Source organism: Apodemus sylvaticus, chromosome X (genome assembly GCF_947179515.1).
Source record: "Apodemus sylvaticus chromosome X, mApoSyl1.1, whole genome shotgun sequence".
NCBI classification, from domain to species: domain Eukaryota; kingdom Metazoa; phylum Chordata; class Mammalia; order Rodentia; family Muridae; genus Apodemus; species Apodemus sylvaticus.
Genome location: NC_067495.1, coordinates 4,285,735 through 4,357,823, shown reverse-complemented (window position 1 = coordinate 4,357,823; position 72,089 = coordinate 4,285,735).

The window sequence follows — 72,089 nt, the reverse complement described above, 5'->3', positions numbered from 1 at the left end:
GAACTTACAAAAAACTAAGATAACCAGTGTCATGATGTGATACTATGTTGTGAAACCACTGTCATATTATTGGTCTATCTTTGACTATTAGTCTTGGAGGTGTATGGGCATACTCTAATAATAAAATATGAGTTTACAATATACAATACTATATATAATAATAAAATATGAGGCAATAATTATTCAATAGATATTACTAAAGAGGATGATGAAATATAAGTGGGTTCATAAATAGAACCCACTGTGTGTGTCTGGAAATCTAGTATATGGTAATTATGTCTTAAATCGACAAGGAAGAGTGAATTACTAGTGCACATCTCAGGAAATTAGCCACTAACCTAGTGTTCAAAATGACAATGGCAATTTAGTGTCTCTTGTGGATTCTATGGGTTAGGATCTCACAAAGAACACACTATAAACAGGTGGTATCTACACAATAATGTCTAGGTTTTATCTAAGACACAACAAAGGTTTGGAGCTGGAATTCTCAGAAGGTTTGTCCATTCATATATCTGCTAGGTAGTTCTTCCAGGGAACATCAGCTGGAATATGTCCATGTGGCTTCTACATATTCTTGATACCCTCACAACATGGTGTCTCAGTTTTAAATATAAATGCAGTGTGTTTGTGTGTGTGTGTGTGTGTGTGTGTGAGAGAGAGAGAGAGAGAGAGAGAGAGAGAGAGAGACAGAGACAGACAGAGACAGAGAGAGACAGAGAGACAGAGAGAAAGAGAGAGAGTATGTGTGTTATAGGGATCCATTTGTGACCTCAGAAGTCATCCAGTAATACTTTAGGCATATTCTATCAATTAAAGCAATTACAAAAGTCCATTTAGGTTTAAGAGAAGGAAACAGATGCTATCTCTCAGTAGAGAACTGTCACCATCATAATGTAAGAAAAGCATGAAGAATCAACATGTTGGTGCATGTCTACATTTCTAATACTTGGGAGGTAGAAGCAAGAGGTTCAGAAATTCAAACTCATCCTCAGCTATGTAGCACTTTAGGGTGTGCCTGGCTTAACCTTGTCTCAAAATTAGGGGAGCAATATATGCACTCATCTTTGATAATTCAATCTTAAATATGTGATTTGTTTCTTAAGGTTCTGATACTATGTTTGAACAAGACAAATGAATGCTTCCTTACCATGGAAATGAGAATAAAAAATACTTTAGTATGTGTGTCTTGAGTCTTGAATGAAACAGGAAATATGAATAAGCTTTATTAGAATTAAAGCTTTCTGGTTTTGGAGACTTTCTTTAAATTATATTTTAGCATATAGCTAATTTACACTTCTGTTATTTTACTGCGTTTTCTGTTATTGCTGGAAATAATGTATTTTGTGTCCTTTACTGAGTTATTTTTAGTGATCAAAGCCTTGAAAACTCCTAGGCAAAGGGCATTCTGAATCTGTTACAAAGAGAAAACTTTAGATTTTCATTTCTCTCATGTCTATACAATACAGATGAAAAATCATTTTGAGCAAACCTTACTCTCATCCATCTTTTTCCCAGACCTCAGGTCAAAGCAGAAATAATATAGCTGTTTGTGTTCCGGTCTGCACCTTGTTAGGTGGCTTCTTGGTTTTCAAAGAAGGATGCCAATTCTATCACTAAGCCACTTGCCACCTACCAAAGCAGTCTAGGACTGGTGAATTAATTGTTAAAAGTCATCAGAGAGAGTAATCTTGAAAATTCTGAAACCAAGTTTGTTTGTTTTAATTTAGTGTCTACCTGAAATAAAGTCAATTAGAGAAGGTGATTTAACAGCTAGAGAAACCACCTTGAACTCAGTAATGCCATTGTTCTGCTTAGGACCCCTTGGATCTCCTTTAGCAACATGAACCCATTCCAAATTCTGTAGCTGTATTAGGTGGAACTCACTAAAGTCTATAAGAGCCACTTTGCTCACAGGCTCTGGAGCAGGAAGTACCAGGGGTTAAGCTCACCAACGCCACACCATTAGATCTTACAATTCTTAGACAATAATGTATGGGTATCGAACCATAAAATATAGTTCCCTCATCACAAGTCAGGAGAAACCAAGGTATAATTTATCCTTCTTAAAAGGCAAAGCTACAATAGATTTATATATAGTTTCAACTGGCTTTTAACTGCAATTCACAAATCAAGATAGCCTTCAATTCTACAAAATAACATGAAATTTCTCACTGGGTGATAGCACAGCAGTGGGCTTTTCTACAGTGCAAACTAAAACAAATTATTATGGGAAACAAAGCTTATTCGCATGAAACATATCAAGGTTCTATTCAGAAAAGCCAAAGCCAAGGGATTTTCCTATCATTCTGCTAAAACAGATTGATTTCAGAGCTTTGCTATACATCCTACCCCCATAGAAGCCCTTCTATGCAAGCCTGAACTCCTGACTTAGATTACTGGAATCCATGTGTATTAACTGGGATTCTCTGAAGAAACAGAACTTATAGAATGAATGTATATATTATTTTTTATTAGAATGACTGATATAATCTGGTATTGTTATTTCAACAATGTCTGTCTCACACTGAAGAGAAAAAAGATCCTACAGTTGTTCAGACTTCTAGGATGAATGTCTCAGTAGTCCTATTCTAGATCTGCAGATCTGGAGGATTTCTTGGGAGCAACTGGCATTCAGTCTGCACTGGAAGCTCAGAGAAGCTGGTTCTAATATTATTGAAGGAACACAGCAACAACAGGATAGATGAACTTGCCAGCAAAACTGAAGGCAAATAGGCAAAAAGATATTTTGGGTAGGTCTTTGTACTTCAAATAATCTGACCAAGGAAGTTCCTAAAACCCAATAGTTAGCTTGATATAGTTGTCTCCTGAGAGGCTCTGTCAGAGTCTGAAATGAACAGAGGTGGATGCTTGCCGTCAACCATTGGACTGAGTGTGGGGTCCCTGATGGAAGAGTTGGAGAAGGGACTTAAGGAGCTGAGGGGGTTTGAAGCCCCATGGAGGGAACACTAGTATCAAAAAGCCAGAATCCCCAGAGCTCCCAGGGACTGGACCACCAACCAAAGACTGCTCAAGGAGTAACCCATGGTGCTGGCCACATATGTGGCAGAGTATGGGACATCGGTGAGAGGAGAGGCCCTTGGGCCTGAGGAGGTTCAATGCCCCAGTGTAGGGGAATGCCAGGGCAGGAGCACAGGTATGGGTATATGGGTGGGGGAGCACCCTCAAGAGGCAGGGGGAGGGGAGAGGGGGAAGAGGGTCTCTGGAGGAGAGACATGAAAAGGAGATAACATTTGAAATGTAAATAAAGAAAATATCCAATAAAAGAAAAAAAGGGAACAAAAAAGAGCATGTTAAATTACATAATTACATATGCAGAGGACCTAAGTTTGGTTCCCAGAACACATGTTGGCTCACAATTACCTGTAACTCTAGCTCCAAGGATAGCAATGATGCCTCTGACAAGTACCAGTACTTAATATACAGAGATTTACATATACAATTAGATTTAAAACTTCCAAGTACACTTGGAATACAGTACTCAGGAGGTAGAGACAGGCAGTTTTCTACATAGGAAGTTTTAGTCTAACCAGTGCCCTGTCTGAAAGAAGCAAACAAAGATTTTCTTGAGAAGGCTCAGTAGGTTGCATTTTTAGTTGGAGCCAGTTAACTTGACAACCAAGATTAGCTACTATACCATATAAAGGTGGAAGGAGAAAACTAATTCCACAATTCTGTCTGACCTTTGACCATAATGTGTATACAATGGTATGCAGACAAAAACACACAGACACAGACACACACACACACACAGAAACACACACACACACACACACACACACAAATGGAGAGGGAGGGAGAGAGAGAGAGAGAGAGAGAGAGAGAGAGAGAGAGACCAAATTTTAAAATATAAGCTATGTTAAGAAAGACAATTACTCCTAAATGTGGAATCTGAAATACAAACATGAAAGTAGAAGAAGGAATCTTAAGAAAGATGAAAAGGAAGGAGGGTGTATAAAACAGAATGATGACAAGGAGTGAATATGATGAAAATACTTTATATACATGTATATAGCTGCCACAATGAACTCCATTATTTTAAACAATTAATGTATGTATACTCATAATAAAACAAGTATCATTTAATTCACAAAACGAACAAAAATTACCAATGATCTTAAGAAAAGAGCAAAATAGATTCAGGGCCTGAGCAGCTAGGCTAGCCTTGTGTGCACCAACCCAGTTCGGCTGCCCAGCAGAGTGATCAGCACTCGGGAAAGGTCCCGCAGCATACACCTTCAGCACTCCCTGAAGGAGCATACTGGCACCATCTGGTTCACAGACACAATCTGGGGCAAGGCACACGGGCACCAAAGAGGAGGACAGCACACCAACAATCTGCAACAGGGGAAACCCAGCCATCCAGTGTTGTGGAAATAGCCCTAGAGCCTCTCAGGAGGCTCAAACACCAGCCAGAGACAAGACCAACTAACGCTAGAGAACAAGATGGCAAAGGGCAAACACAGGAACGCTTCTAACAGAAATCTAGGCAATATGGCAGCGTCTGAACCAAACTCTCCAACATCAGCAAGTCCTGGTTATGCCAATATACCAGAGAAACAAGATTTGGATTTAAAATCACTGGTCATGATGGTGCTAGAAGAACACAAAAAGGACATAAATGAATCTCTTAAAGAAATACAGGGGAACATGAACAAGTTAGAAACCCGTATAATGGAAACACAAAAATCACTTAAAGAAATTCAGGAGAATAAGGCTGAAGAGATAGAAGTCAATAAAGAAGAAATGAAAAAAAAAACCTTAAAGAAATGCAGGAGAACTTGAGTCAACAGGCAGAAGTCATGAAAGAGAAAACACAAAAATCTCTTAAAGAATTAAAGGAAAACACAAACAAAGAAATGATGGAACTGAGCAAAACCATCCTGGATCTAAAAACAGAAGTAGAAACAACTAAGAAATCACAAAGGGAGACAACTTTGGAGATAGAAAACCTTGAGAAGAAATCAGGGGCCATAGATGCAAATATCAACAAAAAAATGCAAGAGATGGATGAAAGAATCTCAGATGCTGAAGATACCATAGAAACCATTGACTCAACAGTCAAAGAAAATGCAAAATGCAAAAAGCTTGTATCCCAGAACATCCAGGAAATCTAGGACACAATGAGAAGACCAAACCTAAGGATTATAGGTATAAATGAGAGTGAAGATTTATAACTTAAAAGGCCAGCAAATATCTTCAATAAAATTATGGAAGAAAACTTCCCTAACCTAAAGAGAGAGATGCCCATGAATATACGAGAAGCCTACAGAACTCCAAACAGACTGGACCTGAGCAGAAATACCTCCTGTCACATAATAATCAAAACCTCAAATGCACTAAACAAAGAAAGAATATTAAAGGCAGTAAGAGAAAAAGGCCAAGTAACATATAAAGGAAGACCTATCAGAATCACACCAGACTTCTCACCTGAGACCATGAAAGCTAGAAGATCCTGGGCAGATCTCATGCAGACTCTAAGAGAACACAAGTGTCAGCCAAGACTACTATACCCAGCAAAATTCTCATTCACCATAGATGGAGAAACCAAGCTATTCCATGACAAAACCAAATTTACACAATATCTTTCCACAAACCCAGCTCTGCAAAGAATAATAGGAGGAAAACTCCAATACAAGGAGGGAAACTACACCCTGGAAAAAGCAACATAGTAACCTTCTTTCATCCAACCCAAAAGAAGATAACCACTCAAATATAAAAATAACATCAAAAATGACAGGAAGTAATAATCACTATTCCTTAATATCTCTTAACATCAATGGTCTCAATTCCCCAATAAAAAAACATAGACTAACAGACTAGATAAGGAAACAGGATGCTACATTTTGCTGCATACAGGAGACACACGTCAGTGTCAAAAACAAAAACTTTTACTACCTTAGAGTAAAAGGCTGGAAGACAATTTTACAAGCCAATGGTCTCGGGAAACGAGCCAGAGTAGCCATTCTAATATCAGATAAAATGGACTTTCAACCTAAAGTCATCAAAAGAGACACAGAAGGACACTTCTTGCTGGTCAAAGGAAAAAATCCATCAAGAAGACCTTTCAATTCTGAACATCTATGTGCCAAATGCAAGGGCACCCTCATTCGTAAAAGAAATTTTACTAAAGCTCAAAGCACACATTGCACCTAACACAATAATTGTGGGGGACTTCAATACTCCACTCTCCTCAATGGACGGATCAGGAAAACAGAAACTAAACAGGGACACAGTAAAACTAATTGAAGCTTTGGACCAATTGGATTTGACTGATATTTATAGAACATTTCACCCTAAAGCAAAAGAATATACTTTTTTTCTCAGCACCTCATGGTACCTTCTCCAAAATCGACCATATAATTGGTCACAAGACAGACTTCAAAAAATATAAGAAGATCGAACTAATCCCATGCCTCCTATCAGATTACTATGGAGTAAAAGTGGTCTTCAATAGCAACAAAAACAACAGAAAGCCCACATACACATGGAGGCTGAACAATACTCTACTCAATGACACCTTGGCCAAAGAAGAAATAAAGAAAGAAATAAGAGACTTTTTAGAATTTAATGAAAATGAAGGCACAACATATCCAAATCTTTGGGACACAATGAAAGCAGTGCTAAGAGGAAAACTCACAGCCCTGAGTGCCTCAAAAAAAAAAAAATGGAGAGAGCATACACTAACAGCTTAAGGACACACCTGAAAGCCCTGGAACAAAAGGAAGCCAATTCACCCAGGAGGAGTAGAAGACTGGAAATCATCAAACTCAGGGCTGAAATCAATCAAGTGGAAACAAAGAAAACCATACAAAGAATCAACGAATCCAGGAGCTGGTTCTTTGAGAAAATCAACAAGATAGATAAACCCTTAGCCAGACTGACCAAAGGGCACAGAGACAGTATCCAAATTAACAAACTTAGAAATGAAAAGGGGGATATAACAACAGAAACTGAGGAAATCCAAAATATCATCAGATCCTACTACAAAAGCCTATACTCAACACAACTGGAGAATCTGCAGGAAATGGACAATTTCCTAGACAGATACCAAATACCAAAATTAAATCAGGACCAAATAGATCATCTAAACAGTCCCATAACCCCTAAAGAAATAGAAGGGGTCATAGAAAGTCTTCCAACCAAAAAAAAGTACAGGACCAGATGGTTTCAGTGCAGAATTCTATCAGACCTTCAAAGAAGACCTAACACCAATACTCTTTAAACTATTCCACAAAATAGAAACAGAAGGAACCCTACCCAATTCCTTCTAAAAAGCCACAATTACGCTGATACCAAAACCACACAAAGATCCAACAAAGAAAGAGAACTTCAGGCCAATTTACCTTATGAACATCGATGCAAAAATACTCAATAAAATTCTTGCCAACCCTAGGATGTAGAGAAAGAGGAACACTCCTCCACTGTTGGTGGGGTTGCAAATTGGTACAACCACTCTGGAAATCAGTCTGGCGGTTCCTCCAAAAACTGGGTACCTCACTTCCAGAAGATCCTGCTATACCACTCCTGGGCATATACCCAGGAGATTCTCCAGCATGTAATAAGGATACATGTTCCACTATGTTCATAGCAGCCCTATTTATAATTGCCAGAAGCTGGAAAGAACCCAGGTATCCCTCAACAGAAGAGTGGATGCAAAAAAAATGTGGTATATATACACAATGGAGTACTATTCAGCCATTAGAAACAATGAATTCATGAAGTTCTTAGGCAAATGGATGGAGCTGGAGAACATCATACTAAGTGAGGTAACCCAGAGTCAAAAGATGAATCATGGTATGCACTCACTAATACGTAGATATTAACCTAGAAAGCTGGAATACCCAAAACACAATCCACACATCAAATGAGATACAAGAAGAACGGAGGAGTGGCCCCTTGTTCTGGAAAGACTCAGTGAAGCAGATAGGGCAAAATCAGAACAGGGAAGTCGAAAGGGTTGGGTGGGAAAACAGGGGGAGGGAAGGGGGATGATGGGACTTTCGGGGAGTGGGGGTCTAGAAAAGGGGGAATCATTTGAAATATAAATAAAAATATATCAAATAAAAAATTGAATATAAAAAAAATTCTTGCCAACCGAATCCAAGAACACATAGAAACGATCATTCACCACGATCAAATAGGCTTTATCCCAGGGATGCAGGGTTGGTTCAATATACAGAAATCCATCAATGCAATCCACTACATAAACAAACTCAAAGAAAAAAACACATGGTCATTTCATTGGATGCTGAAAAAGCATTTGACAAAATTCAGCATCCTTTCATGCTTAAAGTCTTGGAAAGAACAGGAATTCAAGGCCCTTACCGAAACATAGTAAAAGCAATATACAGCAAGTCAGTAGCCAGCATCAAACTAAATGGAGAGAAACTTGAAGCAATCCCACTAAAATCCGGGACTAGACAGGGCTGCCCACTTTCTCCATATCTTTTCAATATTGTACTTGAGGTACTAGCTCGGGCAACTAGACAACATAAGGAGGTTGAAGGGATACAAATTGGAAAGGAAGAAGTCAAACTATCATTATTTGCAGAGGATATGATAGTCTACATAAGTGACCCAAAAAACTCCACTAGAGACTTCCTACAGCTGATAAACAACTTCAGTAAAGTGGCAGGGTATAAAATCAACTCAAGCAAATCAGTAGCCTTTCTATACTCAAAGGATAAGCAGGCTGAGAAAGAAATTAGGGAAATGACACCCTTCACAATAGCCTCAAACAGTATAAAGTACCTTGGGGTGACTCTTACCAAACATGTGAAAGATCTGTATGACAAGAACTTCAAGACTCTGAAGAAGGAAATGGAAGAAGACCTCAAAAAATGGAAAAACCTCCCATGCTCATGGATCAGCAGGATTAATACACTTAAAATGGCCATTTTGCTAAAAGAAATTTACAGTTTCAACGCAATACCCATCAAAATCCCAACTCAATTCTTCACAGAGTTAGAAAGAGAAATTATCAAATTCATCTGGAATAACAAAAAATCCAGGAAAGCTAAAACTATTCTCAACAACAAAAGAAATTCTGGGGGAATCAGTATCCCTGACCTCAAACAATACTACAGAGCAATAGTGTTAAAAACTGCATGGTATTGGTACAGTGACAGACAGGAGGATCAATGGAACAGGATTGAAGATCCAGAAATGAACCCACACACCTATGGCCACTTGATCCTCGACAAAGAGGCTGAAAACATCCAATGGAAAAAAGATAGCCTTTTCAACAAATGGTGCTGGTTCAACTGGAGGTCAGCATGCAGAAGAATGCGAATTGATCCATCCTTGTCTCCTTGTACTAAGCTCAAATCCAAATGGATCAAGGACCTCCACATAAAGCCAGACACTCTGAAGCTAATAGAAAAGAAACTGGGGAAGACCCTTGAGGACATCGGTACAGGGAGAAAGTTTCTGAACAGAACACCAATAGCGTATGCTCTAAGAGCAAGAATTGACAAATGGGACCTCATAAAATTACAAAGTTTCTGTAAGGCAAAGGACACCATCAAGAGGACAAATCGGCAACCAACAAATTGGGAAAAGATCTTCACCAATCCTACATCAGATAGAGGGCTAATATCCAATATATATAAAGAACTCAAGAAGTTAGACTCCAGAAAACCAAACAACCCTATTAAAAAATGGGGTACAGAGTTAAACAAAGAATTCTCACCTGAAGAACTTCGGATGGCGGAGAAGCATCTTAAAAAATGCTCAACTTCATTAGTCATTAGGGAAATGCAAATCAAAACAACCCTAAGATTTCATCTTACACCAGTCAGAATGGCTAAGATTAAAAATTCAGGAGACAGCAGGTGTTGGAGAGGGTGTGGAGAAGAGGATCACTCCTCCACTGCTGGTGGGGTTGCAAATTGGTACAACCACTCTGGAAATCAGTCTGGCGGTTCCTCCGAAAACTGGGTACCTCACTTCCAGAAGATCCTGCTATACCACTCCTGGGCATATACCCAGAAGACTCCCCACCATGTAATAAGGATACATGTTCTACTATGTTCATAGCAGCCCCATTTATAATTGCCAGATGCTGGAAAGAACCCAGGTATCCCTCAACAGAAGAGTGGATGCAAAAAAGTGGTATATCTACACAATGGAGTACTATTCAGCCATTAGAAACAATGAATTCATGAAATTCTTAGGCAAATGGATGGAGCTAGAGAATATCATACTCAGTGAGGTAACCCAGACTCAAAAGGTGAATCATGGTATGCACTCACTAATAAGTGGATATTAACCTAGAAAACTGGAATACCCAAAACATAATCCACACATCAAATGAGGTACAAGAAGAAAGGAGGAGTGGCCCCTGGTTCTGGAAAGACTCAGTGAAACAGTATTCAGCAAAACCAGAACGGGGAAGTGGGAAGGGGTGGATGGGAGGACAGGGGAAGAGAAGGGGGCTTACGGGACTTTCGGGGAGTGGGGGGGGCTAGAAAAGGGGAAATCATTTGAAATGTAAATAAATTATTTCGAATAAAAAAAATTAAAAAAAAAAGAAATCCAGGGTTAGGGAGAAATAAGCTAGTTCTAAAAACCAAGAGTGAAATAAACCTAAGTGGTACCTTTGAAGATGCCCTAGGGTCCTCTGAAGTTTCCACTCATTCTATCTATCATCTACCTATCTATCTATCTATCTATCTATCTATCTATCTATCTCCCACACTCCCTCCCTCTCTCTCTCTCTATCTATCTATCTATCTATCTATCTATCTATCTATCTATCTATCTATCTACCTATCGATTTTTCAGTGGCAGGTATATGAACATAGAGTCTGCTGATGCATTTATCAGCCATGTGTACTGAATCTTTTTAAAAGATATATTTTACTGTTTTGTGTGTGTGTGTGTGTGTGTGTGTGTGTGTGTGTAAGTTCACATGAATGTAAATACCCTCATCATCTAGAAGTTAGCATTGGATCCTCTAGAACTGAAGTTACAGGTGGTTGCAAGCTGGATACTGGGAATTAAACTTGAGTCCTCTGCAACAGCAGCATGTACACTCAAACACTAAACAACCTCTCCAGCCCATGTACTCCATGAAAAAGTATCTGTTAGGTTCATCTGCCCATTTATTAGCAGGAGTATTTATTCTTTATTTCCAGCTCAGTGGTAGAAATTCTGTTTAATCCTGATAGGGAGGGAGGGAGAAGAGCGTGGGAGGGAGGAACAGAGGGATGGGGGGTGGGGAATATAGTCACTGATAAGTGGTTATTAGCCAAAAAATCAGAATACCCATGATACAACTCACAGGCCATAGGAAGTTTAACAAGAAGGAAGTCCCAAGTGTGGAAAACTAACTCAAACCCACTCAGAAGAGGGAACAAATTTATCATGGAAGGCAGAGTGAGGGAGAAACCTGGGTGGGAGAGGGGAGAGGGAAGATGGGAGGGAGAGGGAAAAGGGGGTAGAATCAGGTATGGGGAGAGACAGGTGAGAAGTCCAGAGGGCCAGGAGAATGAATTGAAATATGCAGCAGTGTGGAGTGGGAAGCAGAGAATCTCTAGAAAAGCTCAGGGACCTGGGATGAGAGAAGCTACCAGGACTCAATGGTGATGACATTAGCCAAAAGGACCAATAGTGGGGAGATGGAACCTGAAGAAATCCCCTCCAGTAGATAGAAATGGCCCCCAGTTAAGGCAGGGGACCACCCATCCATGTTCAAAAATTTTGACCCAGAATTGTTTCAGTCTTAAGGAAATGCATAGACAAAAGTGGAGCAGAGACTGAAAAAAGACCACCCGGTGATCGTCCCAACTTCCATGCTCCTATACCTAACCATGACTCTGTTACTAAAGCCATATTGTACTTGTAGACAGGAACCCAGCAGGGATGTCCTCTGAGAGGTTCTACCAGCAGTTGACTGAGACAGATGCAGATTCTTATAGCCAACCATTAGATTGAGGTAGGGAAATCCTATGGAAAGGTTAGGGGAAGTACTGAAGGAGCTGAAGGGGATGACAACCCCATAGGAATAAAAACAGTGTCAACTAACCTGGACTCCTCAGAGCTCCCAGAAACTAAGTCACCATCCGTGCCCCCCTGCCTCCCCTGTCCGCACTTGGGTAAAAGAGCCTTATCTAGCCTCAGTGGGAGAGGCAGTGCTTAATTCTATTGAAACTGGATCCTCCAGGGAAGAGAGCTGTTGGTGTAAGTGAGGTCGGGGTGGCTGTGTGTGGGGGGTAGGGTCAGGGAGATGGGGATGGGATGTTGAATTCAGGGAAGGGGTACCAGGAAGCAGGGCAACTTATAGAATGCAAGTCAATAAAATAATTAAAACAGAAAAAGAGTATATTTCATAGCACTTGTTCTCTGAATTTTCCTTTATCTCCTTCATAAAAGCTCCCTATTTACGGATTTTTTTTAAAGTTTTGTCATTCCCCGATCCGATCCTGTTGAATACCTTAAGGCAAGACTGTTGTTACCAGGGCAGCTCGCAGCGTAAGGAAAGCAATCTAGAAAGACTGTGATGACCCCATGATTGTACATGAATGGAAGTTTGTACCTGGGAACATCTCCAAAAATAAGTAGTCATTCTTTGAAGTCAGTGATGTCCTGAAAGAGCCATTGCCTATCATGTCCAAGGTCCTGAGCGAGACCTCCAGCATAATAAATAAGTTGCAAGATAAATATCACCCATTAATCAACTGAGTTCAGCTCACACACTATATTATTCATGATACTTTTCTGCCATTGTGGATTTACCTCCTGTCTTACTCTGGGTTCTTTCTTTATTATCCTACAAAGCGGTTAGCTAATTCTGAGATGGGTAAGCACTTAGCTCAGCCCTGACAGTGTCCTGTTACTTACAGAACAAATTTTATGCCTCTCACTAAGTCCCTGAAATGCTTATTTGCGAGCAGCAAGTGTCCACCACACAGTGACTTCAGAATCAATAACACTTATGAGTCTCTTACCTATCAAACTGATCACTCAGCAAATAAATTATATTTTGCCTTTGAAGATATAGATTCTTATAACACATGCTTTTGAGCACATTTCTGTATTTGCTTTATAAATAGCATAAAGATAAGCTTTAAATGGCTTTGCGACATTGAGTTTAGATAAAGTAATGCTCATATAAAAAATAACCAGTTCTTTTTCTCTTCAAATAAGTAAGAACATAATCTTTAAACAGAAGAAAAACTGACTTGAAAATATTATGAGTGTGTCGAGAGCACAAAGTAGAGAAAAAATTATTAATCTCATGGTAGACAGGAGGCAAAGAGGAAGCAAAGAGGGTGGAGGACAAAACAAACCCCCTGCAGTCACCTACTTTCTCTAACTAGGTTCTATCTCCCAAAGTTCCCACCACCTCTCAATAGTTCATTATTGAATCTAGGAATCTAGGTAGTTAGGAATCTTCCAGTGGGTCAACCTATAGATTTGGTTAAAACTCTCATGATCCAACCACCTGTGAACCTTGCACTGGACTCAGGTCTCAAACACGGGATCATTCAAGATCCAAACTGTAACACCCTTCCAACACTGCAGTGGTTTGAATGACAATTGGTAGCACTGTTTGGGATAATTTAGGAGATGTGGCCTTGTTGAAGGAAGTCTATCACTGAGAGAGATCAAACCTTATGTCACTTCCAGTTTTCCTTCTATGCTTCCTGCTTAAATATGAAGATGTGAGCCCTGAGTTTCCAGCTTTTGTCCCCAGGCCTGTGGCTTATTGTCATGCTTTCTTTCATGTTGGTGCCTTACCTCTTTGGAATCTTAAACCCAAATAACATCAGCCAGCAAAACCCAGAGATTCGTTTGTCTCCACATACTACAGCTCTGTGGTTACAGGTATATGCATGGTCATTTCCAGCTTTTCACAGTGATCCAAACTTACACCCTTGCCTGGGACAGCAAGTTCTCTTACCTACTGAGTTATCTCTCTAGCCTAATTTTCTGTAGTTTTTACTAGAGTTGAACACATTCTCTGCCAAGTCTCTTTCTCCTAAGCTGCTCCAGCAGAGTACTACAACAGTCATTCATTTACAATTACAACCATTCTTTCCATGCTCACATCTTTACATAGTTCAATGTGGAATTAGAATTTTCCCACCAATTTACATGCTGTGAGTCGGTCAATGCAATTTCCTCTTTGAAAGTTCTTGACACCATCTCATATTGATTTTATCTGTCAATAACTGCACAGTATTTACACCATGGTATCCAATAATCCACTACTGCTCCATGGCATCTTTTATAATGCAGGCTTATATTTTGGATAATGCTTAAATTATCTCTCTTTTTCAGAGAAGGAAGACAGAGAAAATGCCCCATAAATATTTAGGATATCTAGACAAAAAGACCTAAGAGGAACGCAAGAGTTCTGTGCACTCTCACATTGCAAAAGAAGTAAACCCAGGTTGTTCCAAGCACAAGAGCAACAAAAAGAACAATATCTGAGTGGACTGAGTTCAGATAGGAATGTTGCAAAAGAGTATCAGGAATAAACATGGATAGAAATATCTCGACAGATGCCAATCACCCCAAGTCCCAATGATACAGCAGCCAGTGGGATCAGGTCTACAATGGCTCCCTATTGATGTTCTTTCCTAAAACTTGCTTCACACTAATCTCAAAAAGAATATCGCTACTACTACAGAGAAAGGATGGGGAAGCTTTTGGAATAACCAGGAAAGCCTTGTATTGGCTAAAGCTATGGAAGCTAACTAGACTTCAGCTTTTATTTTTTTACTAGCCACTGGATAGTCAGAGATAAACAGTACAGAAAAACATTTGGAAAATATAGTAGAAAATCAAGGTAAACTGCATAGTTTAAGTACTTGAACTTAAACTCAAGGAATTTTACCTACTATGTATGTAGTATAGAATGTATTTATTTACATTATCTCTCATAATAACCATTGACAGCCTAATGATTAATCAATAAATTAATTAAAATTTTAAATTAATGGCTAGAAAAATTAAATCAATAACCTAAAGTTTTATGTTCTACATAAAGGGCAAAATATAAAGGTTTTAGACTTGGACTATACCCAAACAGCCATGTGTTAAGTCATGAAGAAGAATGCTATAAAAGATGGAACTAGGGAGGAAAGGTTCATTGACATAATTTGGCAGGCAGAAAACAAGGGCATTAAAACATTGAATTAGAGAACAATTCTGTAGACATTTACCATGTATACTCTGTGTACAAAAACTCTTAGTTATGAAAACATAGCTTTGAAGAACCTTTAAAATGTCCCATTAAAAAGCCAACATAGGCTTGTAAACGAGTGTATTTCTTTGATGCTGTATGTTGATAGTGGAGAGAGAAACTTGTGCATGTGGGGGGATAGATAGAAGACCATTTTGTGCTTTCCATTCTTTTTCTGTGGTCCTAAAACTGCTCAAAAATACCCTTTTTAAAGACTAAACTACACATTAAATCCATGAGACTAAAAAGAGATTGGTGGTTGCCAGGGCTTGGGGAGAGGAGGGGTGGAATTTCTTAGTGGATGCAGTAGTTTATTTTAGGGCTGTGAACATGTTTGGGAACTAGATCTAGGTAGTAGCAATACAGTATTGAAAGTGTACTTAATACCATCAAATAATTCAGATAAGTATGTTTAGGTTTATGATGTGAAATTTGTCTCAATGAATTAAAAAATTAAAAACATTATGTGTGATAAGTTAAAGTCTTCAAAAAACACATTGGAAGAAATCATAGCCTCCCAATGTAGTCTGCAATAAAGTACTTTTGTCTTTCACTTTGTTTTGAATTTGGTCTTTTGAGACAGGATCTTGCTATACAGCCCAGAGTAGCCTTGACCAGCTATTTGTAGAACAGCTGGCCATGAACCTTGAGACTAGGTCAGATCCTTTTGCCTAATCTTTTTGGGTGCTGAAATTATAGGCACGTGTTTCCATGCCCAGGTCTCCAATTTTCTTTGAAGGAGTGCTCACAAACATATTTTTTTCTTGTATACACCTCCGCATCTGTATATTAAAAGCTCTGCGTGGTAACTATGATAAATTATATGTATTATCTTTACCAGGCTACACCTGGTAAATGACCAAATTAATCATTGTTTCTAGGTATGTCTATGAGGATATTTTGGGAGGCAGTTAGCATTTGAATGTAGGACCTCACGATAATAAATTGCCCTCTCCAATGCTGGTTGTCATCATCTCATTCTCTGAGGGACTAGAAGAAAAGATTGAAGAAGGAAGAGTTTGCAACAGTTTTGTCTCCCTCCATGAGCTAAGGCATCTCATTCAATCTTCTACATTCAGACTGGCATGTAAATCCTTGCTAGTCTGGTCTCAGATCATGTGTCTCAGGCCATGGTCACATCACTAGCTCTGGTGGGTATTTAGCTTGCAAATATCAGGTGGAGGAACTTCTCAACCTCCAAAACCGTCTCTTCTCTTCCCCACTTTCTTCTCTTTCTGCACATATCCCATTAGTTATGTTCTAGAGAACTTTGACCCTAACACAATGGTCTTTCAATAAAGGTCTTTGTATTTATTTCAGCCAGGATTCTTATCACATGCCATGTACCCAATATCTGATGACATCACACTGATGGGATGATACAACATTTTGGAAAATGTTCTTCTAGACCTTAAAAATAACACTAATCCATTCTTATTTTAACTGTTTCAAGAAAAAGATTTTTACATGGGAGCCTTTAGGGATCTGTGTTGAAAATAACTGTCTTTAAAGGTAAATATGATTTCTAAGAAACATTTTTGATAATGCTGAAGACAACAATATATGTCCTTAGTAAACTCAATTCTGAATGAACGATGAGATGTGTGAGCCATAAAAATATAATGTGGCTTTTGAATAGCACTGGGTTTATAGGCAGGAATGCCACAATAGGAAAACTGATTATTCCATTTATGTATAGTTCAGCTAGCCATGGAATTGGAGATTACATCTATTTGTACAAATTGTATTCTTTATACAGTTCAGAATAAATGACACAGTATGTGGGCACATATAAAATAGCTGACATTTAAACAACAAATATAATGCTGTCTGATACAAAAAAATTGACAAAATAAAAAGGCTCTAGGCTAGTTCTTCATTGCAAGTAAATGCATCCTCCTGAATCTTCATTGGAAGGCCATTTTTTAGATTCTAAAGAGCTTAAGTTTGTAGTAATTCACATCATTAAATGTAGCCACAGCATAGACTGTTTTTTTTTTATTGAAATCAGAGATTCTCAACTAGAAGTGATACAAAGTAATAGTAGAGAGAGCAGAGCATTTCCTTCTGGAGACATGCTTATTCAAAATGAGTGGTAGATATTTTAATCACACGTTTGCTTAAGAGTCACAATAGTTCATGCACTTTGAATAAATGAAGAAGGAATCACCAGTAAGAGAGCATGGGAGTATAGATTATTCAAATGGAGACATTTGCTAGGAAAGATGAAAAAGCACAAAAGGTAACGGCAAATCAACCTCAACAGGCTGCCCATTCCACCTGCTGCACACAACACATGCCCATTTCTTGAATTCTCAGGTCCCAAATATCCCAGCAGTTTAGGCTTATGAGAGGATCAGGAAAGTGTCTCAGGAGCACTTAAGCTGACTCAGGCCCTCCCAGGATGAGCATCTGGTTCTGCACTCTCAGAATTCCAGGCATTGGCATCTAGGACCACTTGTCCTGCTTTTCAGATTTCTTCACAGTTACAATGGCAAGACAAAACAGATAACCAAAAACTGGGCTGTAAGAATGCCACTAGAAAATCTGCCTACCTCCAAATGCCAACAAGTGCTGTTGCTTACCCATGATAGGCACACTACCAGTTGATTATGTTTGTGCTAGCTGACATGCACTCCTGCCTATGACTGATTGAGGCAGGGCTGCATAATTGTCCCACATGAATCTCTCCCTCCTTCTTACCCTCTTTTCTTACTTTCCCCCAGATAGGCTTTCCAGACTAGCTTCAAATCCATAATCCACTCAACACAACCTTCCAAGTAGCTGGGGTGACAGCTGTGTATAACCACCATGGTCTTGGACTATTTACTTAAAAAACTTAGAAATAAGATCCATGAGGTTCATACATACTTGTTGCTATATGTGCTATGAGACAAGATTACAGATTAGAGAAAGGTTGGCCTTGGAATATGTTTTTGGGTCACGAAACAATAAAAGCCTAAAGAATAAAATGAGAGAGAGGTGGGGAGAGAACATAGCAAATTTTAGAAAGCATTTGGCCGGGGAGAGAGAGGGAGAGAGAGAGAGAGAAGTCCTGTTGCCATACTTATTTATTCTCCTTGGTTGTGCAGAGATGAAAAGCAAGATCTCTTTTAAAAAATTCTGCTCCTGATCCTGGCCATACCCTAGCCTTTGCCGTGTTTCTGATGGCATTTTAGACTTCAGTTCAAGGGCCTCATACAGTCCAACTCATGTCCTACTTTCTGAGATACTTCTGTATCTGTTAATCAAATGTCTCACACACACCTAGAATACTATGTTTTTCTGCTATTTGCAATGAAAGTATCTATGACTTGGATACACACACACACACACACACACACACACAAACACACATTAATTTTTACCAGAGAATTTTCTCCAGGACCACAGCCACATATATGGATTCATTAGGTGGTTTTGGATCTATGCATTGTCAACTAGATTTAGCTCACAGGTGGGTTAGGATTATTGTCTTTTGTGTTAAATTTCTAATAAATTACCACAAACAAGGAATAATCCTAGTCGAGCTGTGCTGCTGGGAACTGAACTAGCATCTTCTGTACAGGCAGGGAATTCTCTTAACCATGGAGCCAGATGGCCACAGGTTTTCATTTTTACATTACTAAGAATTGAACTCAGGGTTCTGCACACACTTTACCACCTGTTTTAAATACAAATATAGGAGCATTTAGTCATACTAAAGATCAGCAGTAATCATGTGACTCGTGTTTTGTAATGTGTTATTTTGTATGTATTTTTGCTCCAACTAGAACAGCAAAAATGCTCACAAAATCAACACATAATAGAATGTATAATGTTACACATAGCAAATATTCATAGATTTCAGAGATTAGGACATGGACATTTTTTGAAGGCCAACATTCTGTTTAACATAGCAAAAACCCTGGTCCTTCTTATATGGCTGCTCCACATAGAATCACATTCCTGACAACATGACAACCTGAGATAGTAAAGTTTCTGCTAGGCATTTTGGTTGATATCTAAGAACATTCCAAGCAGATAAGCCTCAGTGTGAAGATGTTTATTATGCTCCTGATTGTTTTGAGTATGGTAATATCCTATAATGCAAAGGAAATCATACAGTAGGTCCTAGGGTCACGATGGAAAGGGAGTATATAAAACAAGAGTATAAAAAGAGTGGCTTATTCAGTGCCATTATTAAGAACTGTTAACCAATCCCAATTGGAAGTTTCTTTCTAGTGATTTTAGGTTTCACATTTAAATGCCTCAAATTACAAAATAGTACAAAATGTTTGCTGATTCAAATTATCTCTGTTGATGACATGATGTTAGACACCTAGATAGACTTTTAGATAACTATAATGTTATAGCAAGAAGTTTCTTGAGCTGATAAAATTTCATTAAAGTTGCAGGACACAAAGTCAATACAAAAAAATATAAATAAATCAGCTCAGGCAGTGGTGGTGCACACCTTTAATCCCAGCATTCAAGAGACATAGGCTGGCAGATATGTCTGAGTTCCGGAACAGCCAAGGATACACAGAGAAACCCTGTCTCAAAAAAAAAAAAAACCATAAATAAATAAATAAATAATCAGTAATTGCCAAGAATAGTGAGACTCATGTAATCCCAAACACTCAGGATTTAAGGTTGGGATTATGATTTCAAAGACTACTACATTTTTACTTCATATAAAATTTTAAAAGGAAATCAGTTGTGTTCCAATACATAAATAATGAACTATTTCAAATATAAGACTTAGAAAATAAACCCATTTAAATAGCAACCAAAACCAAATAAGATATGTATACATTTAATTAAGGAAATAAAAGGTCTATAAAGTTCTATTAACACAAGTGAGAGAAATGGAAGAAAACACAAACAGGTCTCCTGGATTAAGCAGATAGGAAGAATAATATTGCTGAAACAACAATACTACAGAAAGTCATCTACAGTTTCAGTACATATCTAAAAATTCCAAATTCAGGTTTTCAAACAGGAAAACATAATTCTTAATTTTTTTTAGAGTCACAAAAAAAGGTAAGACCAAGAAACAAAAATCCAGACAATTTAACTTACAGTTAAAAAAACAGATAAAATCTGGAGAAACTAGTATTCCTTTTTTTTTTTTAAAGATAACTATAAGAAAGAATTTTTACTGTACCAAATCTGCTACTAGCAGATATCACCACACAAATTCAGTGGATATGTAAGTAAAATGGTTTTTATTTTTATAAATAAAAAGATAAATCATATAAACAGGTTCAGAAGTAGCGTGTGAGCTGTCCTCGCCTAGTATGAAATACATGCAACAACAGTATTCAGTTTCATCTCTCCACGGCCTGTATGTCAGTGTTTTAAACTCAGTGTCTCCCCTCATTCCTACTACTACTTCAGAACCTCGGTTTGGGGTCTGTTAGGCTTCTGGTATTACTTTGCAGTCAACTGATGACTGCTCATGCGATCATGTGAACATTGCCAAGCACTGCATATCTCCTTAGCAACCCTGTGAGAAACACATCAATCTGCATAAAGTATTGAAACAGGAATCTACAGCTCATGATGAAGAATGAACAGACTATACCTGCCAATCAAGATTGTAGTCAATAAGTCATATATCATAGTTTACACTCCTTTGAGAAGCTACATATAATCAGTAAGGATTTTTTAAAATAATTTAAAATGTTAGTTACAGCTTGCAGTATCTAGTGTTTGGTGCTGTAGCTTTCAGACTATTTGGAGTAACTACTGAACCCGCGTTGTTTTATTTTGCTGCCTATAGAAAAACAATACTTTATTAAATTTTCACCCTTCCTACAGAGTGACTTGTTAAATGCCAGTTACTGACAAAACTTTAGTACTTGCTGCTGCCTGTTTACACGCTGCCTGTAGGACTTGTTCTGTGCACTAATACTTATTAGCCTAGGTAGTCATGCTGCAAATTTTGCGGACTAAACTGCCATTCATGAAATGGAAACACATACTATGTCCAGTTCTTCTGTAAAGGAACTAGTATTCTTGATATCAAAATATATTGCCGATCAACTCTAGTTAAAATAACAAGAATCTGATACGATGCCATTGTTTTTAGGATTGAATAATGTGCCATGGTTGAATATGGAAATATAAACAACCAGACACTTAACAAAAATATTTTATGATCTTATTTGTAGGTGTAATCTAAAAAAAAAGAATAGAAAATTTCAAGTATACAGAGAAAAAAATAAAAGTTATAGGGGTGAGGGTCAAGAGAAGAGAGGAAATGAGATCTAGATCAACGGTTACAACAAAGTAAATATGTAGGATAAACAAGTCTAGAGATCTAATGTTGACTGTATAAAAATCATATGTGAAATTTGTGAAATCTGAGTACAGTTACTCCTCAAAACAAGCAAACAAACAAAGCAGGATAAAAGTATTCATTTTATCTCACAGCTTCCACAATGATGGGAAGTCTGGGCAGGAACTCAAACAAGAACTGGAAGGCAGGAACTGAAGCAGAGGCCATTAAGAAATGCTGCTTACGGCATGCATCCTGTTGTGGGTCCTTTGGGCTTTCTCATCCCACAGGCTCTGCTTCTAGATCTCCATGGGGAACCTGGATAACACAGAACTGGTTCTGTCTCCTCTGGACTTTCCGCAAGCCCCAGTGTGCCCAGCTGCCTTCTATGCTCGGGTTGTGGCATACTAGGAATATTCCAAGAATACTACTAAAAATATACTGAAAATATTACTAAGAATATACTAAGAATATTACTGCAATATCAAGGGTATCTTGACCTACATAGGAAATCCCAGGCCAGAAGGGGCTACATAGTGAGACACTGCTTTAAATAATAATGCCAGCAACGACAATAAAATAAAAACGTAAAAAAAAAAAAAGGAAACAAAAAATAAAACAAACAAAAGAAAAAGAAATGCTGCTTACTATGTTGTTAGTCATGGTTTGCTCAGCCTGCTTTCTTTTGAAACCCACGATCATCTGACCAGGAATGGTACTGCCCACAGTAGGCTGAGCCCTACCACATCAATAATAAATCAAGAAAATACTCCACATGCTTGTCTGTGGATCAATCTGGAGATATTTTCTCTCTCCTATATTTTTGGTTGTGAGCCTGGCTTTTAAGGCTGAGCCACCTTCCAAGCCCAGGGACTCTCAAATGAGAGTCCTTCTATTCAGATGACCCTAGTCAACTAACCAATAGAAACACACAATGAAGAAAGAGCAGGTTCTTTAATAAATGATATAGTGAAAACTGGGGTTCATACAAAGGAGAAAGAAATTGAATCTTTATCTAATGCCATATAAAAAAGTTGGCTCAAAATATATGGAAGACAGGAATTAAGACCTAAAACTATAAAACTGCTATGGAAAAAAAAATAATTAGGAAGCTCTACGACATTTTTGGATATGTCCTCACATGAAGAAGAAAGAAAATCAAAAAGAGACAAATAGGATCGCATCAATGTAAGCTGCTTCTGTGGAGTACAAGAAATGGAAGGAAATGGCAATCTATAGGTTAGAAGAAAATTGTTTGCATCTGACAAATGGTTAATATCCAGATAGATAAGAAATCCAACTTACTAATAAAAGAGAATTGATATAAACAGATATTTTTTCTGCCACAGGCAGCAGAATGTCTCCATATTTGAATGTCTACTTCCCAGTTCGTAGAGCATATAACCTTGTTAGAGAAGGTGGGAGTGGGTTTTCAATTTTCTAAAGCCTATAACTGACCCAGTCTTGCCTTCTCAGATGATCTCCTACACGCAGATCAGGATGTAATCTCCTAGCTACTGCTCTAATGCCATGCCTCCCTGCCTGCTGCCATGCTCTCCACCATGATGGCCATGGACAAAGCCTCTGAAACCATAAAGAAGCCTCCAATTCAATGCTTTCTTTTATAAGCTACCCTGGTTACGGTAACTAAGTAGCTAAGACAGTTGCCAGAGCTATGTTTAATTTTATTTTATGATTTTGACTTGAAAAGGCCCAGCTCAGCATATTCACAGATATATAGTCAGTACATATTTTGTGCATCAAAATGGGGATCTTTAATTATAGTAGGAATAATCAAAAACAAATTTATTCCTCTATCACAAAAACATGTGCATATGTGGACTCTTAGACTGTGCTGCATTATCTCACCATGCCCAGGCTAGTGCCCTCTTTACAGAGTCCAAAACAGCTCATACAACATTCTTACTCCAGCCTGTGATAAGTAAGAAAAGCAACTGCTCTAACTTTTCCCTTCTCCTACTCATTTCAATTCACATGCTATTGGCCAGAGCTGAATCACATGGCCACAGGTCTAAGCAAGTGCAACTGAGTAGCATTGCACAGACTAAAAATTCTATTAGGGTGGAGGAAAGGAAAAGTAAATATGACGGTGCATCTATCCCTTGCATCCCCCATAACAGATATTCCTCACTGATGCTGACTTACATTTGTTATACTTATATTACGGTCTTATATAATTCTTTTTCTATTCTTTTCTCATACATTACATCCCAACCAGTTTCCCCTCCCTCCACTCCTCTCAGTCCCTCCTCACATCTTTCCTCTCCCCCAGATCTACTATGCACTCCTTCATTTCTCTTTAAAAAAGCAGCCCCCCCCCCCAGGGATATCAACTGAACATGGCATAACAATTTACAATACAACTAAGCACATACCCTCATATCAAGGCTGGATGAGACAACACTACAATAGGAGGAAAAGGGTCCTAAAGAGCAGGCAAAACCAAGCATACCAAACCAAACCAAACCAAACCAAACCAAACCAACCCACTAACCCTATTAAGACTCCCACAAGAAAACCAAGCTAACAACCATAACGTACATGCAAAGGACCTAGGACAGTTCCATGCAGGCACAGTGTTTATTGCTTCAGTCTCTGTGAACCCCTATGAGGCCTGCTTAGTCGATTCTGTGGGTCCTCTTGTCATGCTGTCCTCATTCTTCTGGCTTCTACCATAAGCCACACCTTCTGTAGAGTTCCTGTGGCTCTGCCTAATATTTGGCTGTGGATCTCTGCATCTTCTTAAGAAGGTAAATATTGCAGTTCGAATGGTTTTGATCTCGTATGTTTTTATTAGATATTTTCTTTATTTACATTTCAAATGTTATCCCCTTTCCTCGTTTCCCCTGTGAAAATCCCCTATCCCAACTCTCCTCCCCCTGCTCTCCAACCCACCGACTCCCTCTTTCCTATCCAGGCATTCCCTATACTGGTGCATCGAGCCTTCTCAGGACCAAGGGCCTCTCCTCTCTTTGATGTCCAACAAGGCCATCCTCTGCTACATATGTGGCTGGAGCCATGGGTCCCTCCATGTGTTCTCTTTGGTTGATGGTTGAGTCCCTGGGAGCTCTGGGGTACTGGGTGGTTGAAGTTGTTGTTCCTCCTATGGGGCTGCAAGCTCCTTCAGCTCCTTCAGTCTTTATTCTAGCTCCTCCATTGGGACCTTGTGCTCTGTGTAATGGTCACCTATGATGGAGATTGAACCAAGGTCCTTGAGCATATTGAGGAAGCACTCTTACTGAACTGTGTTCCAATATGCTACACATTGATTCTACACTGAAGAAAAAGGCATGATTTAGCAACACATAGGAATCCTCACAGCTGCTGCTTTTCTTAGCACAGTTTAGCTGTCCTCTGGTCATTTAAGGTGACTTGTAAATAGGGTCTTACTGCGGGTTTCTTTTCTTTCTTTCTTTCTTTCTTTCTTTCTTTCTTTCTTTCTTTCTTTCTTTCTTTCTTTCTTTCTTTCTCTCTCTCTCTCTCTCTCTCTCTCTCTCTCTCTCTCTCTCTCTTTCTTTCTTTCTTTCTTTCTTTTTCTGAGACAGGGTTTCTTTGTGTGGCCCTGGCTGTCCTGGAACTCACTTTGTAGACCAGGCTGGCCTCCAACTCAGAAATCTGCCTGCCTCTGCCTCCCAAGTGCTGGGATTAAAGGTGTGCACCACCAGTGCCCGGCTTTTCTTTTTTTTTTTTTTTTTAATTTTTTTTTACAGTTTTGTTTTTAAGATTTAATTACTATATGTAAGTACATTGTAGCTGTCTTCAGACATACCAGAAGAAGGCATCAGATCTCATTACGGATGGTTGTGAGCCACCATGTGGTTGTTAGGATTTGAACTCAGTACCTTTGGAAGAGCAGCCAGTGCTCTTAACCACTGAGCCATCTCTCCAGCCCTACTGCAGGTTTCAAATGCATCTGGAATCTTCCTGTCAGCTTTCTAGCCCCACAACCTACCTTGTAACCATGTGTGCTCAGTCCACTCACTGGCAAGGGCCTATCACAGACCTAAAATAGGACAGTCTTTTAATCTTTTTTTCCTCTTTGCTGATGTCACAAATTAAACCCAGACATAGGTAGGTGTCTTAAAAACTCCAGTTTGTGACTTGAGAGTGTTATAGTAAGAGCAAACATGTGACATAGTCTCACTAGTGAAGGTCCACTAGGCTGGAATCTAAATCTGCAAAGGCCCATGTTCTTTCTGTAGGTTCTAGGAGAGAATAGGTCCTCTCTTTTCCTGTCTTATGAAGGTTGCCAGTGTTTGTAGTACGTAACCCCTTTTCTCCATGTTTGATGCTAACAACAGCTCAGGTTCCTCTCAACTTCCCTCTTTTCTCTTTCATAGTCACCTCTGGCTCTCCACTGTGTCTTCCTCTTCTGCTTGGAGTGACCTTTGTGGTGATCACATAGCATTGTGATATAGCTCTTTCCTCTAAGCACAGGATGTCCATGATGAGGCAGAGATAACCTTTGCCTGATAGTCATGGCAATGGCAGTTAGGTCTATATATGGTAATGGAACTGTCAATACTACATAGTAGGAAGCAGTAGAGAAGTCAACAGATCCTTACATGAGATTCCCCATTACCTCTTTTACCTGCTTCCCAGTTATAATAGTTGGCTGAGGGATGGAGTCAGTGCTATATTATATAGGAAGCAGGTTAGTTGAAAGCAGGGCTCCCTAGTAGAGCTTCTGTGAGGTGTGATATTGTTACCCATGATGAAGTGGGACTCTTTGGTGATGTCACTGTTTTGAGACACCCATTCAATTATACAGGCTTACTCATAACATAAAAACTAGTTTCCCCTCTCTCCACGAAGAAACTCATTGTTTCACTGGATTCAACTTGCATGGAATTGTTTCTTTGGTGTTTGGGACCAACAAATATTTGTTCCTGTCTTCCTAGGAAAAGTAATGTAACACCTAGGTTTAACCTATCTAACACCAGATATCCCAGGATAATCTCCTTATTTTAAGATCAGATGACTAACAACCCTAATTCTTATATACATCCCTAATTCTCATTTATCAAGTGACATAACATTTTTACATGTTCAGGGGATTAAGACGTGGATACGTTTTATAGGAGAAGCCATTATTCTACTAGCCACAAGTATCATTTTTCCTCAGTCTCTTGTGGCTAAAAGCATAACTATATTTTCATCTTGGGCTCTTCTTCCAGCTCTACTGCCAAATGAGATTATTATTCAACTCTAGAGTTGGACTTTAGAAATAAGCTTTCTATCAATTATCATCCTACATGCGCACAAAATCACCTGCCCCTTTTAAATTACTCTAAAATTAATGAATCATGGTTCAGATAGAAAAATGAGGAGACCTTAACTAACCCTTTTAAGATGTGATTCTTTCATATGGGATTTGACACGTGTAGTGCAAAAATACCAGCAGTTCTTAGAAAATGGAATAACTCGTTCACAATTATTTTCCAGTCATGAAAAAGGTAAGCATTTACATCATTGGAAACTTCTCAGTTATATCTGAGGCCTCCTCTTGATTTTTCTGAACAGAGAAACAAGCGGAAGAGTAGGGAATGATTGGAAAAATCTCTTGGAAATGTTTTGATATTGGAATTATTTTAGTAGAATTAGCTAACCTACAAAAGCACTATCAAGGTCTTGAGCAGTGAAATTTGCTGTCTAGAATATGTGAACAGAAGGAGGTCTGGATTCCCACCCAGCTTTTATGGAAAAGTTATAGGCACCAACTACAAATGAGTTAGTGCTATTATCTTCAAAATAGGAAGGAAAAAAACTTGGCATCAACTCTCTGCGACTTAATTAAGGCCAATTAAAATAACTATTGCTCCTCCTAGATTTGGGAGTAAATGGGGTGGGAGTGGGGGGAGAAACTGACCGTCCTTTGTAACTCTGTAATAGTTTACATCTGATGGACCAAGTAGCAGAATAAGTTAGCCTGGATAATTGTCAAGGCTCCATTCAACTGTGCTCATCTGAAAGCTGGTGACACAGTTCTTACTCAGCTTACAGCCACTACTCTGCCCTTCAATGGCCCCAGCCTCTACTGCAGTCTGGGGCCAAGTCATCTCTGTGGCATGGGTTGTGGTTTTCCAGTGCACTTCCCTCTTCCTTCCTGGAAGATGAATCACACTGGCATGATTCTTGCCACTCTCTGAGGAGTGGCAAGACATACTGTGTGAGTAAGTCTATGGGTGTGTCCCTGTGGCAGCTTCTTCTCCCTAGAACCAGACACTGGCATATAGGATCAACTAGTTCTACATGACAAATATAGACCTGCTTTATTTTCTTGGTTAGAATGTGAGTATTATTCTCTGTGTTGTGATGTGCCATGGGGTTGGTTAATATGGGAACCCAAAAAGGGGATCTAAGAATCAAAAACAACCCCACCTGTATGTGTGCATGTGGGCATACAGCTTTTTGATAAGAAGCTTTATACAATATATACAATAGAGCTGACAGATTTTTCATTAGGCCATAAACAAATGAGACCACATAGTGTGAATGTTCACTGCTATGCAGTCACATGATATATTGAGAACTATTGTTTATAGAAGGCCGTTTGAAGAGCCAACAGACCTACAGAGATGCTTTAGGCATTTTATACCCTATATTGTGCAGTAAAAACCCTTTGGTAAATCACTTCTTAATAGATTGCTGAGATTATCCAATGTTCTCTGTCCTATAAATAGTTTTGTAAAATAGTTCCTGTAAAAATAGTTTCATCAGTGCTTTGAGCTATTTCACTGCATGCCCTACCACAGAGATAGTCACACCTGTATTCTCACTGTTGCTTTATTCACTATAGCAAAGAAATGGAAGCAATCTATTTGTCTGTCAGCAGGTGATTGAATAATGAAAAGCTGTTACATATACAAAATGAAATCCTATTCAGCTCTAAGGAAAAATGAAATCACAAAATTCGTAGGAAAGGGGGTACTTAGAATGTATACTCTTAAGCAAGGCCAGCCAATCTCAGAAGGAAACACACCGCACTTTTGTCCTCATCTGCAGATCTTACCCTATCATGCATATATGTATATAAGTAAAGGAATGTATGGACAAGTATAGTAGTATATAGTAACTTTTAGAAAGGAGAAGAAAGGATAATGCAAAGAAAAGAGGGTTCACTAATGGGTTGACGTATATAGTATTGCAAGATATTTCCTATCCATTCACATTGAAGCAGTGAGAGGCCAGTGACTGGAGGGGAGAGAGGAGGAGGAGCTAAGAGAATGAAGGGAGGAGACAGAGAGGCTTGTGGGGGGGGGGGGACCAGTCGAGCAGAGCAGGGAAAGAGACATAGATATCCAGAAGGCTTCAGACATATTTCTGGTGTTTTGGAGAGATTAGAAATATTAGCCCAGAAGCTCTGAATACCCAAGACACAACTCACATATCAAATCATTCCCAAGAAGAAGGAAGGAGAGGGCCCTGGTCTTGGAAAGGCTTGATCCAGCATTGTAGGGGAGTACCAGGACAGGGAAGTGGGAGAGGGTTGATTGGGGAATGGGTGGAGGGAAGAGGGCTTATGGGACTTATGGGGAGGGGGGACCTGGAAAGGGGAAATCATTTGGAATGTAAACAAAGAGTATAGAAAATAATAAGAAGAAAAAAGAAAAAAAAAGAAATATTGGGATAGACTTTATCATTGTAAATTGTCATTATGTAATTGGGAGTTTGATATACATAAATATATTTGGTTAACTATTCAAATTTGAGTCATGCTTTACTGGATACTTGGAAGGAGTGATGCAGAGGCCTGGCGGGGTGGTACTCTTTTTTAATGATTATGTACATCCTTTGCATGTTTTCTCAAGGGCTACGCATTTTCTTTTCATTTTGAGATTACAGTTTAATTACTATTCTCCTTTCCCTTTCCTTCTTCCAAACTTTCTTTCCTATATAACCCCTCTGGTTCTTCAAATTCATGGCCTCTTTTTTTCACTAATTGTTATTGATTGCAGCCATATATGTATGCAATTATAATGTATATTATTGTTATAGCATAATAATATAGGGCATCCATATATATGTATACACACACACACACACACACACACACACACACCATAAGCCCTTAAGTGGAAGTGTGCGATGTGATTTCATGAGCATGTGTTACGTTACTGAAAGACATGCATTTTAGATTATATTTTTCACTGACTACTGTTGTAGGATGTCATTCTTTGGAAATACTAGCAGGCAGTGTGTTTTATTCTTTAAACAAGAATTTTAGTTTTGCAAGTTATTGGGAATGAAGATTGTCACAATGAGACTCAAACTATCATAACTTTGAAAACTCTGAAAATACATGGAATGCTGATTCATTGTTTCTGAATCTCATAGAGTAATGTGCCAGGACCTGAAAACACCGAGCAACTTGTTTGTTTTTAACTTTGCATTATAATTTTAAATTGTATCAGTGTTGATGGATAGATGTAATTTTGTTTTTACTTTAAAAATGTAACCAGAATCACTTGGGTCTGTTGCTTCTGGGATTGGTCATGATAAAGTAGAACATTGTGGCAGGGAACATTTAGTATAATAAATAGATAACAACCAGGTAGGAGCAGGAGGGAGGAAAGGAGAGAAGGAAGGGAATGAGCACACACACACACACACACAGAGAGAGAGAGACAGACAGAGAGACAGAGAGACAGAGAGACAGAGAGAGAGAGAAAAGACAGAGAGACAGAGACAGTCAGACACACACATAGAGGGAGAACAAGATATGCCCTTCAAAGGCAGTCCTCTAGTAACCTAGTTCCTCTGAATTTACAACATCTGATAACCTATTATGAATGATTTTGTCCATTGATACATTGCCCTCATGTGCTAATTGCTTGTTAATAATGTCATCACTGGAAGCTTCAGAAGAAGGCACTTTGGCAGGGACTAAAGATTATTGGAGGAACAGTAGTCATCTGAGATGAAGGCCATGAGTCACAGGGAGTCTTGACTGCATTCAAGCCTGTATGATGGGAGGCGTTGACAAGGTTTACAGAGGGAGTGAGAGGACAGTATCATATCCACACTTGGGTAGTTCCAAAATTTCTATATCGAGGGATCTTTTGGAAGAGAAATTGGGGGTGAATGGGAAAGATGGGCAAGGCTGACAAGGTACACAGAATTTTTCATTAAAAGGCATAGAGCATCAAAGGAAGAACTGCAGTGGGGTGAAGCTAATGGTGAGTACTGGGTAATTAGTGGGTCTAACTTGATTCATGCTTGTCTTCACTGCATCTGTAAAAATCACCATGACTGTTGCATAGAGAAGGGGCACCAACGAGCAAGAGCAGATGCCACCAGTTACTTAGTAGGTTTTTTGTAGCACGGGGGCAACTGTGGCTTGGATTAAGGAGATAGCAACAAGAGCCACGTGAAATGGATTTGTATCAGACACTTGTCTTTTGCTGAGGATGTGACTGGCACAGCCTCCACTTCTGTGGCTTCCTATGTATCATCAGCTACTCCCCTGAGCACTGCTCTTTCCCCTTTTCTCAGTGCTGAACTTCTAAATTCGGAGCTCTGTGGGGTGCTGTCAATAGTGTACTCTTTAATTCCCTCACTCTGTTGTCTGTCCATCTGGCTGGGAATGGCTTTTGCCATCAGCAGCCTGTACTTGGAACCATGTCCTAAGACTCCACTCTGGCTAGGTAAGGACTTTGTCCTAATAAGTCTTCACACCTCTCCCAGCGCATCCGCATCCCTTGCCCAGTCTGAACTGCCCTTACCTGTGATTGACAGGAATGATGTGTAAACCTCTGTCTCCTTGGTCCTGAGCTGGAATAACTCTGAGGTTAGAGTCTACCTCTCCCTGTTTCTTTTCCTTAACTCTCTTATTTGGTCTCCTTAACTTAGGCTTTTTCTGGGCATAGTTTCTGTAAAGTCCATTTACTCATCATTGGGGTCTACTTCTGGGGATATTAATAAAAGACAAATTCTTCCTGTGGAATCTCCTTCAGAACTGAGACTTTCCCAGCTAGCGTGCACAATTCTGAAATTTTATCTGTAATTCTATATGATCTCATATAAATGGGTTCCCCCAAAAATTGAGCAGAGACACATAATAGCACCAGAAACAGAAACCACTTATTAACTTCAACATAAAAACACTAAACCCTACACTTCAAGCCTAGGTGTATGGCCCTGTGGCAGAACTTCTGCCTAGTAAGAATAGGGCCTTAAGTTTCAACCCTGGGAGAGACACAAAAGAAAGAAAAGGAAAATCTAGGCTTTGGGTCCTTTATTCCTGTTATCAGTTATAAGACTGAAAATGTCCTTAGGCTGTAAGATTTCACCCTCACCCTCACTTTATAGGTCCAGACTTTAAAATGTTACCTAATCTTTGTCTGGTTTCTTACCTATAAAATGAAGATAATTATGCCCAACTTGGGTATCAAAACTATAATTTACATATCTCTTAGTACAATGCTTAGAATTCATAAACATTCAACAGTTAAAGGCTGATTAGGCCCATGAGCCCAAATGAATACTTAATTTGTTTTATCCAGTTTGTAGCAAAATGAGAAAGATTAACAAAATAATGTTTTTGTTTGTTTGTTTGTTTTGTTTTTTACCAAAGCTAAAATTGTTCTTTTTTTTTTTTTTTGGTGTCACAATGCCTCCCCTTTCTGTGTGTGTCTGTCTGTCTGTCTGTCTGTGTCTGTGTGTGTGATGTGTATGCAGGTACTCATAAAGTCCAGAAGAAGATATTAGTCCCCTGCAGCTGGAGTTGCACACAGCTGTGCTGCCACCCAATGTGGCTGCTTAGAATTGAACCCAGGCCCACTGGAAGAGCAAAAAGCACATTTAGTTGCTGAGTCATTTTTCTAGTCTCCAAAGGAGAAATGTTATACCTGTTCTCCAGTTTCCTTTTTCCATACATAGCAATTCCACTGCATTTATGTATTTATTGTGTGTTATATATATGTGTGGAAGTCAGAGGACAACGTGCAGGAGATGGTTCTTTACTTTCAGCTGTGTGTGTCTTGGTGATCAGACTTAGCTTTGGAATAGAAGCAACCAATCACTTCTATGCATTGAGCCACTTTGCCCTGCCCACTGCCAATTTTCATTTGAAACACAAAACTGGACAAGTAAACTTAGAAACACTATACCCAATGGAACTGTCATTAATTGAATATTGCTTTTTTCAGTATTTGTTTCCAACATTTTACTGCTGTGATTCTTGTCATGTGAGGGCCACATTGAAACCAGCTCTCTTGAACATAATTCATAGGATGTGTTTTTCTCTCCTCCTCAAGAAAGTTGATTATGAGATTGGTTACCAGTAACATTATTATAATCATAACCTTGATTCTGTACATGTTTCTTTCTTAGTCAGGGCTTTAATGACTGTTTTCTCTTTGTAAACCAGAATGGCCCAAAAGGAGAACACAGAACCACATTGCTCTTGACTAATAGCAAAGCCCAAAGCATATCTCTGGATAGGGTTCTAGGTTCTCTGGTTCCCCACAGAATCAAGCAGAGACATACAACTGCACCAGAAATAGAAACCACTTATTAATAATGTCACACTTTAAAGGGAGGAAGTATACCAGAGCAAAAAGTTAAGCAGCTCCAAGGCCTGTTTGTGTGAACTGGGGCTTTTGGATTTGGGACTTGTTCACACAGTATAGGCTTCTATGATGTATTTGGACATAATGGAATTTTCCAACCATGCTTTGTATGTTACATGTAATTCTTTCTACATACAACTTTATGCACTGAATGTCTCGTTGCCTGACACTTCATCTTTTCCATCTTTTATATGCTAGTAGCTGGTAAGGTTTTGTACAAGACCTTCAGAACCTCAGGAGAGCAAGGTGAAGACCCTCTTCACCTTGTTCTCCTGTCTCAATGTGAGCCTTAGAGATGATTCTAAGTCTATTGGCTCATCTTAGCCCATGCTAACCTTTTCCAAGAGAGCAGTAAGAGCACTGTCTCATTTCGTTTTCTATTTCAGCACAAAGAAAGCTATCTTGAATGAGGTGAGAAAAGTCTAATCAGCTGATTCAGTACTCACCTCTTGAGGAAAATGGATTTGATAAGCCCAGTTGTGACTATGGGTAAGGTCAAGTTCATATGTATTCTATGTATCAAAACCAACCAACTTACTAAAGTTATCGTTATTTTATTTTTAAAAACAAATTCTTATTTAAATGATGTTAAAAAGAAAGCCATCTTTTAATGAAAATAACAAGCATAAATGTTTAATTGTTAAGTTAAACCATATAATAGCTTCATGACCATCTTTTATGGCTCAACCTAACACTAACTATAAATACTGCCTGGGTTTTATTGATCCAGTATAGAGTTAGAGAGGCCCTACCTCTCAACCTGGATCAGATATCTGCTTAAATAAAGTGTACTTGATTTCAAACATACTTATCATGGACCATGTAAAAAAAACTTAATAACTTTTTTATACTCAAAGATTTCCAGGAAGTTCAAACATACCTAAATCTTTCTTTACTTTTGATGGGCCAGTTAGTTCACTATTAATGCCTCTCTTCTCCTTAGGAATGAGACTTCACACCAGTCCCTAGGACACATCAGCCTTTGTTTGACATATATCCCACTGTTTCACTTTGTCATTAACATCTTCAGAACAGTATGGGTCACAGGACAGAATATTTGAACACAAGTCAGATTTGACCATGTACTGACTCTGTAACCATAGCTTCTTTTTCCATTACAAGATCCTAATTTCAATATATGCAAATATTTTCCTTTAACCAGTGGGTTCAACCTATACTTATTTCCTTTGTTCAGGTTAAGAGAAACATAAGTAATTATCTATCTATGACTGATTTCAAAGTTGTGTCTAATCACAGATATAGACCCACAAGGCTATATATTCAAATAAATAGGCAATCATGACTGTCTTAAAAACAGAAAGGTGAACTTCTCCTCAGCCAGTGTATACTCATAGACAAGCCCTGCATGTCCCAAACAGTCAGGGTTCAGGTCATCAAAGGAATTCAGAGCTATTCCACCACAAGCAAGTGTCAGCCTTTCCATTTTACTGGTTAAAATATAAACACACAAATAAGCAAATAAGCACACACTGACTCAAATCAAGGATGCAATACGATATGGCTTGAGGGTTGTCTAAAATACTATTGATGATGGCTGTGTTGTCCCAGGTGCGGGTGCAGTAGAAGTGGTGCTGGCAGAAGCTCTGATTAAATACAAGCCCAGTGTGAAGGGTGGGGCTCAGCTTGGAGTCCAGGCATTTGCAGACGCCTTGCTCATCATTCCCAAGGTTCTTGCACAGAACTCTGGTTTTGATCGTCAGGAAACATAAAAGTTCAAGCTGAACATTCAGAATCCGGTCAGCTCGTGGGTGAGCACAGGTGAGCTGATGGTGGCTGCAGAAATGGGTGTGTGGGATAACTACTGTGTGAAGAAGCAGCTGCTTCACTCCTTTACTGGAGCCACCACCACCATTCTCCTGGTCGATGAGATCATGAGAGCTGGGATGTCCTCTCTGAAGGGTTGAAGAAGGCTGCCTGGGATGCTACAGAATGTTGGGGGTGGGAATAGTTATTTTTGTCCAAACTTCAAGTGATTTGGAAATTAATTTTCTTTTCCTGATTGGAGAAAAGGAACAGACATTTGGCACCTATTCAAATTATAATACTGTAAAATTTTACTTTATTTTATTTTTGCATTGAGTGTCCAAAGACAAAGCAGGTCATTTTAAACCCACTGAACAAGATGTTTTTACTACGTTGATACAAAAATTACATAAGATAAGCATGTTGTCTCCCTCATTTAAAAATGATTTTAAAAAATAGTTGCATTGCAGGGGGAGGTCTTTCTGTGTGTGTTTCTCTCATTCTTTCTCTCTGTGTGATTCTCCCTTCTCTTTTTTTCTTTTGTGTTTCTGTCTCTCCACCATCTCTCTCTCTCTCTCTCTCTCTCTCTCTCTCTCTCTCTCTCTCTCTCTCTCTCTCTCTCTCAGTGTGTGTGTGTGTGTGTGTGTGTGTGTGTGTGTGTATGCGCGTGCAGCATTACAAGATTCAATCTCTCCTAAGAGTCACCAAGTCATGGCATACCTTGGTGTGTGCAAAGTGTGGGGTAAATTTGCCCCTTTCCTTTTTTTCAGGGAACTGGTCATAATAGCTGTGGTTCCCCCAACTTGAATCAAGTGATGCTTTGAGTCACATTGTTTTTTGCTTAAATGAGAAACCAAAGGCAGACCACAGTTCACAATAGTCTTAAAAATAACATCTTGGGAATAATAATCACATGCCTCTTTATTACAGGAAATGCATACCAAATGTTGCCTTGTATTTAAACCTGAAAAGTAGGCAGACAATCACAGCACAGGCTACATAAAGAGGGCAGGTTCCCATGACTCTTAGCACCCTATCTGTTCCTGACTTTCTTTCAAAGGGAAACATTAGTACAGGTGCTGTTGGTTAATATCACAGAAGCAAACTGATTGTCAACGGGCTGTGAGAGGCCCATTCAAATCCTTTTGGTGTAATCACATGTCCAGCATGGGTGAGGAGCAAAAACAAAACAATACTAAGCAAAGCAACAACAACAACAAAAACTTGAAGAGCTGTCTCGTGGTTTCCTAGCTTTGCAAGCAGAGACATGAATTTAATTTCAAGGCCTCCCAAACAGGGAAATCCTTGTGAGATTCTCTCCACCTCCTGGAACATCATGCTGAGTGAGAACTGGGGTAGACATCAGAGTCAGCTGGATCATTCATGGAGCTCAGTGTGAAAGAAAAGTGCAGGACATCTTGTTCAGAAAGCATCTCAAGAAGTACAATAGGGCTGGAATGATAAGACTCTTTACCTTTCTTTTGAACTTGCTTGACTTCTCATAGCATCTCTTATGTGCTATTATATTGAATGGCATTCTAAGTAGGGAAACATTAAAATTTTAAATAATTAGTATCGAATTTTCCACTCATCATATAGTGTGATATGAGTTATAAATGCAAATATAAGAATGTTTATGGAAACACCAAAATCATGTAATTTACATCTCATACATTTATGTGCATTTTGCCCTTCCAAGAAATATGGAAATGCTACACAAAATGAACTCAAACTTTTTTTTTTGTCACTTCTTCATAGACTCACATTCTATCAGCCCTCTCCATCTGTGGCTTTCTGATGAAGAAGGAGAGAGTAGAAGGAGAGAAAGCCACGGGTTGCCCTATGTTAGTTTTCCCTTCATCATTTAATTTGTATTTATTTATTTTTAATTTATTTACATTTCAAGTGGTTTCCCCTTAGCCAGTTCCCCCCTCCTGGAAACCCCCATCCCCTGCCCCCTCCCCTGCTTCTATGAGGGTGTTCATCCACCCACCCACCCACTCCTGCCTCCCCACCTTCTATTCCCCTACACTGGGACATCTATCCAATCTTCATAGGACCAAAGACCTCTCCTCCCATTGATGCCTGACAAGGCCATCCTCTGCTACATATGCAGCCGGAGCCATGTGTACCCCTTGGGTAGTGGCTTAGTCCCTGGGAGCTCTGGGGGATCTGGTTGGTTGATATTGTTGCTCTTCCTATGAGGTTGCAAACCCTTTCAGCTCCTTCAGTCCTTTCTTTAATTCCTCCATTGAGGCCCCCACATTCAGTGCAATGGTTGGCTGCAAGCATCCAACTCTGTATTTGTAAGGCTCTGAAGCACCCACACTTTGGTCTTCTTTCTTCTTGAGCTTCATATGGTCTGTGAATTGTATCTTGAGTATTTTGAGTTTGGGTGCTAATATCCACTTATCAGTGAGTGCATACCATGTATGTTCTTTTATGATTGTGTTACTTCACTCAGGATATTTTCTAGATCCATCCATTTGCCCAAGAACTTCATGAATTCATCAATTTTAGTAGCTGAGTAGTATTCCACTGTGTAAATATACCACATTTTCTGTATTCATTCCTCTGTTGAAGGACATCTGAGTTCTTTCCAGCTTCTGGCTATTATAAATAAGGCTGCATAAACATAGTGGAGCATGTGTTCTTGTTATATGTTGGAGAATCTTTTGGATATATACCCAGGAGTGGTATAGCTGGGTCCTCAGGTAATACTATGTCCATTTTTCTCAGGAACTGCCAGACTGATTTCCAGAGTGGTTGTACCAGCTTGCAATCCCATGTATAAGAATGCAAACTGATCCATTCTTATCTTCTTGTACAAAGCTCAAGTCCAAATAGATCAAGGACCTCCACATAAAACCTGATACATTGAATCTAATAGAAGAGAAAGTGGGGGAAGAGCCTGGAACACATGGGCACCGGGGAAAATTTCCTGAACAGAACACCAATAGCTTATGCTCTAAGATCAAGAATAGACAAATAGGACCTCATGAAATTGCAAAGCTTCTGTAAGGTAATGGACACTGTCAATAGGACAACCAACAGATTGGGAAATGATTTTTACCAATTCTCCATCTGATAGAGGGCTAACATCTATTATATACAAAGAACTCAAGAAGTTAGACTCCAGAGAAACAAATAACTCTATTAAAAATGGGGAAGAGAGCTAAATAGAGAATTCTCAACTGAGGAAACTAAACTGTTCAACACCATTAGTCATCGGGGACATATAAATCAAAACAACCCTGAGATTCTACTTCTACCTATGCAGAAGTAGTAATCCACATTTCTTAGAACATCATTGCTTTATGTTCATGAAATTGATGCAAGCACTGGCACAGAAGAAAAATGTGACTTCTCTGGGCTGTCATATAACACCATTTTAGGGAGCTCACTGAATTCCCATATACCGTATCTCCACTTGGATTCTATGTTGAGTGGGCATTATGAATGATCAATACTGTGGCATGGAGAATCAAGAGACATATATATCAGGCACATCTGCTTATCTCACAAATGGGTTCCATTATCCTACCAACCCTCACTAACAAAACACATATGAGTGGTTAGTTTTCTCATTACTGTGGTCAAATACTTGGAAAACCACTTTGCTAATTTAAAAAGCAGCATTCTTTTGCCTATAAGATGTGTGTGGGAGTGCCCATGTGACAACATGTAAATGTGGAGATCAGAAGACAATTTTGTGTTCTAGGAATCAAACTCTGGATGTCAGGCTTCTATAGCCAGTATTTTACCCACTAAACCATACTAAACCATTTTCCTGGACTTGGAAAATTATAAGAGGAGGAAAGGGCTTATTTTAGCTCATAGTTTCAGATCACTCTGTTAGATATTGTGGAGCAGAGCAAAACAGCTTACATATAGAGAATGAGAGGCAAATGGAGAACGAGACCATTTAATGATACACACACACACACACAGTCATATCATAGATGATAGATATATCGACAGACAGATAAATAGATAGATACCCTGAAGACCTCTTTCCCAAGCTAAACCCCACCCACCACCTAAAGTTTCCAGAACCTCCCCAATCAGTGCCACCAGCAGATAGCACTGGTTAATTCTTTAATATATCGCTGTTTGGTAGGCACTTACATATCCAAACCATAACATGTTTAAAGGTAAAATTATTAAGAATTTTAAGAGAGTAGTATCAGGTATGGATTCTAGTATAGCACTTCCTCTGAGGAATAAACCCCTCTATGGTTATTCAGCCTGTATATCCCGTAAGTCAGTCTGGGATCATTCATTGATCATCAGCTATCTGTGATTAAAAGCAAGTGAGACAGAGAATAGAATCAAGTCATGCCTCAAATCTTGGAGCAGCTATTGAGGTGCCTGTTATGTCCTTGTTTCCTATAGAAGTGTGAGTTGCTTAGCTCCTAACATGATTGCTACAGTTATAAGAGAATATGTAGCACTTTGAGGATATATGCAATGTGGGGCAATAAATTCTAGTCCCCTGACATATGGGGAGAAATACAAGATTTGTACAGCAGAGAGTTAATGCCAAACTTATGACTCGGTTTGACACTCAGAATATATTACCCAGGAGGCTTATTATAAACTTACTACAGAGAATACAGGGTAAGCAGATAATAGTTCTAGCAATGTCGCTAAACAGAAAACCAGTGAGCACCAGTGGTAGGATTAGTGATTTGGCGTGGCAGAAAACGATGAATTTAAATTGTTTTATTTTGTTCTTAATTGTGGTTAAGGCCTCCTAAAGTAAAAATTTCCACTTAACTATTTGTAATTGTATAGACCAATGATGTTCAGTAAGTTTACAATGATGGGCAACTGATCTCCAAAACTTTTTCATTTTCCAAAACCAAAGCTCTATAATCATTAAATAGGTATTTTCTTCTCTCCTCCCACTCCTAGCCAGGATCATTCTACTATCTGTTTTCTATTAACCTACTTTTGAATCATATAACATTTATCGTTTTGATATTGGCTTTGTTTATTTAGCGTAATACCTTTCAAGGCTCATTCCTGTTGTAGCATGTGTCAGAATTTCTGTCCTTTTTTTTTTTAAAGAAGCTGTATAGTACACATATCATCTTATAATTTATTAAACATTAAAGTAAATTTACATATTAACTAGATGGGTGTGTTTGCTTGTGTTTCCATGGACACTTAAATCTTGAATGAATATTTGGCATTTTTAAAATGCAGAAAATCTCCAGAATTTTCAGTTTGATTGATATTTTGAAATCATAATTGTTAATGTTGAGAGTGCTGCTTCAAATGAATACAAGGCATATGCATTGGTTTAAGTGAGAAATGTTCCCTATAGCCCAGCAAGTGGTACTGTTTTTTGGAAGAAGTACATCCCTTGGGGTGTGCTTTGAGAGTAAAAACCTTGCCTATTTCCAGTTTGCTCTCTGCCCCTATTCTTGCCCCATGCCTGCTGCTTGCTGCTACAGTTCCCTCTCATTATGGATTCTTATCTTCCTGGTACCATAAGCCCAAATAAGTGTTCTTCTATAAACTGCCTTGGTCATGGTGTTTGTTACAGCAGCAGAGAAGTAACTAATACAGTATACAACAAGGAAAGTATGTTTACAATCATTTTAGAAGTTGTTGTAAATTCTATTCTAATCCTAAACCAAAGTTCATTTAAGGAAATATTTCAAGATTAAACTCAAGTCAGCAACTCAAGTAGTAATTTTTCAAACAAAACATTAAAATATAGTCTAATATAAAAATGTAACAATTTGATACCTACATGCCGACAAGGTCCTACACATGAGAGAGTTATTAGAAGTCTTTGTTTACTGTAATTACTATTATGTTATGTGCTAAAAGCCGTATAAGCATAAAAAATGCTGCAACTCATCAAATACAATTTGTCTGCAGCTGTGGCTCGGTGGTAGAATGCTTGCTTAGAATTCACAAGGTCCTTGGTTCAAGCCTCAGTATTGCAAGAAAAGCAAACAAGCAAAACCAAACAAACAGGAAAGTAACTTGCCATAGTCTTTAATCTGTTCTAAAGTGTCTCCAGCAGGGTTAGTTGTCGGTTAGCGCTGTGTGGTGTGCCATGTCATTGATGCTACACCAGCAAGCATGGCCAGAAGCAGATTCCTTAGGCAACTATCTTGAATTAGTTTCCATTTGTTGGCACTTTTAGAAACCTTTTAAGGTTGCTAGGGGTTTTTTTGTTTTGTTTTCTTTTTTTTGTGTGACTTCCTTATCTTCCTTATATCCAGTGGGGTGGTTTGAATAAGAATGGCTCCCATAGGCTCGCATATTTGTATAATCATTTGCATGCATAATCAAGGGGGAGCGGCACTATTTAAAATGTTAGGAGGTGTGGCTTGTTGGAGGAAGGGTGTCATTGGAACTGGGCTTGGAGGGTTCAGAAGCCCAACCCAGTCTGGGCTCTCTTCTCTCCTCTCCTCTCCTCTCCTCTCCCCTCCCTTCCCCTCTCCTCTCCTCTCTCTTCCCCTCCCTTCCCCTCTTCTCCCTCCTCCCCTCCCTCCTCCCCTTCTCTCCTCCCTCTCTCTCTCTCTCTCTCTCTCTCTCTCTCTCTCTCTCTCTCTCTCTCTCTCTCTCTTCCTGTTGTCTGCAGATCAGGATGTCAAAGCTACTTCTCCTGAACTGTAAGCCACTGTCCTGGCTGATAATTTGTGTCAGTTTGGCACAAGCTAAATTGTCATCAAGGTCATCAGAGAGGAAGGAGCTTCAGGTGAGAAAATGCCACCATGTTACCCAGCTGTAAGATTTTTTTCTCAATTAGTGATCCAGTGGGGAGGGCCCAGCCCATTGCCATGGATTGGGTTCTCTAATACAGTGGCAGCAGGCTGAGCAAGCCACGAGGAGCAACCCAGTAAACAGCACCCCTTCAAAGCCTCTGCATCAGCTCCTGCTGCCAGGATCCTGCCCTGTTTGAGTTCCTGTCCTGACTTCCTTCAGCGGTGAACAGCAATGTGGAAGTATATGCTCCAACCTGCTTTTTGGACATGGTGTTTAATCACAGCAACAGAAACCCTAAGACAGCCATTGCCAATTAATTGATTTTTTTAAAATAAGAGTTGCTGTATTCATGGTGCCTCTTCACAGCAATAGACTGGTGACGCAGACAACCATTCTCAGTAATGTGATCTTAGAGGGGGTCATGCATGGCCTACAGTTGAAGATGCTAGGAACTAGACAAAGGAGATTTCACACTTCTTGCATATGCTCCCTTTTTGCATGTCTTTGTGTAGAATTCTATGCCAGTATGGCACATGTGCAGATTCTCAGACCTCTCAAGCTACCAGAACATGGTTGTCTCCCTCCATTCCAGGCCCCTGCAGATTGCTTCAGGTTTCACTCCTGCCTCAGCCTCCTCATCCCTTTGATCTGTTTTACTTCCTGTTCTAAATTAATATGTACGTACCTCATGCACTGACCAAGTATGTCATCATGTTCCTGGAGGCTGGGTCATGCTTCCCAGTAACCAGGAGCCAACTGCAGAGATCTGCCACTTACATTAAATAGGTATTTTCTCCTCCCGTCCTGCTCCTGGCCAGGATCATTCTACTATCTGTTTTCTATTAACCTACTTTTGAACCATGTAACATTTGTCGTTTTGATATTGGCTTTGTTCATCTAGCATAATATCTTCAAGGCTCATTCCTGTTGTAGCATGTTTCAGAATTTCTACCCTTTTTAAGACTGAGTAATGCTGCATTATATGCACATACTGCACTTTCACTTTAGTCATCTGTCAATAGACATGTATGTATGTTTCACATATTGCCTATTCTAAATATGGTTGCTATTAACATGGATGTACAAATACCTCTTTGAGATGTTGCTTTCATTTCTATTGGACACATACCCAGAAGTGGTATTGCTAGAGAAAATTATTTTAAATCACACGGATCCAGATCTATTGGTAGATAGCACAATACTGGAGTTTTCAGGTGATGTGATGGTTTTCACACTTAACAGAATCTACAATCACCTGGAAACAATCCTCTGGGAATGCCTGGGAAGGGCTATCTTTATTAGGTTGCCTGGGAAGGGCTATCTTTATTAGGTTAACTGATGTGCAAGGACCTATGTTACTTATGAAGAGAACCCTTCCCTGGGTAGTATAAATGGACTGAATAAATGAAGAAGGGGAGCAGAAAAGCAAACACACATTCATCCTTTTCTGTTTCCTGCCCATGGTTACAGTGAGATCAGATGCTCCAGGTTCCTGCCATCTTAACTTCCTTGCTATGGTAAAGTTTTCCTTAAGTTGTGAGGCTCTTTTTTCTCATGAGTTGCTTTTGTCAGAGTATTTTATGACAGTAGTAGGATAAGAAACTAAGGCAGAAAATGGTACAAGAAGTTGGGCTCTTGAAGGGATAAACCTGAGCATGTGGTTTGTAGGCCTTTGGAACCATTTTGTGGTTGGAATGTGGCAGTGTTTGTTATTTGGGACCACAAAAGACAGTGAATGCTGGAATCAGAGCTTAACTGGATATTCTGGGAGCTGAGAGAAATGCCTGCAATGAATGCCCAGCTCATAGAGTTTTAAAGTAGAGGACTCTTTCAAGAATTGGGTGGTGCTTTAGCCAAAAATCTAGCTTTTTTCATATTGTGCAATGAACACCTAGATGAAATTAAATTTAAAGATACTGAACTGATTTGTTGGACAGAGGAAATTGAAGATAGGAGGGTATCCCTGTTAGTACTGAGAAAGCAGTTATGATTGTTAGAGAGCCGTACCACTGACAAGAAGCCTCCAGTGCTGTACTGGAACTATAAGGAAGATGTTCTCAAGGAGAGGAGGATCCCTATCCTTCAGATGCTTCATCTTCTGAAGACTTGGGTTAAATTAAAGGAAGAAAGTCTAAGGCAAAGAGATTACCTGATCCTTGAAAGCAATTGCCTAGGAAAGCGTTCTCCCAGGGTCAGCACATAGAAGCTGATACAGCACTCCTCCAAAGTGGTTAGCAGCAGATAGTGGCAACATTGTCCACATGGTGCTGGTTTGAAAGGGTCAAGGATGTAAGATACAGAGAGGGTCATGACAAACATCCGGGGAGAGGCAATTTATAGCTGGGTTGGAATCTTGCCAAAGAGACCATCAGAGGCAATTTCAGGAAACTGTGAAGGTGAAGAAGCCTCAGTTTCAGTGGAAACACTGGGATCTCACTGAAGATGGGATTTCCACCAAGGAAGGCTGTAGGCACGGAGTATACAGCCTAAGCTAGAAGCTGTGTGTGTTCTAGATGGCAGAGAAGGAGGAATATGGCTGTTCAAACCTTTTGTTTCTTTGTGTCATGTTGTTTGTGAGCCTAGCTTTTTAACAACTGAGTCATCTCTCCAACCCTCTTCAACCTTTTTTTTTTTTTACCTCAATTGATTTGATTATATTATGAGTCCCAGATACTGGACAAGGAAATGCAAGATTTGATATACTCTTTGGTAAGCTTTAGTTTGGTTCTGGTGTGCTCATTTCTCCCTTTTGGTGTACTGATTCCTCCTTTTAAAACAGGAATGTTTATTCTGTATATAACTTTTTGAAATAGGAACTCACAATTAAGAAACTCTGAACTTTAAAGCATCATAATTATTAAAGACTATGGGAACTTTCAAAGTTGGACTGAATGTTATAATGTGACTATGAACCTGTGGAAACAGGTGGAGCATTATTCTTATTGCATTGGTTTTCAAGTTGACAAATGGTGGGGTTGTGATAGTGTTAATTATGAAATTGACATTATCTGGAATCACCTGCGAGACAAGCTTCTGCAGTTTGCCTGTGTGAGATTTTCTTTACCATGCCAATTGATATGGAAAGACTCATCTTACTTGTGGACAGGAGCATTCCCTGGGAAGGGGATGCTAGACTATATAAGTAGGAAAAGCAGCCTACAAAGCAAACATACATTACTCTCTACCTTTCAGTGATGGATACAATGTAATCAGCAGGTACCACTTTGATTTTTCCATCATGACACCTTGGACCAAGAGCTAACACAAACCTTTTTCCCTTACGTTGCTTTTGTCAGAGTACTTTATCGCAGTAATAAGAAAAGGAATCAAGAAGAGAGTCTATTAGGAGCTTAGGAATAAAAAGAAAGACTGTAGAAGTATTAGCTTTAAAAAAGCACAAAGTGTATCCTTGCAGTTGTTGAACATGTGGCCTTCCAAATTGGAAAGACACAATTAATGATTAAAACAAACATAAAGACAAACCCAGTAACAAAACACACTGTAATGAAGTCAAATGAAACTAAACTAAGTATACTGAGGATACGAAGAAGAAATAGTGATCTTCCAGTTATTTTTGGAAAGTAAAACATTCAAGAGACTGTTTACTGGTTTGTAACTCAGCCTTTGGAGCAATGAAAAAGAATCCTCTGTGGCAAGATAGCGATCTCCAGACAGGAACAATGTTCCTGCTGAGATAGCACTACATCACCCTAAAGTAACCCTCTGGAGAATATGGCTATGTTCAGTGCTTGGACAGTCCATCCTAACAGGCTTACCAAGGAGTCTTACAATTACAAAATGTTCAAACCTAGTATATGCTATAGATCATTTAGTCCAGATTGTATAAATAAAAAAAGAAAGAACCCAAGGCCTAAATAGGTTAAAGGACTCTCCCACAACCACAAAGCTAGTTTGTGACAGTAGTAGGGTTAAATTTTCCTGTGCTAATGGTAAATTTGTAAATGTCCCCAAAGCCACACTCAGAGCAGCAACCCCACAAACAATTGAGGGTGCAAATAAAATAGTTCCATCCTGAAAACTCATGTACTTCTGGAAGTTTTTTTTTTTTTTTTTTTTTTTTTTTTGTGGCATGGGCAGGCTATCACTGATGCTGACCAACTGCACTAGCTCTTTCCGAGGTCTCAGTACATAATTTTTTAAAGGACAGATTAACATGTTGGATGGTACCAGATAATCATAAACATTAAGGCAATAGTCAAGGTCCCAAACAGAGGTCTCCTGTCCATTAGGTTTATTCAGATCATTAATACCTAAGGAAGTTCTTGGAAAAATGAAAACATATACTCCAAGTAGGGCTTTACGTGGATTGTCAGGAATTGATCAGATTAGGCAGTCACCTGTAACCTTGACAAACTTGGATCTCCTGGAAAGGATGAACATGGTTTCAGTGTCCAGATATTTTTGTTGACATATAATAGGATTAGGGAGAGGTTGCTAAGAGAAACATTGACTGAGATAGGTGCATGAAGAGTTGTGTTTAGGGGGTCTAGGGGTAGAGGAGAGAAAGCACTGGACAATGAGTAAAGAATGTCTAAAAAAGAAGTTATAGGATCAAGGAAAATTCAAGTTTATCATGAAGGATGCATTGGTTAAAAGATGAACATCCACATGGCCCATACTATATGGAGTATGAATGAATTTTCATCATCTAACAATCTCTAAGGCAAATGAGATAAATTTGCAATGTAAAGCTTTAAAAACTGAACTTTAAGCTGCTCCTACAGCTGATTATGGGGATGGGAATATAGGTGTCCCCTGGTTGCTCATCACAGATAGGGATGGCAGACACCCTAGTAATAAAATGCAGGTTAAGAAGAGACAGGTATTACTGTTACTGTGCACATGCACACAGAAGTTACACAAAATATAACAAAGAACACAGAAAGGGCCAGATGGATAAAGGTTTGATGGCTTTTTCACAGGAGACATGGAAATGGGAGGGTGGTGACATATTTAGGAATTTTCCTGCAACCAAAGGGTGTCTTAATACCCAGGGAGTCTTCCAGGTAACTTCTGAGACTCTCCTTGGGAGCCTAGATAAAATTCTGTCAGGGTGAGGTGACACTTTTAGTCTCCTGTCTTTTCTGATAGTTAATCTTTCCTGATTATTTGACAATATTTCCTGGTGAGGGAGTTTAAGACAATTACATCTCTTTTGAAGGAAACGTTTTCAGTCAGATAAAGGAACTTCAGAGAAAGTCTCTCCCAACACTTCAGAGAGAAACAAGGGAATGTTCCAGAAACTTTGATTCTGAGCCCCAACACCATTGTAATTCTCCTACTTGATAATGAAAAGCTAAACTTGGCTAAGATAACAACCATATATAGGGATGGGAAAGAAAAATAAAAGTAAAAATGGCTCTGATAGTCTACCAACAGTGGAGTCGCCCAATGACTACACAGTTCAAACAGATGCATATTGAAATTGATCCCTTGGCTGAATAAGGGCAAAATGAATATTTATTTTTGTTACCTTATCTTTATTTTTCTAATACCCATGTGTTATGTATTGATTCAGCCATTAGAGGTCATGGAGGTTCAGATAAGCTTAAGGAAAGCCCATAATGGGTAGTTATTTTTTATTCTCAGCCTAGTGCATGTGTGTTTTGCATCCCATGATGCTATGTGGCTGATTCCCTGGTCCCAACTCCCTACACTCAGGAATTTTTTTTTTGTGCATCCAATTTAACTTTATTGCTGCTGGGCCAAGTTTTAAAGATGCTTGGATTTGTGAGTTTAGTCACCGAGGAACTCATTTCACATCTGATGTTTGTATGGAGAATTTGCTCCAAACATTTCTGAAGGCAATTGAAAATGCTAAATTGGCTCCTGGATATATTTATGTGTTGGAGGTGGGTGAGTTGAGGGTTTATTATCCAGAAATACTTAGAACTCAAAGAAATTACTAACTAAGAACACAGTGGCTGCATGTAGTAGCATGTGCTGGTAATCCTGCCACTCTGGAGGCTGAGGCAGGAAAATCTAGAATGTGGAGCCAGCTTGAGCCAAATAGTGAGATGCTTAAAAAATAAAAAAGAATAAATAAATAAAAATAAAACCACTGCCTTCCTTCCTTCCTTCCTTCCTTCCTTCCTTCCTTCCTTCCTTCCTTCCTTCCTTCCTTCCTTCCTTCCTCTTAAAAATGATCTCTTATTCTGGAACCCAAGCTGGTCTTAAATTCACAGCACTCTCTCTACTCCAGCCTCTGAATGTCAAATATGAGCCATAATACCCAGCTTTAGCTCACAGTTCCAGAGGATCCAATCCATCCTTGTAAAGAGAGGGTATTGGAGGACCTGATCTGGTCGCATCATGGTAACAAGGAAACAGAAAAAGCGTGAGAGCAAGATATACCCCCAAGGGCATGTCTCCAGTAGTCTACCTCCAATTAGGACTATGTCTTCCTAACTTTCATCACCCTCCAGTACTACATTATGATTCAGCAGGGAATTAATTCATTCATTAACAACCATTTTAACTATCTTTAGAGAGGTCCTCCCAGACATATCCCAAAGTGGGCTTCATTAATTCCCTATGGGTTGGTTTGTTGGAACTAGATTGCATTGAAAATCAGGATCAGCAGCTATCCTGGGCACCACACCTTCACTACTTTATAGAACTTCTTTTGTTTGTTTGTTTGTTTTGTTTAGTTTTTGTTTTTTGTTTTATTGGATATTTTATTTATTTACATTTCAAATGTTATCCCCTTTTCAAGTTTCCCCTCCACAAACTTCCTATCTCATCCCCGCTCTCCCTGCTTCTATGTGGGAGCTCACCCACCTACCCACTCCTGTCTCACTGCCCTAGCATTCCCTAACACTGAGGCATGAAGGCTTCACAGGACCAATGGCCTCTCCTCTCATTGATGTCTGACAAGGCCATCCTCTGCTACATATATAGCTGGAGCCATGGGTCCCTCCTTGTGTACTCTTTGGCTGGTGGTTTAGTCCTGGAAGCTCTGGGTGGTCTGGTTGATTGATATTGTTCTTCCTATGGGGTTGCAAACCCCTTCAGCTCCTTCAGTCCTTTCTCTAACTCCTCCATTGGGACACGCCCCCCTCCCTCAGCTCAGACCAATGGTTGGCTGCAAATACCTGCCTTTGTATTTGCCAGGCTCTGACAGAGCCTCTCAGGAGACAGCAATATGAGGCTGCTGTCAACAAGCACTTGTTGGTATCCACAATAGTGTCTAGGTTTGCTGTCTGCATGTGGGATGGATCCCCAGGTGAGGCAGTCTCTGGATGGCCTTTCCTTCAGTCTCTGCTCCACTCTTTGTCCCTGTCTTTCCTTTATACAGGAACAATTCTTGGCTAAAATTTTTGAGATGAGTGAGTGGCCCCATCCCTCAACTTGTGGGCCTGGCCTAACCTCTGAATATGGTCTCTACAGGTTCTCCCTCCCATTTGTTGGGTATTTCAGCTAATGTCATCCCCATTGGGTCCTGGGAGCCGCTTGCTTTCCTTGCATCTGGGACTATCTGGTGGCTGCCCCCAGTTCCCCAACCCCCATTACTACATATCTCTGTTCAATTTCCTAACCCTCTGTACACCATCCCCATTTCCTTTCATACCTGATTCTGCCCCCCTTATGATATCCCTTTCTTCTACCAATTTCCTACTCCTTTCCCACTCACTAACATCATAATAGATGGCATCATGAGAATTTTCCATTAGAGCACTCATTATACTGTAACAACAGGATTAAATGATTTCCATTATTACTTACCATTTTATATACGAGGAAGGTGAAATATAGAGAGGGGAAATAAATTGTCACAGGCTACAGATTGAGGGAAGAGGTAGGAATCAGGCTTGTCTTATAAAACTACAAAGTTTCAGGTCTAGTCTTGTCAATAACTTTTTAAAAAAAAAAAATCTAGTTAAAGAGGAGGCTTGTCCTCCCTCCTGTTCATACCCTACATTTTCAGCTTCACACTTTGGGGCCTCGGGAGTGAGTCCTCATCAAAAAGGCTTTGAGGAAATAATCCCTTAGACTGTCTATTGACAGGCGCAGAAGGTCAAGGCCCAGGCCCTTTGCCTGCAGTGCTCTGCTTCGGGCCCGAGGCCTGGAGTCTGGATGTCTGATCCAGAGTTTCCATTCCCAAGGGATGACTGCCCAGGAGAGATGGCCATCTGAGAACAACCTTCCTGATGGTCCTTTGGCTACACATTTTGTTGATTTCCTTAAGTGTGTTTTCTTATGGGGTTTCTGTTTCTTTTCTGGCTTGGTTTGTGACTTTACTTCATTTCTGTTTATTTCTTATTATTTGGCCCAACACATTTGTTTTTATTAGGGTTTTTTTTCTTTCTTAGACTCCTGGCCTACATGACCTCTGGCTCACTTTGCCATACAATATGCCACCCTGTCTGTGTGTTTTGTCTGAAGTCTTTGGAAACCCAAACTTAAACACTATGACAAGGGGATTGAGGCTAGGGGGAAACTTAAGACTTTCCACTAAAGCAAAGAGAAATTGTGAATGAAATGCAGACAGGATTGGAAATCTATCACCTCACTTCTTCACTACTTTAAGTGATTAAAAACTGCTACACCGACAGCTTTAAAAAGAAATAATCTGGACATAGTGGGTCAAATCTATAATCTAAGCACCAGGAGCTAAAGCAGAATTTCTATGAGTTTAGGGCCAGAATAAGCAATAGAATGGAATTTCGTTTTAAAACGTTAAAAAGTAAAGCAAGTAAGCAAACATTTCTGGTTCTTTTAATTTGGTGATACAAGGATAAGGCAGAAAAGGCTGTGTTGTCACCATCTCAGGGCCTTAGGGACAAGAGAGACAACTCTCAGCCAGTAGAGTATGGACCAGTTTGGGTGGAGTCATGACAGCAGTAGGTATACTCAGTTACTTTCCATAGAAAATCATCTGTATACCACATCTGGTATATTGTACCCATGTGTCCAACCTCTAATTCAAGATAATGATCTGAAAATTTAAAAAAACTCAGCTAGTTTGAAGTCTGTCTGGATCTAATTAGTTTCCTCACACATCCAAGGACATATCTGGGAGATTTCCAGAAGAAAACATGGGATGCTAACTAGTACAATAGACTGTGGTTTTAATTTTCCAGGGGAGAAAAGAAGAGTCAGATACTGGGCTTCCTGGCTTACAATGGAAAAAGAGCTCCAAATATCACAAGGTTTACTGAAGAGATAGCTCACTCAAATAGATTGCAAATAGTTGGGGTGCTTTACAGCAGAGTCATATTATTCTTGAATTTATTTAGGAACTTTAATAGCTTTCTCTGTGCTAAGGTGTTAGGATGGAAGACATTTAAATTTAGATCCTAGCTGTGTCAGCTCACTACGTGAGTGGTCATTACAGTTTGAATCTGAAGTGTCTCCCCCAGACTTGTGCTGCAAATAGATTGGTAAGGCTATTTTGGAGGGCTTCAAACACTTTAGAGAAGTTGGGGAACTGTGAAAGGAGGTGACTAGAGACATGAATTTGTAGGTTATAGCTGGTCCCTTATCCATTGCTTCCTGTCCACCATGAGGCCATCTTCCAACATGTGTTCCTGCCTTTATCATGTTCCTCCTCACTTTCAGCGCAAAAGGGTGGAACAAAAGAACTGAGAACCACAATTGCTCAAACCATGAGCAAAATAGAGATTTTTTTTTTGTCCTTCAATTGTTTCTGTAGAATATTTAGTCACAATGACAAAGAATTGAGTCCGACTCATGCAATGATGCTGGGTAATGCAAATAAGAACATGAACCACTTAGGGTCACTTCATGGGCTCAAGTAACATAATGTACCAAAAGTGCTTAGTACAATACTGAGATATGATAACTTTTTAATAAGTGCCTAATTATGCCACTGTATTGAATTTCCAGGTAGCATTTATTATGCCCTGTATGCATACAGCCTGTGGAATCACAAATTTTTTCATATATACTTACAATACACATTGGAGAAAGTTTGCCTTATCATGAACCAAACTTTATATTTATAGAAATTAAGTGAAATTTGCCATGGCCAAAGACATATAACCAACCATGCGATTAGAATCCAAACAATAGTCTGATAGAATACTGAAGTAATTTCTCTAGTATGTAGAGAGATAAATGCCTCAAGTTGTGTGAATGCTTTGAGTGATAGGACGTTAGCCAAGTCCAGGAGGAGTTGGCAGACATGGGAGAGGCCCTTGGTCCTGTGAAGGCTCAATTCCCCAGTATAGGGGAATGCCAGGGTGGGGAGGTGGGCATGGGAGCATCCTCATAGAGGCAGGGGTCCAGGACGGGAATGGGATAGAGGAGTTATGGAGGGAAAACTGGAAAAGGTGATAACATTTGAAATGTAAATACATAAAATAACCAATAAAAAAAGGAAAACAAAACACAATTCGCAAGGTAAAGATGGATCTACCACCAGGCTGAAGATGCTAGGTCCTTCTGCCAGCACTAAGGAAATTCTCCCTAGTCCTTGCAAGGAACTCTGGAAATGTGCTGCATACCTTTACAACATTTGCCAATGTAACATTGTTTTTTTATTTTGTCTTTTTTTTCAAATGTAATAGTTTTGTGTGAAATAAATTAAGACATGCCTCTTCAGAAAACTAGAATCAAAATGAAAACTGAAGGCTCTAGCATTTTCTCTCCAGTCTCCTTTTCCTAGAATTACCATTTTACTCACAGTTACAGCAGAGGGGTCCTAACACAGAGCCTGGTTAAGTCAGGAGAGCTTTACAGAAATAATGTGAAGATTATAAATGGTTCATTGTATGTAGGAAGGGAAGAAGAAAGAGAACAGCAAGCAAAGTTCCCCACATTGAGGCCTTCTTTTCACCTTCTACATTGTTTCCAAAAAAGTGTCGATGTCTAGGGTCTCACTGCAAGGTGTCCACAACTGCTCTAATCAAACAGAGGGCCTTTTTTTTGTGGCCATGCATAGCACACAGCACTCCACAACTGAAGAAGATGCCAAACAACAAAATAAATCCATCCACACCTGTTACTTGTTTCAGTTAGTATTGGATATCAGTATGTATAGAGTGATCATAGAGGAAAAATGTTCTATATGCAAGTAACCCCTGGGTTTTTTTTTTGTTACATTAAGGCTTTTTAAAGGAAGTGCTTGCCTAGATTCAGCTCACCACTTCTCTGATTCCTTTCTCAGAAATCTTTCTTTTATTTGTCTGTGACTCTTGAGACATTTTAAATAGTATTTAGTATAGAATACATAGAAAGACCCAAATACCTGCAAGGTTACAAATAACCAAAGAGGAGACCACTATGAACAATAATTGTTTATATAACAAGCAGCCACTGAAGAGGTACTAGGAGCATAAGTGTAGGGAGGCCTTTGGGGTCAGGAACATAGCAGGTGCTTAGTGAATGTAGAAATCTAGGGCTGGAGAGTTAGCTCAGCAGTTAAGAGTATTGGTATTCTTGCAGAGGATCCAGATTCAGCTCCTAGCACCCACATGGAGGTTAACAACCTTCCAAACTTCCAATGCCAGGTGACATGACACCATCTTCTGAACTCTAACACCATCAGTCATGCATGTGATATACCAAAAAAAAACTAAATAAATCTCAAAAATAAATGTATACAAGTAGAGGAAGTCTAGTAGGGAACTGTGGACATTTGGGGACCCTTTCCTTCAGAGCACCAATTTATGAATTAACCCCCAATTTATGATGGCTTCACTTATGCTTCTTCAACATTAGGATGCTGTGAACATTGAATGTGCCCCATAGAAACTGTATTTTTCGTATTTTTAGTTTAGATCTTCTGTGTTTCTGGGCACCTTATCTCTTCCCCCTTTTTGGTAATAGAACTATTTCTTTTGGTGGGAGTCCTCCTTCATACCTTTAGCTATGTGAGTTTTGAGAGGCCTCCATTCATGATATCCTAGTCATCTGTCCAGAGAAAGGTAAGAAGCCAGTGCTTGAACACGTACTTTCCTGTGGACACAAAGATGACTCAAGGGAAGTTCATTCCTTGGAATTTTTTTTAATAGATCTGAGATGTAGGACTTTCCTCTGACCCTAGGACTGTAAGAACATAAACTAAAATGGCCAGGCTTCTACTGGAAAAATATCATTACTGGGTAACAGTGATGTAGACATAAAGAAGGTGTAATGTGTTCCTGCTGGAATTGGCCTCCCTGTTCCTAGCTGTTCCCAGGGGCAGCTTCATCCCTGTCCTTGTATTTGAAGCTAATACGAGTTGTACTTCTGTCTCTTTAACCGTAAGTCCTGAGTAATATGGAGGGAACCTTCAAGTTAGTACACTCAGACAAAGCAATTGATAAGAACAAAAGGACAACAGATATAATATATCACCTTTTCACTAGAGAAATTTTCAAAGAAATATGAGCCAATCAATGAAAACCAAAAAAAGTAGAGTTCCTTCACTGGGAGCTGAGATTCTTAATGAAAAAAAAATTGAATCCATCACCTCTATACTTGTTCATGCACTTAAAAAATGCATGTACAAAGAAGATGTACAAAGCTCAGTAAAAACTGTTTTCTAGAGGCTGTATGATGCAACTAATGCTGCTGATGGTGCTAGGTATTATTATTTCCCCAGAGCCACTTGCTAGCTGTGTGTTGTTATTTCATCTCTGCAAGTCATAGATACCTTATAATATCGGTATCATATGAATGCTGAAATAAGAGCAGAGTTAGGAATATTCAGTTGAATCATGTATGTAATGATCCTGGTGCAATAATGGCTCTGATTAATACTCAACCCTCACAAACAACATTAAATTAACTAACGTGTCTATTGACTGATTTACTGATGCACAGATGTCACACATTTAACTTTCACATAAGGATGTCTCTCTCTCTCTCTCTCTCTCTCTCTGTGTGTGTGTGTGTGTGTGTGTGTGTGTGTGTGTGTGTTAAATAAGTCCTCACTATGTAACTTTGGTTGGCCATTACTTGTTCTGTAGCCCATGCCTACATCAACCTCATGGAAATCTTCCTATCTTAGTCTCCTAAATGATGGAATTAGAGATGTATATAGCACTAGAGAGTCCTAGTTTTCATATTTAATTTAGAACATGTCCTTTTAGTAATACTTCATTGTATTCATACAGGAGCCCTCTGGTGGTCAAAACCACTTCTAGAACAGACAATATATTATCTTTATTTAAGTAAAACAAGAATTTATATAAGAACATAATGATCTCCATCTCACATACAAGGAGTGATGGGTTTACATATAGCATTATGGGGTATAATTATGTCCCCTAATTTTCAGATGTGAAATTCCTCCTCCTTAGTATATCAGAGTATGACTATTTAGAGATGTGTTCTTTAAAGAAGCAATTTCCTAATGTAGTATGATAGATGCCTGTATAGGAAGAGGAGGTTAGGATATAGACTTGCACAGAGAATGTGAGACATTCTCAGGGTGAGAAGGTAGCCATCTTATTAGTTAAGGAGTGAGGTCACTCCTATAAACCGTTCAGCTATTAAATGGTGAAAGTGTATATAAATATCTTTATTTCAGACTTTCAGCTTCTAGAACTGTGTCAACACAAATTTCTACTGCATACAGACATTGATCCTGGTTAAGAGATGAGATCACTTTTTAAAGAATTTGCCCCAGCATCTTCTCTGAGGTCCATTCAAATATAACTTGGAATGCTGCCCACCATAAGCAGGCTGCTAATGAGTTTAGGATAAAGTGTTTCTTTCTAGATTCAAATCATATGATATTTACCTCATTTCAGGTTCAAATATTAGCTAATAAAAATAAAATTAAGAGAGTTGTCTGAGTAAAGCAAATACCCTGATGTAGTTCACCAATATTTGTCACAAATAATATGAGCATCATCTTAATTAATTAATCATATGAATAATTCTAATATAAAATACTATTTTCATAATTTTCATAATTTGGTAACTTGCTCACATTTCTTTCTCACCCTTCCTAAGAGTCTTCCTTATCACTGCTACTTTTGTTATTTTGGCTTGGAAAGATGATGACAAAGGAAGAAGTTGGTACAAAGAAACATTTCAATTCATACCTAGGCCTCTTGGCACCCTGCCCACTTGCTGCTGCTGCTTCACTGCTTTACAGGAGCCCTACCTGCGGAAACCTTAAAGTACCTGTATCATATATCACAGTCCGGGAAATGGCAGCCAGTTGTCCCACTGATTTGTGTTTACAAATGGAACCAAAACAAGGCATAGCTATTAATCTGTAAAAGTGGACATAAAAGTTTTATGAGACTCTCCTTTCCAAAACACCAACTTGGAGAGGTAGGGACAGATCTGAGAATAAGTCAGGAATCTTGCCATCCTTACGATTCCATGTGGTTGGTTTTCAGTCAGCACAGCTGACCCTCAGATCCATGGATTCAAGCAACTTCAGTTTTGAAAATGGAGTTGGGCTGCTGATGGCTTTATCTATATTGTGCATCCATAGACTTCTTTCTTTTCATTAATCCTTAAACAAGAGAGTGTACCAGCTATTTCCATACCATTCACATTGTGTTGGAGGGTAGAAGTCATCAAGAGACTTTAAAGTCTGTGAGAGGATGCATGTAGGCTCTATATGAAAACGGTGTTGTCCCTGTGTATAAGAATTTGATTTTACAGCAAGGTCCTATACAGCAAGGTCTCCCACAGATACTTGAAGAATCTTGCATTTAATAAAAACTAGTGTGATTTCTCCATATTCAGAGAATAATTTTAGGCGTTCACTACAGCTGATCCTTAGTTTGATGTTCCTCTCTTGGGGTTTCAGCTCAAGGTCAACTGGATCCATCACTTTGGGCTTGAGGCCAGACAGAACATCCTGGCAGGGGCAGTATGTCACAGATATTCCTCACTTCATGTCAGGCATGAAGCAGAGGGAGAAAGGACAGGAGATAAGTTATTCCAGGGCATGTCCTCAGAGTCCTACTCCCTTCTTCTTCTTTCCACAAGCTCCCCATAATACTGTCATATTCTGAATCCATCAAGGGCTTAAACCATAGATTATCTCAGAGCCCTCAGGATCCAATCACTTCCCCAAAGCCCATCATCTGACAAGACTCAAACATGTAATCCAGTGAAAGGCATTTCATATTCAAATTATAAAAGGACCCTCAGTTGCATTTTAATAAAAAAAATGACTAAGTAAATAATGGGGAAATCATGTAGCAAACAGAATTCAGCACTAAGAAAGTGTTCTCATGATGAATAATTAAATTCAAATGAATGAAACGAGTGCATTAAATACAATAATGTCTGATTGACACAAAGCCCATTCATCCATCATGATTTAATCTAGGATGGTTACTTCTAGACTTCCAGCGAAAAGAGAAAAGAGAAGGTGTTGAGAGGATGTTATTGTGTAAATGAGAATGAGTAAAAGCATTTTCATCTTGCATATGCAAAAACAATTGTTTTATGAAACCTTGGCTCATTTGTTACAAACTAAACATAACTAACCCATTATGCAGGTACAAAGGAGCTGTGTGCTCAGTTTGTTATATCAGTGAATACATGAATATAAAGTACACAGCTTTTCTACTCCTCAAAGAAGGCCCCAGAGTGTGTCTGCACACCAGGATGTCAGTTCTCAGTGTGGGCCTCAGACCAACAGCTTCCACATCACCTGGGAATGTGTTAAAGATGCTAATTCTTAGGCTCTACCTCAGATCTACTGAATTAAACACTCCTGGGGCAGGACTCAGCTGTCTGTGTTTTAATAAGCCCTCCAGGGGGTTCTGATGAGTGCTCATGTGTGAGAAAGCTGTGCAAGAAAACAGTTGTTTTTTAGACGTGTGATCATTCTTAACAACACTCAAAGGCAATTGAATTGTCTGAGCATTCTGTTCTTGAGTTCTTTTGCTATTCATAAAGATTCTTCTCTGAAATAAGGGAGAGGAGCCATAACTGGGTGTTTGCTTTCCTACAGTGGTGCTAAGAGGCTAGTCTGATGCCTATTGTCCTCACAGAGGAATGATGCTTACTCGGATGTTGGGCCTGGCAGATCTGCTGATATAAGCTGTGGAAATGGATCAGTCTGCAGCTCTCAAATGATTGCAATAATTTCCAAATATATTTTGTTCTTTCTCTTATTTAAGTTGTATTGCAAATGAAATCTAATCCATATTTCCCCTAATTTACATTTAAAATGATTCAAATGCTATGTTGGTAGGAGATGAGTGAGTCCCCAGAAGACCTTTTGAACCATGGAAATCTTTTTCTTCAAAACAGGAAGTTGCACTTTACCCAGAGCAAACAAAGTTTAGTGGAGAAAGGCCTGATTTATATTTGACTTTCTTACCCCCAAACTCAGAATATATTTAATTTTCAAAACCTATTTTCTCCCACATCTCCAGTATCATTCCTCACATATGATGCCTTTCCTTCTGGTATAACACAAGTTGTGAGAGCTCTAATCTGATTTCCATAATCATATTCACGGAATTCTCTGAATGCACTAGTTACACCTCAGTTTAATTCAGTTCAACAACCATTTATTGTTGTCCGTGCAAGGAAACGGAAGTGCCTCTGGGGAGGGAGGAGGTAGAAAAATATTTCAGACATGAGTTGATTTCAGCTGAGAAATGACTGTCACACTAAATATATTTTGGCCCTCATTTGTCCTCATTGTCTGAACACTAGACATAGACACTATATTGGATTTCAGAAATTTACTGGTAATTCTAAAGGGTTTCGCTATATTTGGGAACAAGTAATCTAATTTGTGGTTAAAGGAGGAAGAAACAAAAGAGGAGAAAGAAGAGAGAAAAGGGGTTGGTTTTGTCACAGAGTAACTAGATCTGGAGAAGGAAAGGAGAAATGGATGGAGGGATTATTGCCACCTGGCTGGGCCAGGACAGAATACAGGGACACCATCTTGTATCCAACACTTCTATGTGTGTTGTTAATGAAATACTTCACACATACCTCAGTGCAAACTTCTCCTCAATGCAACCATTCCTTTACACAGCCAGGACTCCATCTCCTGAGGGCTAGGACAGCAGCTATCTGTAGCATGTAGCATGGAGGCCCTGTCCTGATCCCCTTCTACACCTCCTTTCTCTGCTTCTTTGGCTGATGTAATGTGGACTGCTGGAAGCATCATAAACAAGTTAGTTTCCGATAATCCATTGAGACTTAGAAGCTTATAAACTCTTCACTGGTGAGGTGGAGCAGGAAGATAGGCAATGTAGAGGAAGAGTAAATGATTTGGAGAGGAAGTGGGTTGGTCCTAAAAATAGACAATAACTGAAGGACAAAGTTATACTGAGCCCTGAGTGGAGGGTCAAGTCTAGTCTTTTCTGGAAGTGAATATTCTGAAGAAGCCTCCCTTTGGATGGATGACTTGAGAGAAAGGCCCTCCTTGTAATTCTATAGAGAAACAGGACCTATGACCAGGAGAGCAGGATAATGTCAATGTGTTCATAGCACTTCAGCAGGACAATGTGCCATAATTTGGAGTATTATTGTATGGCCTCTACTGTCCTCCATATCATGACAGGAGGAATATCAAAATGTTATTGCAGGGATAAGAATGAAGGTTAATGATAGAGAATTTAACTATCATCTATCTATTTATATGTATGTAATATATATAATATATAATATGTCGTTAATATATAATATATACTATTCTATGTATGTATTTTATATTAATATATTATATGTATATATGTATATAGAGAGAGACAGAAAGAGAGAGAGAGAGAGGGAGAGAGAGAGAGAGAGAGAGAGAGAGAGAGAGAGAGAGAGAGAGAAAGAGAGAAATGACACAGACAGAGGAGTATATAAGACAACCTTTTGGATATCTTTAGGAAATACATGGTTGAGCAAAGCCAATAAGAGAATTAAAAACTGTAAAGTCTTTTTTTGCTTTACACTGGTATTTTTCCCTATAACTCCACTACCTCCACATCCACACTACATTTCTTATTCTAGATATTTTTTTAAATTTATACTGAAAGAATACCCTAAAGCTTCTGTGTACTGCATATGAATTCAGAGTTCATAAACTTTAAAATACTGTAGATCTGATTGTTCACACTCTTTGTCAAGTAATTTTTTCAAGGACATAGTTCAAAGTTCTCTATTGGGGGGATAGGTGGAGTCAAAGGAAAATCAATATTGATGGGTAGTACTTTATAAAACAAATGTGTGCTGTGAGCTATTTTATCACAGGGATAGTGTCCTGTGGAAACTGTGACTGGACAAAACACTTGGATTTCAACTATTTTGTCTTTCAAGCCAAAACTTTGGGTGGGGGAATACAATGTACTATTTATCCAGAGTAAAGGCAATTGCTTAGTGCTATCATTTGAAAGGATGGGATTAAATATGTGTTCCTTTGCTGAACGTAGTTTGTAACAATCAACTCTATCTACTGTGCACTAGCAAAGAACCTACTGCAATTTTCATATAGGCACTTTGATCCCTCTGAATGAATTGTAAGGTTTTTAAAATAAGAGTTACCAGATCTAAAATTTTTCCTGGAAGTATATAATGTGAGAGTAAGTCTGGGTGTGTGAGCTTGGTAGTGAGACAATTCGCATCCATTTCCCTTCCTGAAAAAATATAATACCGCTCAATATATTCTACACACAAGGTGTTGTTCATCATATTTACATTTTAGAAAAGAAGTATGAATTATTCTTGTCTCTGCTTTCCACATTGATGATTTGTGTAATGAGCCAAAGAGTTAGGCTCAGGAAAAAGTCTTCACTAACAGTAAACTAAGGATGATTAATAGCATTTTTTAAAGGAAGGGAAAGAAACCATTACCCAAAGGCTGGATAATTGAATTGTATGAACTTGTTGAAGCTTTATTCTAGCTGTAAATGCATTTGCAAGTAATTATCACCCACAGCATAAATAACTTTATAATATTCCACCTGAGTTAACATTAATCAGATTTGCAAAACACCAAGGAAAACAAGCAATTAGGTGATTCTTCATCCAAAAAAGCATCCTACTCTGCTAAAAATAATTCCATAATATGAGAAAGAATGAATAAACAGAGGTTGGCCCATGGACAACTCCAGGAGATGTGTCAGGGGACATGGTGTAGAAAGGCCATCTTCTGTAATACCTTAGCTCATGCTTTCTCTGTTTTTCTGAATAACATGAGTTTGGAATATACAGAAGGCTTAGAACTATTATTATGCCTGAGACAATTGTTGTAAGCTCCTCGTGAATAGCACCTGAAGCAACCTTTTAAAGAATCAAGTTTTCAAAAGGCCCTCTGCTTCGAGCTTCAACTCTATGATAGGACAAACCTCAAAGAAGCCCACATAATCCTGTGAAATTCCTGAGCTCAATATTCCCTTTAAAGCAGCAATGTGGGTGCTAGAGTGCTGGTTCAGTAGTTAAAGGTGTACAATGATTCTGCAGAGGACAAGAGTTCACAAAGATGGGTAGTTCACAAGAACTGTAACACTAGCTCTATGGAATTGGCCTCTGATGCCCTCTTCTGGCCTCCATGGGTACGTGCTTTCATTTGCATACATACAGAGTAGTATATAATCTGAACTGGTCTGAAATTTACTATGTATAACAAACAGGCTGCAAACTCACAAATTCTAAATGCCTCTGCCTCCCAAGTGCTGGGATTAAAGGCTTACATCACTATGCTATTCCTAATATTCATAATTATTAAAATATAAATCATTTTAAATAATATGAAATGGAAACATGAAGTGCTTTATAAATGATCTAGATACTACCACTCCATGGCTTTAAATTCAAATGAACTCATCTTCCTTCTTCCTAAGAAAATTTCTTGCTGCTTTGCTGAATCTAATTAAATCATTATTGGGGATTAATTTTTCTAGAATGATCAGAATATAAGACCAAACGTTCTAAAGCCCAAATCAAAAAGAATGTCAATATTTAGAGTGTTATATAGTGTCCTGGGTGTTTTTGCTTGTTTGTTTGCTTGCTGGGGGGAGCACGGGGGCAGGATGTAAACTTGACGTAAGCTAGAACTATCTTGGGAACAGATCCTCACTTGAGACAATGCTTCTATCACATTGCACTGCAGGCAAGCTTTTGGAGACATTTTCTTTTTTCTTTTTGTAAATTTTTATTGGATATTTTCTTTATTTACATTTCAAATGTTTTCCCCTTTCCAGGTCTCCCCTTCAGAAACCTCCTATCTCATTCCCCCTCCCCCTGCATCTATGAGGGTGCTCCCCCATCTACCTACTCCAGTCCTCACACCCTGGCATTCCCCTACACTGGGGCATCAAACATCCTCTGGCCCAAGGGCCTCTCCTCTCCCTGATATCCAGCAAGGCCATCCTCTGCCACATATGTGGCTAGTGCCATGGATAGCTCCAGTGTTGTAGTCTTTGGTTGGTGGTACAGTTCCTGGGAGTGCCGGTGTGGGGGGTCTGGCATGTTGACACTGTTGCTCCCTCCATGGAGCTGCAAACCCCCTCAACTCCTTCAGTCCCTTCTCCAACTCCTCCTTTGGAAACCCCCGAGCTCAGTCCAATGGTTGGCTGTGAGCTTCTGCCTCTGTATTTGTCAGGCTCTGGCAGAGCCTCTCAGGAGGAAGCCATATCAGGCTTCCATCAACAAGCACTTCCTGGCATCCACCATAACGTCTAGGTTTGGTGGATGTATATGGGATGGATTCCCAGGTGGCGCAGTCTCTGGATGGCCTTTCCTTCAGTCTCTGCCCCACACTTTGCCTCCATATTTCCTCCTGTGAGTATTCTGTTCACCATTCTAAAAAGCACTGAAGCATCCACATTTTGGTCTTCCTTCTTCTTCGGCTTCATATGGTCTATGAATTGAATCTTGGGTATTCTGAACTTTTGGCCTAATATCCACATTTCAGTGAGTACATACTGTGTTTGTTCCTTTGTGATTGAGTCACCTCACTTAGGATGATATTCTCCAGTTCCATCCATTTGCCTCTGACTTTCATGAAGTCCTTGTTTTTAATAGCAGAGTAATATTCCATTGTGTAAATGTACCACACTTTCTGTATCCATTCCTCTGTTAAGGGGCATCTGGGTTCTTTCCAGCTTCAGGCTACTATAAATAATGCTGCTATGAACATAGTGGTGCATGTGTCCTTATTACATGTTGGAGAGCATATGCCCAGGAGTGGTATATCTGGGTCCTCAGGTAGTACTATATCTAATTTTCTGAGGAACCGCAAGACTGATTTCCAGAGTGGTTGTACCAGCATGCCATCCCACCAGCAATAGAGGAGTGTTTTCTTTCTCTACATTCAGGTCAGCATCTGCTGTCACCTGAGTTTTTGATCTTAGCCATTCTGACTAGTGTGTGAGGTGAAATCTCAGGGTTGTTTTGATTTTCATTTCTCTGATGACTAAGGATGTTGAACATTTCTTTAGGTGCTTCACAGCAATTTGGTATTCCTCAGTTGAGAATTCTTTGTTTATCTCTGTTCCCCATTTTTTAATACAGTTTTTTGGTTCTCTGGAGTCTAACTTCTTGGGTTCTTTGTTTATATTGGATATCTGCCCTCTATCGGAAGTAGGATTGATAAAGACCTTTTCCCAGTCTGTAGGTTGCCCTTTTGTCCTATTGACAGTGTCCTTTGTCTTACAGAAATTTTGCAAATTTATGAGGTTCCATTTGTCAGTTCTTGATCTTAGAGCATAAGCCATTGGTGTTCTGTTCAGGAACTTTCCCCCTGTGTCCATGTGTTTGAGACATTTCCCCATTTTCTCTTCTATTAGATTCAGTGATTTTGGTTTTATGTGGAGGTCCTTGATCCACTTGGACTTGACCTTTGTACACGGAGATAAGAATGGATTGATTTGCATTCTTCCACATGCTAATGGCCAGATGACCCAGTACCATTTGCTGGAAATGCTAACTTTTTCCCACTGGTCAGTTTTAGCTCCTTTTTCAAAGATCAAGTGACTCTAGGTGTGTGGGTTCATTTCAGGGTCTTCAATTCTATTCCATTTATCAATGTGTCTGTCTCTGTACCAATACCATGTAGTTGTATTTTTTATCACTATTGCTCTGTAGTAGAGCTTGAGGTCAGCGAGGCTGATTCCCCCAGAAGTTCTTTGACTAATGATTGATGTGGAAAGGCTCAGCACACTGTTGGGGATGCAGCCCTCCCCAACCCCTGTGGTCCTGGTATGAATAAGAAAGCAAACTGACCAAGCCAGGAGGATCTTACTGGCTTCATTCAGTTATGCTGTACTCTTCCAGATTCTCTGTTCCAGTTCTTTCTTGCAGGTTACTGATCTCACACAGGCTCAGTCATAATTATCCTAGCTGTTTGTGTGAGGTGTGTATGGGAAGTTTTGCCCTAGTTCCTCTTAGGAATGTGGTCCTCTAATGTAAATATCCTATCTGCTTCCTATCTAAGTCTGTTTGGGAATGCATACCTATCTCTAACATTGTCCATATGCCTATTCAAGATCACTCAAGGAACTTGTTTGTTGTGTTAATGTTAGAAACTCTATCCTAACTATTTAAGAAAGCCTAATCAGCAAAAAGTATCAAACTCTTAGAGATTTTTTTTTATAACATACAAGGTACTGTCAAGCAGAATTGTTTAGTTTGCATTTCTTTTATTTCACTTCCCATTTGCTAGGGATTGAATGTTTGTGTCCCAAATCTACATGCTTAGGCCCCAATTTCCAGTGCAATGGACTTTTGAGAGGCAATGAGTTCATGATGTGGGGGTTCTCATGACTGAGAGAATTCTCTTTATAAGGAGAGGCCTAGGAGCCTCTCAGTTATTATTTTTTTTTTTACCACAAGGGAGTCTAAAATGAAGATGACTGTCTATAAACAGAAGAGGGATTTCACCAGGACAGGACTTCCAAATCTCCAGAACTGCTAGAAATAAATAAATGCCTGTAGACTAAGCTTATAACACTTTGCTAGAACAGACCAGATAGACTAGGGGACCATCTCAAAATTTCCATCACAACTGAGAAGTATAGCAAGACAAGCACAAATAATGCACAGGTAGTTAATTACCAGTTTTTTTTTCCTGTATAATTTCTATGTGTGGCAGTTGTCAGGGAAACAGTTTTTTCTTGCTGCTCCCCAATAAGATGTTCTGTGTTCTTAAGAATCCTACCACAGAGGAAAGTGGTTCTAACCAGCATGATGATGCCCATAAGTAGTAATACACTTTGCCCAGGAATCTAGTTATATTTCCCTGGTTGTTTACTCATCAAAGATCATTTTATATCTCAAAGTACCAGTCTTTTGGACCAATTAATATGCGTTACAGACAGAACCAGAATTTAATATTTTATATATAAAGGGTATTTCTTCACGAGTTATTTTTATTCAAAGTTTTATAATTATATAAAACACATATGCATATTTATCATACATTTTCAGCTACCAAACTACTTAATAGTATTGTCATTTGCATACATTTGTCTAGCTAGCTAACTGTTTTTACACTCGCTCCAAAGGCCTTATCACAAGGTATTAAAGAACATAGAAGCCGAAGATCTGGGTTCCAGCTAACAGTATCCTGGCACCTCTAGGATACTCTTAGTAATATTTCATATACTGTTCTTTAAAAATTGCACTCAAAGGAAAATAAATATAGGATTTTGTGGTTGGCAAAGAATGTTAAAAAAATGTTCCCTTGTATTTCATGAAGGAAAAGCTATGGCTATGTGAAAATACTGTTTTTTCAACCCATAATTTTCCTGTTATATTCTTATTTCTTTTTGTATGAGGAGTGTATGGGTTTAACACTGCTAATCTAAAAGAGCTGTAAGGAAATATTGAAGAAGAATGGTGACTCTGAATTTTTATTAGTTACTATTCTTTATTCAGTGTATCCAAAGACACTGTTTCTCACCACTGTTATCCATGTGTATCATTCTAACAAACACCCACTGTTCCCAGTACCTTGCTTGACCTAGTTCACTCATGCTGACTGTGTTTTTGAAGTATGAATTAGTACATTCCTCACATGTAGGCTTTTCCTTGGTCTCCCTATTTTAAGACCACAACCTCTGTCTTGTCCCCAGAGAGCAAACATGAAATCTTGTTCTTTGACATTTCCTATTGTTGGAGATCATGATGCTGGAGACAAAGGCATTCAATACATGCCTAAACAACAAATAATAGCACAATACTTCTTTATCACCAAAATTCAGAGTCAACAGTAATCACCACTTAATACGTCATACCTGACATGCTCTGTGAATGTTCCACTGGTAGGGAGAGAGCCTTAGGACTATGTCATGTGCCATTGTCTAGTTTAACCATACCCCAATTCTAATTTTAAATAAAATATTTTATTCCCTCTGCTGATGTCAACACCTAACAATATTGAACCTTTACATCAGGGAGACAAGAGACAGCCTCAGAGGACAGTTTATTTTAGATAATGAACTCAGCAATGTATGCTCATCACTTCTTGGGTTTTCTGAAGACTCATTCCCAGATATTGTCACATGATTATAGTTCAGGAGTTGAAGGGGGCAGAGTTAGGCATCTGTTTTATTCACCTTTGTCTCAGAGAAGAACAAAAGCTATTATTTCTTTGATATTTTTGAAAGAAACTTGAAGGTTTCTTCTTTTACATTAGACCCATCATTTGTGCTGCTATCTGTGCAGAATATTGGCTTCTAGATACAAAATCAAATCTATCAAATTAAAAAAAAAATTACACATGCCTACTCAGGGTACAGAAACACAAACACACTTCCCTGGTAGTGTTTGCAAACATTTTAGTACATCTAAGGGGTTGGCAAAGTTCTCTAGGGTGCTGATCAGTTAGAGAATTACAGGACAGTAGAGATGGTTGTGTTTCACCCCTTAACACACAGAATAATCACCCTCCCTCCACCAAAATATATCTGGGGAGAAGTAGGAAGATTTGTATATAAATATATTCCAAAGAGCTCTGGAATTATCCACATGACTTATTGCAGTATAAGTCATGTGGAAGAATAAAGAGTCTCACTACTAAGTGCAAATTATGCTTATGTAGTTGAGAAGCATGTTTTTGTACTCCGTGTGTCCACAGATCTGTGGGTGGGTTGTTAGGATGTATCAGTGAGTGCCCTAGTCAGATGCCTTTGCTTTGTCATCTCAGCTCAACTCTGCCCCATCTCTACCCTGCTCTCTGCCAGCACTCTGTAGGTCTAGACTACATCAACAGGGCTCCATGGCCTCTTGCTCCCAATTGTGTTTGACCCATGGAGAACAGCTTCAGAAGATCAGTGACAGAAGAAGCAAAGGCAGGGTCATTATGCCACTGGCTATCTATCTCTTTACAGCTTGAGAGTATGTCCTGATCATCTCTTCCCAGGATGTAAGTCTGGGGCAACTTACTAGCCCCTTTCTAATTCTGTGACCCATTCTCTCTCCTCAACCCTCACGCTAAGGCAAAAACAATTTGGCTGCTAGGAGTTACAAGGTATTGTACTCTCCTTTGTGATTCCCCTATGCCAACTCTGCAAATAAATCCTTCCCAATTATCTTCAAATATCTAGCATATTTGTATTTTTCAGGGACACCTAGAAGACAGTATATATTGAGGCACATCAAGCCACAAGATGAGCACAGCATCTGGAAGCTAAGTTCCAGGTGGGGAGTAGCAGGGAAGATTATTCGGTTTTTTCTAAATTTTTTCTACCTCCATCATAGTTCCTCTGCTGTGTGTGCATGCAGAGAAACGGTAGGATATTAAGCCAAGCAAATGGGACTAAGTTTCCTACTGCAGCACCATTTCAGCAAACTTCAAAAACTGAGCCTGTGAAGTCGCTGGTTGATTGAAGTTCTTGTAAAGATATACTTCCTCCAGCTTTACTTTTAGGAAAGTAAGGATTCTTTTCTTTGGGAACGTATTTTCCCAAATCCCTTTGCAAAGATTTACTTATTTATTATTTGTGTGTGTGTGTGTGTGTGTGTGTGTGTGTGTGTGTGTGTGTGTATGTGTGTGTGTGTGTGTGAGAGAGAGAGAGAGAGAGAGAGTGAGAGAGAGAATGTGTGTCTTGTTACGTTTATATGCAGCACATGCATGCACATGCCCACAGAGGCAAAATGGTTTCAGATTCCCTGAAACTGGAGTTATGGTGGTTAACATCACAAGCAAGAATTGAAAAAGATCATCTTGTTCAGTTATCATGTTCAGATAGGACCATATATGTTTCATCAAACTCTACGCAGTCTAGCAGATCCTTAGGGAAATGGCAAAATAGTAGTCTGTAAGACTTATTATGAAGGTCCGCATAAAGAGAGAGATCAAGAGTTAATAGTTATTTTTGTAACTTAGGCTGTATAAGTGGTAATTCTGGGATAGAACAGATCAACATTTAATCTCTAAGAGAATGTTTTTCTTCCTGTCTCGCCTATCCAGCATTGGAATTCAGGAACTAGACACCTGCCTCCTATTTAAAAATATGTATATTGTGTCTAGGCTGATGAGAAAATATCCTGGGAGGAATTTCTAAAACTAGTACACAGTTATTATGTTGTTTCTTTGCTCCTATACATAGATTATGCTGGGTACACTTTGTCACACTGTATATCCAATGTTTATACAAATATACATGTGATTCCCACGACTAAAAAACATGTTTTCTAAAGAAGTAATTTTTTTTAAAAAAATTCTATGTGTGCATCTAGAGATCTGGAGTCCAGACATGATTGTGCCACAAAATACCTACCTGTCCCTTGGTGTTTTGTCACCTGTCAGGAATGTCTTTTCTTACACTCTAAGCTTTGTTGCCCTTATGAGGGGTGGAAGTAGATAACAGCTACTGTTCTCTTCAATTAGGACAAAACTCTCATATTTGAACATGAGAAGATAGAAGGTTCCAGTTATACTAAATTCTGCTAAAGTATATGTCTCCATATATACTTATAACTGCACAGTTAGTCACGATACCAAGGATTGGGGAAATTGCATGGAGCCCTGAGTTTAAACCATAGCACTTCAAAGCGAGGCAGGAAAAATTCTACAGAATAACTCCAAAGCCAGATGGCTTACTACAATGTTGTAGTTTGAATGGGAATTGTCCGTCATAGGCTCATGTGTTTAAACACTTAGGTCCCAAATGGTGGTACCCTTTGAGGGGCTGCAGAACCATGGAGAGGAGAAGCCTACCAGCAGGAAGTAGATCGCATTCCCTGTTCTTTAACAATGTGACAAGCTACAAGCTGTCTGGACACCATAGCCAGAACCATGGAACTAGTTCATCAGTGAGAATAGTCTTTGCCCTGACTTGCTTCTATCTAGTATTTTGTTGCAGCAATTACAAAAAGCACAAATAGGGACTATTCGTATTTTCTTCTTGTCAAGGGATCTGAGAATTGGTCTCAGTTTCAAAATTCAAGTTGGGTTCAGATTTGCTCATTTTTTTTCCATTCTGGGGCCACAATTACTCTGACATGTTGCTCTTTACTCAGATGGCTGAAATTGAAAAATCAAGGGAGTAGAAAAATGAAGGACATCTTTGGCCTCAATACTGGTATCTTTTTATTTCCACCTACATTCCCTTGGTGAAAGCAAACATTATGACAAAAAAACAACAACAAAAACAAACAAACAAACAAACAAAAAACAAGTTAACAGTTCAGTAGTCCATAATCTGCTGACTTTCCTGAGATGCACTGCAAAGACACATGAGAAAGAATGTGGCCATCTAAGTCTATTATATGAAGGGAATCAAAAAGTAGTTCACTTTTCTCTCCCATTGGCTATGAGGCTCACCTGGTGGTGTCTAAGCCTTTTAGTCTGTCTGGTCCTCACAGACAGTATTCACCCATACATTATTCATGGATTCTACCAGCCAACCAGATTTCTATCTCTTTGAAATGAAGCTACTGGTTCTTTGGAAGGAAGACCTTGCCATTGGCCAGCCACCCAGGACAAAGCTGAATTAGAATCAGTAGTTTGAGTGTACTCAACACAAGAGTGAGGTGTGTACTTCTAGAGAACCCACCTACATTCAGGACAACATAAGAGCTAAATTCAGAGGGCAGACACAATTTATTCATCCTCACTTAGCCCCAAATGATTCCCCAGTAAAAGGGATTTCTCATTTCTTCTCAACAGTTCTGACTTAAGACATACAACAGAAAACTTTGAAAGTTTGCTGCAATTGAAAGTCCAGAAGGGCAAGAACATTTTGTCACTGCCAAACTGTTGTTCATAGTTAACACTAACAGAAATTTTGAGTTTCATCTATTACTCAAAATCTATCAGGTTCTCTTGAACTATGACATTAATTCTCACTTTTGTGAAGATGTGCATTTAAGTTGGTGTCAGGAAAAGCACCAAGTTACCTTTCTCAGAGTTACCAGATCCCTCCTGGGATCTCTTCCCAGCTCCCATTTTGACCTCTAAAATTTGCAAGTATTAATGGAAATGTTGGCACCATCTGAACTCAAGCTGTGGCCTGTACCAAGGGGCCTTGTGTCTGTGATTTTTACTTTTTTTTTTTTACATGTAATCTGCCAACACATATACCCATAATGTAAACTTACTGGGTTTGGGTTTATAAATTGGGTGTTCTTGGCAACTCTGAGACCTGCAGGGAAATCACTCTGTCATTAACAACTCAGTTTATTTCATGAGCCATTAGTGAAAGAGAGGTGGTGGGGGTCGAGAGATGTAGCTCAACTTCTATTTTTCTTATGAGCTTCAGCCTAAGAACGATACCTCCTTCAGAGGCCTAGACCTCCCTTCCATAGACAGTCACTCACCAAGACTGTGAGAAAGCATCATGGGTTGTTTCCAGGCTGACTGGCAGCTATGACTTCATTCAGCTGCCTGCCTCACTGTCAGGCCAAACAGCTCCAGTCAGAGGAACTGAGCAGCCAGAGTCAGGGAATAAGGCCCACAAACAAGCAGCTGGCCAGCAGCCAACCTGGTCATCTCTCAAGAGTGAATCAAACTAAAGTTCTGCCTGGAAAAGAGGCTATCTTCAAAGGCCATGAAAGGAGCTCAAGCATGAAATAAGACTTGGAGAGAGACAGGATTCTGTTTATGCAGTTGCTTTAATTAATATCCTTTCTGGAAGCCATTCTAAGAGTTTGTTGATATTTTTTATGTTAGAAGGTGAAATAAAAGAAAAATAGCTTTCCCTTTCAATAGGAAATGCACAGTAAAATCAAGAAGTGTACAAAGTTAGCCATTATTCTAAGAATGAATTCTAACATTTTCTGATTCTAGCAGTGAGCACTATGGGGGAACACCATACCACATTCTACACAGACTGCCCTGTTCTTATTGAGGAGTTGAGCCTTTTGAATTTATTTGTTTACATCTTAGAATCCCTGACTACATACAAATCTTAAGCTTTTTAGAGACTTATTAGCACAATGTTCTTCATAGGCAGAAGATAGTACAAAGAAGTGTCATTTTTTTTTCCTTTGATCGGGTCACACGAGTGACTCTACATTCATTATCTACTACTGTGTAACAAATTACTACACAACTGTCTTAAAACAACAAAATGTATTAGCTTACAGTTTCTGGGGATCAGAAATCTTGACAGGTGTTGTTGAATCCTCTGACTTGAGTATTTCATGAGGCTGACATCAAAATGATATCTGGGCTGTAGTTTCATGTGAAGGCTTGATTGTAACACAGTCCTCTTCTAAACATTTTTACATGACTGCTAGCAGAATGTAAGCCCTCATAGGTTCTTGGATCCAGGGTTTCCAGTAATTGTTAGCTCTTAGATGCAAGCCCCAAAGGGCAGTTTCTAACATTGCAGTTTGCCTATTCCATAACAAAGACTCCAAGAGAGGGAGAAAGCCTCTATGGGGGAACCACAAATAAACAAGAGGTTGGTCTTTTGTGGCCTAATCTCTGAAGTAAAGTCTTGTTGACTTTTGTTATAGTCTGATCATTAGTGGACCACCACTAAGTTCTTTCCCACTCAAGGAAGTGAATGATATAGGCAAGGACCACTGTGGGCATCTGAAAGGCTGGCCAACACAGATGTCTTGGGTATTTAATATAGTTTGAGGTAAAAAAAATTCTTTACATAAATCTACTAGAACTTGGAACATAAGCATATGCTATTCCGATTGAAGTAGACAACTTTAAGGTTCTAACTATTCCGACAATGTCACCCTTGCTCAAACCAGTTTTCAAATCATTTTGAAAAATTCTTCTGGCCTTATACCAATGCATATAAGTAACCAATTGGATTCAGTGGGTTATGAAAGAAGACAAGTAATTGGAACAGAGAATGCAGCAATTGGGGGGGGGCTCTCTGAGAGGAGTTGGAAGAGGCATAGAGGTTAATATGATGAAAATATAGTGCATATATGTATAAAATTATCAAAGAATGAATTTAATTTTTTCTTTTTCCATGTCATTTGCAGTGCTTGTGATATATTCTTTTTACTCAACTTCCTCTGCACTCAAAATTATTATGGTGCTTTAAAAAAATTCATTGAAGGTAAATTGGAATAACAGAAAGAGTTAAGAGCCATTCAGGTAAGTAAGATTAGTGATCATGGTTGATAAACTACTCTTAATCTTAGCTTTTGTAAACGTCCAATAGAAACATTGCTTTCTTTATATGGCTCATAAATTGGCCTAGAAGTC